A 72,089-nucleotide genomic window follows, 5' to 3' on the forward strand; every position below is an offset into this window, starting at 1 on the left:
GCCAAAAAGCATAGGATCCTTACCCAACCTGCTGATAACCTTTGTCATTACTGCTAATAGCTGTGCAATAGAAATCATTTTTCCATTAGCGTGGCAAAAAATGTCCCCTGGTTTGAAAAACCTTAAAGTTTGAAAATTATCCAATTCCTCCACAGGGCAACAACCCTCTACCCAACTTTTGTTCAAGGATACCCATTTGCCCCTGCCTAATTGATCCATCTTAGATGCGCTCAACCAGATCCTTAATCTTTGTTGCTCGAGAAATACTTCATCGCTACGTATACCCGCCTGGCTTCTTAAACCCAACCAATCGGATGCTCTAAATGCACCAAAAAACAACCACAAAATGCATAACCTAAATTTGAAACATTCAAACTCATCATAGCAGCAAAATGGCAACTGTAAGAACATTTGTTGCAACAAATCAAAAGTCACTGGTTCTCCCAACAGTTTTTTACTGCTCTGTTCCCTACTTAGGCCTTTTAGGATTTTTTTCACCAGCATTCCGCCCACCAGGTCCCTACCCCACCACAACTGACCATAAAAAGAAATTCCTGCCAATTTTCCTGAAATAGTAGTGTGTGAGAGACCTTTATTTATCGAATGCAGCACAAAACCTAATAAAACCTGCTCTTCATTGACCACATTCCCAACCTGTGCAACATTGTTACCATAACTTATGAATTATTTCTACGCTTGTTGATTACTTGTGGATGCTGCTACTGATTTATTTACAAGTTCGACTATTGTCACTCCCCCAGGCCCAAAGGCACTGTGGGATGCGAGTCTTGTTTTATTCCAACCCAGGTGCCAGATTTCGAAATTTCTTCCACTCAAAACGAGACTGAGCGTCCGCTATACTGTTATTACCTCCAGGAATGTGTCTCGCTTTAAAAACAATGTTAAGTTGCAAACATTTCAGCACAAAAGCATGTAAAAGCTGTAAAACTCTCAAATCCTTCGCCTTCTGCTTGTTAATTAACTCAACCACAGCCAAATTGTCTACAATGAAAAGGACTGATCTATTTTTGAATTCCTCTCCCCAGGCAAACAATGCCACTAGTAACCGGAAGAACCCTAAGAAGGCTATGCTGCGACCTTGATTCAAACATTACACAGTCCAACTTTCGGAACACCAACGACCTTCCCAAAATACTCCAAAGCCTTTTGCACCAGAGGCATCAGAGAATATTTGCATCTGCCAGATAATATCTTCATCTACAAAGATACACCATTAAAATCCGCAAGAAACTTCAGCCAGATGTGTAGATCAGCCCTGATAGCCATGGATATCCGCACTCTGTGATGAGGGAGATAGGCACCAGACATGGACATGCCCAAACGCCTACAAAAGGTTCTGCCTGCCCTTACCACTCTACATGCAAAATTCAGATAACCCAATAATCTCTGCATCTTTCTGAGCTCCAGTTTCTTTTCATTGATCACTGACAACAAGAATGACCTTATCTCCTGAACTTTCTCAGCGGGTATCCTGGCTACCATATCCATTGTGTCTATTTCGATTACCAAAAAGTCAACTTTGTGCTTGGACCTTCAGTTTTTTCCGTTGCCAATGGTACACCAAGATCATGAGCCATAACCTGAAAGTTGTGCAAAGCCTTCCGGCATTGATCAGTGTTCCTTACACCAATGAACATAAAATCGTCCAGGTAGTGACAAACAAGATTGTGACCACTAAGCTGCGTAAAACACCATTGCAAAAAAGTTCTAAATGTCTCCAATAGAGCACATGATATTGAACAGCACATAGGAAGCACTTTATCTACCTGGAATGTGCCACTGAAATGCATGCCTAAAAGCTCAAAATCATAAGGATGGATAGGCAGGACACGAAAAGCTGACTGTGTATCACTCTTAGCCAGTTCTGCTGCTTTCCCAGCTGATCTGACCAACTTCAATGCATCATCCACCGATGCACATGACACACTAGAGTCTGCTTGTGAAATAAAGTCACTAACTGACAAGCCTTCTGGCCATGATAAATGGTGTATTAAACAAAATTCCCCAGTAGTGTTCTTAGGCACAACGCCCAGACGAGAAACAATCAAATTATCCATGGGGCAATGTAAGAAAGGAACAGCTACTCTGCCTGCCGCTATTTATGAGTTTAGCTTCTACTGGACAACCTGTGGAAACGCCTTAGCGGATTTTAAATTATCTGATCACCGTTTCTGTCTAGGTCCTTGATAATCAATGTTAAATCCCTCTTTGAATCCTCAAAATAATTTGGATGCCGCCTCTGGGTCTGGATAGAATTTCAACCAGTTTGATAACACCTCCAGCTTAATTGGTGTATGGGTGATTTTCTGGAAATTGAAATGACTGACCTCTTCCCCTCGTGCCATCTTCCTTGCTCACCAAACCTCTGACCCACAAAACATTGGTTGAGTGGATGTTTTCCCCCATATTGCGAGCACTCATGCTTGAAGGGGCAGAATTGTCTGTTACAGAAACCTCTGTTAAAATTCCAGCATGCCCCCGTAACTTGTGATTGGCCCCTCCCATGAAACTCAGCCCCAGACTGGGTGGGATGATACTGAAAGGGCCGGTAAGTGACCGGTAAACCACTTGCTGTATGTGTCGTAGCTGGTGAATGAGGGAAAGCCATTCATTGTAACCACAACTCTGACTCTACGTCACCCCATGGTCTATCATTGAAAATACTAATCCTAGCTCTAAACTCTTCATCGTAACTTAACCAAGCTGAACCACCAAAATACATTTGTGCCTTTCGTATTATGTCCATTAAACATAGCTACCGCTCTATCCTGATGCCATTCACAATAAATGCGTGCATAAATAAGAAAAGCAGATGTCCAATTCTCAATTGTTTTGGGAACTCTAGGTCTCTTTGCTAATTCCCACTCTCCCTCCTTGGAGCATTTTCTTTGGCTTGAATATCTCTATGTGTATACCAGGAAGCATAAAGAATTGTAAAGACCGACACCAGACGCCTCATTGTGTTTTGTCTAAGCAGATACCTTTTGAATGTTGGGTACGCACGTAAAACTATGGCCCTAGATCTATAGACAATATACATGTGCATATCAGATACAGGCTAGGTTGTTTTTAGATGTGTTAGAGATGAAAATTGTTATATATTTTGATTTAATTTTTATGCCTTTTTAATGGGGATGTTTTACAATTTTTATTTTTGTTGTTCGGAATGCTTAGTTCTGCTTCCAACTGACTGTGTAACAACTAAGTATAATGCAAGTCTATTGTCTGAAATGTACAGTTTTTGTAACAAACCGAATCGGCAATTTCATGTATAATGTGTTGTGTTTTATTGTATCTTTTATGGCTAAAAGTAGCCGAAATAAAGAATAAAGAAAGAAAGAATATCTCTATGTAAAAGTTTAAAGACATCAACAAACTTGTGCCTCCATATACTACTCTTCATCCTATCCGATAAATGAGAACCTAGGGGCATAACAATACCCATGTAAGGAAGTTTCCTATGAATATTTGTATCCTCCTCTTCCTCTTCACCTTAGTCATCTTTTGCACTCTCAATTGTTTACTACTGATGTCTTGCACGTCCCCTTTGCATTTGCCCCAACCACATCCTCAGACTGTAAGTCCCTATGCTTAGTTGTGTCTAAATCATTACCCAAATCCCCCCCAACACCAATAGATTTTGTCACTTTCTGTGTTTTAACCGCTTGTTGCCATGCTGCCCACCACTCTGCCTTACCTTTTGGCAATTGTGACGAGTGTTTGCGAAACTCCTGAGGGTCAACTTTATGCTGTCTGTCTCTTAATTTTTCGTGCTCAATTGCTCGGTCTACTCTTGACTTCTGCAAAAGACTAGGAACACTGGTTTAACCAGACATACTCCTTTGATCCCCCACATTTAGCGTGTATATTCCCCCATCTTCCCCACAATCCCCTTCCATCAATTCACCCTCTTCCTGTTCATCGCTATCTTCTTCATAGACCAAATGTTCTTCATAACTGCCCAGAACAGCCCCACTCCCACACGGAATCTCCCCATCCCCCACCCCACCATTGTACAACCTCCATTGAGGCTCTGTCATAGGCTTAGCTTGTTCTGACGTAAAAGGAACATCCGCTCTAGATCTTCCTTTTCCTTCAGGGCAACATAATAGAGCTGCTTCATGCTCTGTTGACAAACCTCTCGTGCCAGCCGTTTTCATCACTGTGCAAACTGGCCCCTTTCTCTTCAAGCCACTCGGACCTGACTGTTCCTTTGTGCCCAAACCTCCCTCCATACCCAACTTACTAAACCTACTCTCTGCCACCGCCTTATCATCCTGTTCTACCCAAACCCACTGACCTAACCCTGAATTAGTAATTTCATGTTGCACTCTCACCCCCATGCTCCGATAATGCTGGCCCAAACCAGCTTCCTTGCAGGGTCGCAAACCTTTTTTAAAACTAATTGTTGTTCAACTAACTGGTCTGAGAGCCTACCATCCAAAACTTAGGTGTCCATGTAAACTTCTTGTTCAGACCACATGGGCACTTTAGCAGACATAACATGGTCCCTTGACTCAGTCTGTACTAGAACATCCCCACCACGTGAGGTCTGCCTCATGAACAAGCCCTGCTGCGCTGAGCACAAATTGCCTGATAACATGCCCGCCACCTCTCCACCAGAACTATTATCAGTGGGCAATGCTGACGTGCATACATATTTAAAAGTTGGTGCAGCGCTTAAAAAATAAGTCTGGCCGTGCACATTAAACATGTTTTCCATGTCAGGCACAATAAAATCTGCAATCAAACCCACAGGGGAGGGGCCTGCCTCCTTCAGCATGCAAGGCTTGGGCTCCCCAGAACAAGCACTCTTGGCCCGTCTCTCTTTCTGGCTCTTCAACGCTGTTGACGACTCTCGGACACGGGTGCCTCCTTTTGCTCTCGCCGCTCCTCCCACAGACCGCCCTCTCCGCTTGCCTGCGGTAACGTGCTGAGCCCGTACCAATCATTGAACATCTTTCACAGCATGCCCTGCAACTGCTGACGTTGTGAAGAGCTGAAAAGACGTCTCCAGAGGTTCTCTTTACCCAGTGAGTGAACCGGTAAAACTCTTTCTTGACCGCATTTAGGGGCAGATAATAATAATAATAATAATAAAAGATTTGTAAAGCGCATGGCTGCACAACTGTGTATCCCCGCGCTAATTATATAGTTAGGATTTTTTCTCTATGGGATTTTTGAAAATTCTATGTCTAATAACTTTGGCGTTTGTGGACGGAATTGGCTGAAATTTTCAGGAAAATGGAACATTTTGTTTCTGAGCAGCCCCTGAAATTTGGGGGGGGGGGGGTCGTCAAGGGGGGCCGAGAAAAAAGGGGGGTCCCAAAACGTGTTTTTGCCATGCAATTTTCCATAGGGCGGTTGGCCTCACTTTTAGCTCGAACGGCTGAATGGATTTCCACGAAACTTGGCAAAATTGTAGATATTGTTTGCCCGATGTGCCTTTGCTAGGTCTCAAGATATGTGGTCCTGTGAATTTTGAGTAAATTAGGTTTAAAAAAAGATATATATCTAGAGCCGCGCCCGGTACGCGTACCGGGGAGCGCTTCGGGCGCGCCACGCGACTTGCGCACGGCAAGCTGATTGGTTCTCGGGTGTCTGTAAACATTCGAAACAGTCCGCAGCGGCCGCCATCTTGTGTCTCGGTAGGATTGAGACACAAGAGGTGGCAAAAATCAAAGGGGGGAAATGAGCAAAAGGGGGCAGGGTACACCCCCCTGACCCCCTAGTTTTGATGTGGGGGCCATAAAAGGCTCCCCCCCCCCCCCGGGGGGGGGGGGGGGGAGCGCCCGGTACGCGCACCGGGGAGCTTACGGGGGAGCGTACCAGGAGATAAAAAATGACAGACTTTTTTTTTTTTAAAAAAAGCATTTTTTTATAAATTGGAGGTAGTTCTGAAAAGAACTTTTTTTTGATTTTGTTGTTTTATATATTTTTTTTGTTTGGTTTTGTTGTTTTATAATTTTTTAGACTTTTTAAAACAATTTTATATTTTTTTGGGATTTTTGTCAAGGGAAAAACAAAAACAGGGATTCCAAAACTGCTCAACAGGAGCAAAAAAAAATGAAAATTTTGGGACTGGCAGAGCAGCGGTGTTGCTGTTTCTTTAGGGCAATGAGTTCAACACTCTGCTCCCCATAGCAGAGCAGTTCGTCACACTCCGTGCACAGAAATTTGATGCCTGCAAACACCGGCTGAATGTTAGGGACCATTCTTCCACGGGGTGGTCCCGAAGGTGTTGCTCCACCAGTGGAGGTGCTGCCGCCATCTGTGGGTAAATTCCGTTGCAGCTCTCTGACACTCTCCCTGGCAAAGTTGTTAGGGTGTCTTCTTTTCACATGCCTGATTAAATTAGCATTTCCAAAACTATATTTTTTCAGAGGATTGCCTCTGGATAAACTACTCCCACATATTTTGCAGGTTACTTTGGGAGCGTTGACTTTTTTTTGTCCTTCAGGGATGTCATAAAATTTCCAGATGAAATGGGTTTTTTTCTTCTGCTGAGGAGGGTCCTCATCTAAAAATCCCTCTGAATCACTGCTGGATGACTCTCTTGCAGCCATTGCTGTAGATCAGAAAAGTAGGAGATAAACACAGTACACAGAACAGCTCTTGCTCTCTCCAAGTACAAAGCAATAGTGAGAGAAATGGGTGGGTTTCACACAATTTGGAAAAAAAAAAGTTCTGAACCAATGAAAAGTGTTATTTTAAAGTCACATGGTTTGACGCGCTTACGCTACGCGCCCCGGGGCGTGTCCCGAGGCGTGTTTCGTAAGCGCATCAGGGCGTTTACGTTGCGCGATCGTATGCGCTTCCGGGTGCGCTTACGCGGTGCGTCGTAAGACGCATCTCGCGGCTACGCGATACGTGTCTTATGACGCAAGGGGTGGCGGCTACGCAATACGTCACGATGTCGGGACACTCATCAGTACGCGCCCCGGGGCGCGCCGCAAGATTGCGCTTACCCGTGCGTTCACCTGTCCGCGCCCCGGGAGCGCACCAAAAAGAATAAAAAAAAAAAATTACAGAATTATAGAATATAAAATTCGATTTAAAATGTATTATTTTTTAAAACTATAAAGATTTGCTATTAAAAAAACCTATGAAATTCACTGAAAAAACCATAGGTTATAGACCATATATAGTTAGGAATTAGCATTCACAAAACCTTGAAAATTCACTGAAAAAACCATAGGTTATAGACCATATATAGTTAGGAATTAGCATTTACAAAACCTTATTTTACTCACACGAAACCATTGAAATTCCATATATAGTTAGTTGCACTAACTATATATCGCACACCCGCAATCCACTGCTGATGATGTCACATATTACATCAATCATGACATGGTCAGTGACATCACTGATGACATCACTGATGACATCTCAAATGACATCACTGATGACATCACTGATGACATCTCATTTGACATTACTGATCACATCACTGATGACATCATTCATGTGATGATACGATGAACCTCTTCAGACTCTAATATAACCTTAGATACTGTTAGACGGACCGGGAGGGTCGGCCGAGGATAAGGGGAGAGGTCTCCGGGGAGAGCCGTCTCCAGTGAATCGTACAGACAAGTAACTCCCCCCCCACAGACGGACACCACACAATGATAAAGGTCAACGATACTTTATAGGCAATTCTTCAAGTACGATAGAATGGTACAAGGAGGTCTGGACTCAGGGGTCCCCTCTATTCTGGTCTCTGTTTGGGAAAAGGGTAGCGGGACAGTCTTGTTACCAAAAAGATGGAAATAGCTCTCAATCCTCGAGCTCGGTGGTGTAGATGAACGGGCCGCGGCGGAGCCAGCAGGTCCCGAGATGGATGAAGGAAGACGACGGTCCGCGGCAGAGCCAGCAGGTCCCGATGAAGGTGGTGGTTACAAACGGTCCGCGGCCACGCCAGCAGGTCCCGACGACGATGAAGGATAGGGTGGTTCCCAAAGCCGCGGCAGCGCCAGCAGGCAAGACGAGGGTGCACAAGACAGAGCTACGGCAGCGCCAGTAGTCCGTCAAGGATGAGTTCTTCTTTGCGTCTCTCGACTCCAAGATACAACTCCCGTCCTGCTCCGGAGCTGCCCCAGTTATAGGGCTGGTGTGCTTTGATGTCCGGACCCTCGCACCTGGAGGTCGGGAGGTCCGGGATGAGGGAGTCCCGACACCCAGCAGGGGGGTGGAGCCAGCGCCCGGGGAGGCGATGGGCGAGCGGCACTTGGCGGGGGAGAGCCATCGACACCTCTTGCTCCCATTGACTGACCAAGTAGCCCGCTCACCTCCTGGGTGGACGTTGGTGCCGGAGTGTCTGAGGCCTGGCCAGGCCCAGGGTTGAGGTCGATCGGGGGCCAGGCGGCCTCGTGGTGGAGTGTCCAAGATGGCGCCCAGGATGGGCGCGCAGGCCGGTAGTGGGTCGGCCTACGCGGTCAACAGGTTCGAGTGTAGGGGTCCCTGCGGGGACGGTGGACGTGCAATGGTGGTGTGTGGTACTTGCGTGGCTGGGCTCGGGCCTGGTTGGGCCGGGGGAGAGCGGCCCTTCATGTGGCCTGTCCAACATGCGTCCCCCCCAGCTGAAGGCGGGGAGAGTTACCCATCCTCTTGGGGACTCTTCTCGTCGAGGCGGAAGAACCGGGACAGGCCATCTGCGTTGGCGTGATCTGGCCCAGGCCGGTGTTCAACTGTGAAGTCCATCCCTTGTAGGGAGATGGACCAGCGTAGTAACTTCGGGTTTTCCCCCCGCATCTGCATCAGCCACTGCAGGGGTCGGTGGTCGGTCTGTACCCGAAAGGGTGTGCCAAAAAGGTAGGGCCGGAGCTTCTTGAGGGCCCACACCACCGCGAAGGCCTCCCTCTCTATGGTGCTCCAGCGTTGTTCCCGTGGTAGGAGTCGCCGGCTGATGAAGGCCACCGGTTGATCACGGCCTTCGGTGTTCACTTGAGACAGGACTGCCCCAATGCCATGGTCGGAGGCATCCGTCTGGACGATGAACTCCCGGCTGTAGTCGGGGGCCTGGAGCACAGGGGCGGAGCACATGGCGGCTTTCAATTGTTCAAATGCAGCTTGACACTCTGGGGTCCAGTTGACTTTCTGGGGCTGATTTTTTGACGTGAGTTCTGTGAGGGGCCTCACGATAGTACCATAGTCTTTCATGAACCTTCGGTAATAGCCCGTGAGGCCCAGGAAGGCTCGTACCTCGGTCTGGGTGATGGGGGGCTGCCAGGACTGGATGGCGGCAATTTTTAGCTGCAGAGGGGCCACCAGGCCGCTTCCCACCTGGTGCCCGAGGTAGGTTACAGACCCTTGCCCAATTTGACACTTGCTGGCCTTGATCGTGAGGCCAGCTCGCTGAAGGGCTTGCAGCACTGCTCGGAGGTGGTGGAGGTGCTCGGACCAATGGTTGCTGTATACAGCGATGTCGTCTAGGTAGGCGGCGCTGAATCCTTCGAGCCCCGCCAGGACCTGATTGACGAGCCGTTGGAATGTTGCTGGGGCATTCTTCATGCCAAAGGGCATGACGGTGAAATGGTAATGGCCATCGGGAGTGGAAAAGGCAGAACGTTCTTGTGCCCGGGGTGTGAGGCCGATTTGCCAGTAGCCCGCCGTCAGGTCGAAGATACTGAGGTAGCGGGCAGCTCCCATGCGGTCGATTAGTTCATCTGCCCGGGGGATGGGATGTGCGTCTGTCCTGGTGACCGCATTCAAGCCCCGGTAGTCGACGCAGAACCGGAGTTCTGGTGTGGTGCCGGGGGCAGCTGCTTTGGGGACCAGTACTACAGGGCTGGCCCAGGGGCTGTCTGAGGGCTCGATGACCCCGAGCGTGAGCATTTTGGCTACTTCTTCCTGGATGCAGGCCCGTACCCGATCTGGCACGCGGTAGGCCCGGTGGCGGATAGGGGGGCTGTCCCCCGTGTCCACATCGTGCGTACACCAGGAAGTGACACCTGGGGTGAGGGAGAACAGGCTGGCGAATTGTGACAGGAGAACTCGGCACTCCTGGCGTTGCTCTCGGGTGAGGGCCTCTGAGAGTCGGACCCCATCTACGGAGCCGTCTTTCTCCCGAGTTCGTAGAAGGTCAGGGAGGGGCTCGGAGTCCTCTTCAGCCCCATTGTCTGTGGCCATCAGGAGGCTGAGTTCTGTCCGTACAAAGTGCGGTTTCAGTCTGTTAGCGTGGAGGACCCGGAGGGGGTTCCGGGAAGATTCCAAGTCGATGAGATAGGTAGCCGGACCCTTGCGCTCGACCACTTTGAAGGGCCCTGTCCACTTGTCTTGTAGGGCGCAGGGTTCGGTGGGGGACATCACCCATACCTGTTGCCCAGGTTCAAATTCGATGGAGGAGGCATTCCGGTCATACCACCTTTTCATGTCCTCTTGACTGGCCTCTAGGTGGGCTTTTGCTAGTTCTCGGAATCGCCGGGTCTGGTTGCGGAGAGTTAGGAGGTAGCGGAAAACATCTGGTGGGTTCTTTAGAGGGGGCATCTCCCAGCCTTCCTTGACTAGGCTGAGCGGTCCCCGCACGGGGTGTCCATATAGCAGTTCAAATGGGCTGAAGCCCAGGGACTTCTGGGGAACCTCTCGATAGGCGAAGAGGAGGCACGGCAGCAGCACATCCCACTGGCGACGGAGGGGCTCTTCCAACCCCCCGATCATCCCTTTGAGCGTGCGGTTGAACCGCTCAACGAGTCCGTTTCCTTGAGGGTGATAGGGGGTCGTGAACCGGTAGGTAACCCCGCACTGTTGCCAGAGAGACTTCATATATTTCGAAATAAAGTTCGTGCCTCTGTCACTGACGACCTCCCGGGGGAAGCCCACCCGGGAGAAGATCCCCATCAGCGCCCGGCCGACTACCGGGGCTGTCACAGTCCGCAGGGGAACAGCCTCCGGGTAGCGGGTGGCGTGGTCCACTAGCACCAGGATGAATCGATGGCCTTGTTTTGTGCGTGGGTCCAGGGGCCCTACGATATCGATTCCGACCCTCTCGAACGGGGTGGTGACCACGGGAAAAGGTTGCAGGGGGGCTTTCAGTTTGCGGCCGCTCTTTCCACTGGCTTGGCACGTGGGGCAAGATCGGCAATGCTGGTGTACATTGTCCCTCATTTTGGGCCAGAAGAAGTGGGTCACCAGGCGGCTATAGGTTTTGTCTTGACCCAGGTGTCCTGCCAGGGGGACATCGTGGGCCAGGTTTAGCAGAAAGTCTCTAAAACGGAGGGGTACCACTAGGACTCGGCTGGCCCCCAGCTCCGCGATTCTTTGCTCACTGTACAGCAGATCATTGTCCCAGTAGACCCAGTGAGTTCCGGAGGTATCCCCTGCGCTTTGGGCTAGCGCTTGCTGGCGGAGTCCCTCGAGGGAGGGACAGGTCTTTTGTTCTTGGCGAAATTGTTCTTGCGTGGGCCCCCCCTCTTGAGGCCACTGGTCGGGGTTAGCGAGGTCTGGAGGTTGAGCTGGTTCGGGGGGGACGTCACGGTCGGTGGTTTCGGCGGGGGCGACCGGAGGCGGTGGCGCCGGCCATTCGGGTTCCTCTGGGCGGGGGTTGGCACGGGCGGTCATGGACCGGGTGGTGACGCACGCCCAGTCCGGGACGCCCAACATCCCCAGGTGCTCTTTTCGTTCGACTGCTGCCCATGGAGAGCTTTCCAGGTCATTACCCAGGAGGCAGTCTACGGGGGCATCATCTCGGACCGTCACCTTCAACATGCCGGAGACCCCTCCCCATTCGAAGGGGACGCAGGCCATCCGACACAGACTTTCTGAGTTATCGGCTGAACGTACCGGGCAGAGAATGTTTGGTAAGTATTGTTCGGGGGTCACCAGGTGACAGCGGACGGCTGTTACACTGGCCCCAGTGTCACGAAGGGCTTCAGCCCGGCGTCCATTGATGCCCACCCATTGGCTGTACTTCTGGGTATTAGCGGGTAGGGGGACCCGCGGGACCATGTCTCCCCCCCCTAGGCAGGCGAGAGCCATGGCGGCTGGCTCCCATTCTTGGTGTTCCTGTTCATATTCTTCTTGTTCCTCTGAGATCTGTTCCTCCCCCAGAGCAGCAGCGGCTACTTGGCGGGGTCTTGGGCTCTGGTACTGGGGGCAGTTTGGGTCGTTTGCATAGTGTCCGACTCGTTGGCATCGATGGCAGGTACCATTGGCTCGATATCCCGGTCGCGCTGGGGTGCTGCCCCGGTTGGCCGGGGGGGTGGTGCTGGTAGTGGGGGTGACCGGAGCGTTGCTTCTTCCGCGTCCTTGGCCTCCTCCTCCTCGGGGACGGTGCTGACCATTGTTGTTCCGGTTCTGTTCGTAGGACCCATTTCGACCCACTCTGGTGATCTCCCACCGGTCAGCTTCGGCTGCGAGCTGCCGGGGATCCGTTAACTTGCTGTCGAGAAGGTGCTGGCGAAGTTCAATGAAGCAATTGTTCGACAGATGCTCCCATACCATAAGATTGAACAGTTGTTCGTAGGTTGTGACCTTGCTTCCTTTGATCCAGCCCTCGAAGGCTCGGCTAAAGTAATTGACATAGTCCACCCAAGTTGTACCCGGGATGTGGGTGCAGTCTCGGAACCTCTGACGGTACATCTCGGGTGTGAGGCCATAGCGGGTGAGGAGTGCAGCTTTCATATGGTCATAGGAGGTCATCTGGTGGTCCGGGAGTTGCAGCAGGGCGTCGCGGCCCTCATTGAGGAATCTCCCCCACAGACCGGCCCCCCAATCGCTTCTATCGATCCGGTGTGCAGTCATAGCGATTTCATAGGCCTTAAACCATTGCTGGATGTCGTCCTCTCGGAAGTATTCTCGAACGACATCCTTGGGGATGTGTACCTTCTTCTCTGTTGCCCCTGGAGTGTGGGGTTGCTCGGACACCCCTGCTTCTTTATTCTGTTTGCGTAGGTCGATTTCAGCTAGTTTCCGCTCATGTTCATATGCCAGTTTCTTTTCCTCGAGCTCCCTTTGTCTCTGTTTCTCCTCTCTTTCTTCTCGGAGACGCAGGTGCTCTAAGTTGATTTTCTGTTCGGCCAACTTCAGTTCAACGTCCATTTTGATCCGGGCCATTTCCAGCTCGTGTAGTCGGGTTCTTTCTCGTTCCTGGATCTCGTCTGGCGAGAGACCCGTTCTTCGCTCTTCAGGGGCCATGGGGGTTTGTGCTGCGATGTTTTGATCGGGGGTTCCGGCAGCCCCGGTTTCTGCCCAAGATTCTAGGGCCTGCTTAAAGTCATCTTTGGTATTTAGTCCGGTGGTAGCGATACCTAATTCGATACAGAACTGTTTAAGTTCACGATGGCTGTACTCATCCAATTTCTCCATCTGGAATTTCTCCGTTGATCCGCTGTCTTTAGTTGACATCGTGATTCGCCGTGGGGTGAGCTACTCTCTGTACGGTTTATGCGGTGATTCGGATCGCGCCGCTGGCCACCAATGTTAGACGGACCGGGAGGGTCGGCCGAGGATAAGGGGAGAGGTCTCCGGGGAGAGCCGTCTCCAGTGAATCGTACAGACAAGTAACTCCCCCCCCACAGACGGACACCACACAATGATAAAGGTCAACGATACTTTATAGGCAATTCTTCAAGTACGGTAGAATGGTACAAGGAGGTCTGGACTCAGGGGTCCCCTCTATTCTGGTCTCTGTTTGGGAAAAGGGTAGCGGGACAGTCTTGTTACCAAAAAGATGGAAATAGCTCTCAATCCTCGAGCTCGGTGGTGTAGATGAACGGGCCGCGGCGGAGCCAGCAGGTCCCGAGATGGATGAAGGAAGACGACGGTCCGCGGCAGAGCCAGCAGGTCCCGATGAAGGTGGTGGTTACAAACGGTCCGCGGCCACGCCAGCAGGTCCCGACGACGATGAAGGATAGGGTGGTTCCCAAAGCCGCGGCAGCGCCAGCAGGCAAGACGAGGGTGCACAAGACAGAGCTACGGCAGCGCCAGTAGTCCGTCAAGGATGAGTTCTTCTTTGCGTCTCTCGACTCCAAGATACAACTCCCGTCCTGCTCCGGAGCTGCCCCAGTTATAGGGCTGGTGTGCTTTGATGTCCGGACCCTCGCACCTGGAGGTCGGGAGGTCCGGGATGAGGGAGTCCCGACACCCAGCAGGGGGGTGGAGCCAGCGCCCGGGGAGGCGATGGGCGAGCGGCACTTGGCGGGGGAGAGCCATCGACACCTCTTGCTCCCATTGACTGACCAAGTAGCCCGCTCACCTCCTGGGTGGACGTTGGTGCCGGAGTGTCTGAGGCCTGGCCAGGCCCAGGGTTGAGGTCGATCGGGGGCCAGGCGGCCTCGTGGTGGAGTGTCCAAGATGGCGCCCAGGATGGGCGCGCAGGCCGGTAGTGGGTCGGCCTACGCGGTCAACAGGTTCGAGTGTAGGGGTCCCTGCGGGGACGGTGGACGTGCAATGGTGGTGTGTGGTACTTGCGTGGCTGGGCTCGGGCCTGGTTGGGCCGGGGGAGAGCGGCCCTTCATGTGGCCTGTCCAACAGATACACTCAGTGTAAACAGACACTCACAGACTGTCACTCATCCATGGAGTTACTCACACACCTAGTCAGTCTTGCAAAGAATCAATCACACCTCCATTTCCTCAACTATATAGTTATACACACCTTACTTATTGAAACATATAATAACACATTTACTCTGTTATACAATCCCTGATACAAGTTCACAATAATCCATACAGCCACTCACACATTCACTGGCTCTTATGCACAGTTATTTATATATGTCAACAATCACATGTACTGTATTTTACATATGTACTTACTTTGACATGTAGCACTGAGATATCCATTCACTCACCAATACACTCATGCACACAGTCAACCGCCCATACAGCTGTTTCCACATGCACTTTTGAACCCATACATCTAGTGAATCAACTGCTCACACATCTATGCACAGAGTCATACACCTCCCAGCCACCCACACACACACTCAGTCTCCCATACAAATACTTGGGCAACCAATCAATAACCCATATAGTTACTCATATAGCTACTGATCAAAACATGCATCAGATTACAGAACAACAGACACAATGATGCACAATTTAAAACAGTTTAGTCACTAACCCATGCACTCAGTGAGACACATTTAATCACTCACTTATACAGTCAGTCATGCACCTACTAAATCCTTCATCCAGACACTTATACATCCACTCATTCTTCAATATGTAAGACATATTTTAACTTTACAGAAACATACAGTCACTGGATGTTGTCATCAGTGATGTCATCAGTGATGTCATTTGAGATGTCATCAGTGATGTCATCAGTGATGTCACTGACCATGTCATGAATGATGTAATATGTGACATCATCAGCAGTGGATTGCGGGTGCGCGATATATAGTTAGTGCAACTAACTATATATGGAATTTCAATGGTTTTGTGTGAGTAAAATAAGGTTTTGTAAATGCTAATTCCTAACTATATATGGTCTATAACCTATGGTTTTTTCAGTGAATTTTCAAGGTTTTGTAAATGCTAATTCCTAACTATATATGGTCTATAACCTATGGTTTTTTCAGTGAATATATATATATACACATACACACAAGCACACAGATACACACCTCGTGTTATTATAGCCCCCTTCACAAACGTGTATATATATATATATATATACAGCTCAAAATCCTCGCCCCAATCCAGTGGCAAAAATGAACCGCACTCACACGGGGGAACGTTTTAGGTAATCTCTTCTTTAATGGTATATAAACAGACGCGTTTCGGCTGGAAGCCTTCGTCGGTGTTTACTGCACCAGGAAGTTACATCACAGAAATAGTGTCAGTGCAATTGTGGACACAAAGAAGGGACTAATAACCCCAGAAAAATACGAGTGACATATTGGAGTTCGTATTCTGCTAAACTTCCTACCAAATGTAGACATTAGCATGCACAGGGTTCAAGTAACATTTAGCTGTGTATCGGCATGTCTCCCAGTAATTGTCCTACTAGGAGCTTCCCGCATCAGGTTACTTAACGTATTACGCATATATGGCAATAATCACATTTCGTTCAATGACCAACTCATATGTAAAACCTGTTCTGCAGGAATTATACATCTGGCCGTGTATCGGCAACAGTCCCTTCTGCTATTAACTCGTCCCACACTACACTCTTTCCTATTCGGGGCAAAAAACACATACAAACATATCCTATTACATATCCAATTCTTAAACGATACCCTCATATCAGTTTCATATAGGTTACTTCAATATCTTAAATACCGTAGCTAAGGTGAAACACCATATCTAGTCCTTTCTATGAGAAGCCTCCCATATTTCATTTCATATAAACCAACACCATTCTCTATTGCAAAATTACAGAATCAAAGATTGAATTTTAAAATCTCAAATTCCAAGAACTCCAAAGGTCAGCAATTCCATTAGTTGATTACAGTCAATGCTACTCGATGCACATGATAAACTATCGTATCCCATCAGTACTCCCTATCAATTTAGTGCACACCTATTTCAGTTCATTTGCCTAGATGGACCAGCAAATCCTCCCCACTATTCATGCCACCTGGGTGTTTAGTTCTTAAGTCAATTATATACCTCGATTCGAGGCGACGTAGCTTACGTAGCCGGTCACCTCCCCTGATGTTGAGCGGGATAAAATCCAGTCCAAAAAACATCAGTTTGGTTCTATCCTTTCGATGTTGCTCGGCAAAATGCCTTGCCACCGGATAGGACGGGTCCACCCTATCTATAGCTCTCATGTGCTCCAGTACACGAATTTTTAGTTCGTGCACAGTGCTCCCCACATACCTGAGCCCACATGGGCATATCAGGCAGTAGACAGCAAACGGGGTACTGCAAGTAAGGAATTTGCTAATAGTTCTATTTTTCCCTGTGTCTGGAATTGTGTAGGATAGGACACGCTTACTGCCGGCACAGGCTTTGCATTTCCCGCATGGGAAAAAGCCTTTCATATCCTTCAATGTGCCGACCTTAGGCGGAATCTTTTCCAAATGGCTCCTCACTAGTAGATCCTTTAATGATCTCGACTTCTTGAACGTTATGAGAGGAAATGGTGGTAAATCCTCATTGATAACGGCATCTGTTTTTAAAATGTGCCAATTTTTTCGTAGAATCCTTCTCAGTTCATTGGATTCTGTTGAATATGGTGTAACCATTCTGAATTTCCCTTCCATCTTTTTTGTTGTTGCACTGGTATCCCTGTCCTGTAAGAGTTTCAGTCTGGGGATTGTTCTCACTTTTGCTAGAGTTTTATCTAGATTTTCTTGCTCATAACCCCTCATTCTGAATCTTTTCATGCTCTCAGTTGCTGCTGCTTCAAAGTCTCGTTCCTTAGAGCTATTCCTTCGCAGCCTCAGTAATTCTCCATACGGTATACTCTGTACCAATTTAGGTGGATGGCTACTATTGGCACATAAAATGGAGTTCCCTGCAGTGGGCTTGCGGAAGAGGGCAGTCTGGATCCTTCCTTCCTCAATGACGACCTTCAGGTCCAAATAGTCCGCTGCCACCGGACTAATTGTTCCCGAGAAGTGCAGGCCATAATCATTGTCATTCAGGACATCCACATATCGACTGGCCTCCTCCACCGTCCCTTGCCACACAATGAAGAGGTCGTCGATATATCGATGCCACTGAATTACCCTACCTCCATAGGGAGTCTGCCCCGTTCTGGGCACCCGCTCCTCCCACCAGCCCACGAAAAGATTCGCGAAGCTGGGAGCAAAGCAGGTGCCCATCGCGGTCCCAGACGTCTGTCTGTAAAATTGCTCCTCGAACAAAAATATATTGTTCGTGAGGCAAAATTCTGCGAACTCCATTATCATCTCATTATGTTTCGAGAACCGTAATTGACGCTGCTCTAGAAAGTGCTTCATGGCTAGTAAACCATGCTCATGCTTGATGATGGTGTACAAGCTAGTGATATCTAGTACCATGAGCACATAGCTAGGATCCCAATTGATTGCAGTTATTTTATTCAGGAAATCTTTAGTGTCCTTCACATAGGACTGTAACTGAACAACAAAAGGAAAAAGATAATGGTCCACAAACATTGATAAGTGTTCGGTCAGTCCATTTACCGAGGAGACAATGGGTCTACCTGGTGGTTCCTTACTGTTCTTATGGAGCTTCGGGAGGTGGTAAAAAGTGGGAATGGTTGGATTCGTACTTCGCAAGAATAAAAATTCATCAGTCCCCAGCATACCAATGTCATACCATTTCCGTATCGTACTTTCATATAAGGTGACGCTATGATTGTAGGCATCAACTGTTGTTGGTTGGTAATATTTCTGGTCCGATAGTTGTCGTACTGCTTCTTGTCAATAGAACTCCCTTGTCAGAAGGACCACGTTACCGCCCTTGTCCGACGGTTTAATTACAATTTTAGAGTCATTGGCTAGACCTTGTATTGCACTTCTTTCGGCCACCGTTATGTTACTCCGTGGTGTCTTGCCACCTTGTTTCATCCGAAATTTTAAGAGATCACTGACTACAGCCTCAGAAAATGCATCTATAGAGTCTTTAGGCATTTGGGGATTGAAAGTAGAAGAAGGTCTAAAAGGGCTTTCTTCCCTATCTTGATCTATTTGTTGGTTCAAAGCTCTTTGTGCTGTAGATTCACTTGAGTTCTGTGAGTTATCCACCTCATTTCCTAGTCCTTCCAGGGTCTCCAAACCTTTCAGATCTTTCCCCGTTAATGCATCTGTTGCTGTCAGTCTTTTTCCTTGCAATGTTTTTGGCTTTATCTGTGGTCTCAGTTTAAAATATTTATGTAACTTCAATTTCCGGATATAACAGAACAGATCAATGCGTGTCTGGGTAAACTCCATTCTGCTACTGGGGCAAAAGGTCAGTCCAAATCTCAATATTTTCAATTCCACCTCCGACAGCTCCCTAGTTGTTAAGTTGACCACCGTCAGGCTCTCCTCATTGCTTAGCGTCTGTTGTTCTTCTTCTTGCTCCTGGTACTCCAATTGCGAGTTCTGCCTCGTCCTCTTCCTGCCCCTCCCGCCTCGTCGGGTTTTCCTGCGTCTTGTTCTGGTGGCTTGTTTTTGCCCCCACGGAGCCATGATTCTCTGATCACCTTGAATTCGTCGTGAAAAGGGACTGCTCTTGGTCGCCTCTCCTCCCCTTGGTGATTTTGGTCATCACTTGACTCGTTTTCGGTGATTTCAGACTCCGAAGTTTCAACACCCGATGTTGCCCCCTGTTGCAGCTTACGGTTCACCTCTTTTCTCGGGGCATCGAACTTTTTAGCATAAGTTAGAACTCTTCCTCGCAGATAGTCATCCTCATCTCGTCTGTACTTCTCCTGCTTGCGGGTCTTGATTTTCTGTTCATATTTCTTCAGACGAGCTTTCATCTGCGTTTTAAGATCCTCAATGAGTTTCTGATCCTCCTCCTTGGCCAAATCATTTTCCAGAGTGGCTAGCTCTACCAGAGCTTTATCTCTATCGCTCCAGGCATATTGGACTAATACTTTCAGAGTTCCTTCACAATACTGAGCTGTTAACTCTGCCCAGTCTGTTAGCAGTTGGGGATCCGGGTTTTCGTACGAGGGTACGGTATGTACTCGCAATCCTCTCGGAACACGTTTGTCATCAATATAACTCTGTAGGCTGGTGGCCTCCCACCATTTCCTCACTTCGCGTTCATACAGCCTTTCCATTTTTGTCATGATATCCTGTAATTTGCTGGTTGGCTGGACCGCTACTGGTGTAACCTGTGTAACAGGTATGCTCTGTTTTTTTAACATGTCCTTCGCCTCATCACGGCGTGTATTTTCGCAGAACATGTTAACTGGTGTTATTACCGGCAAAGAAGCATTTCCATCAACGTTCCCTCCCGTTAAATCGCCGCTACTCGATCCTGCCCAGGCTACTTCTCCCGCCCGGCTCACCTTCTATTTGTTCGTCGTTCCGTCTCTGGAACGTTGCTGCTATTTTCAATCAGGTGATATCAAGGTCCGTAGCGGTGCTCCGAAAACAATATTTCCGCTCACTTCCCACCTTACTTCAGAGCACTCTTCGGCGGGTGCGGCAAGCGACTGTGGGAGTCCGCTAACACATACAGCTCAAAATCCTCGCCCCAATCCAGTGGCAAAAATTAACCGCACTCACACGGGGGAACGTTTTAGTTAATCTCTTCTTTAATGGTATATAAACAGACGCGTTTCGGCTGGAAGCCTTCGTCGGTGTTTACTGCACCAGGAACTTACATCACAGAAATAGTGTCAGTGCAATTGTGGACACAAAGAAGGGACTAATAACCCCAGAAAAATACGAGTGACATATTGGAGTTCGTATTCTGCTAAACCTCCTACCAAATGTAGACATTAGCATGCACAGGGTTCAAGTAACATTTAGCCGTGTATCGGCATGTCTCCCAGTAATTGTCCTACTAGGAGCTTCCCGCGTCAGGTTACTTAACGTATTACGCATATATTGCAATAATCACATTTCGTTCAATGACCAACTCATATGTAAAACCTGTTCTGCAGGAATTATACATCTGGCCGTGTATCGGCAACAGTCCCTTCTGCTATTAACTCGTCCCACACTTCACTCTTTCCTATTCGGGGCAAAAAACACATACAAACATATCCTATTACATATCCAATTCTTAAACGATACCCCCATATCAGTTTCATATAGGTTACTTCAATATCTTAAATACAGTAGCTAAGGTGAAACACCATATCTAGTCCTTTCTATGAGAAGCTTCCCATATTTCATTTCATATAAACCAACACCATTCTCTATTGCAAAATTACAGAATCAAAGATTGAATTTTAAAATCTCAAATTCCAAGAACTCCAAAGGTCAGCAATTCCATTAGTTGATTACAGTCAATGCTACTCGATGCACATGATAAACTATCGTATCCCATCAGTACTCCCTATCAATTTAGTGCACACCTATTTCAGTTCATTTGCCTAGATGGACCAGCAAATCCTCCCCACTATTCATGCCACCTGGGTGTTTAGTTCTTAAGTCAATTATATACCTCGATTCGAGGTGACGTAGCTTACGTAGCCGGTCACCTCCCCTGATGTTGAGCGGGATAAAATCCAGTCCAAAAAACATCAGTTTGGTTCTATCCTTTCGATGTTGCTCGGCAAAATGCCTTGCCACCGGATAGGACGGGTCCACCCTATCTATAGCTCTCATGTGCTCCAGTACACGAATTTTTAGTTCGTGCACAGTGCTCCCCACATACCTGAGCCCACATGGGCATATCAGGCAGTAGACAGCAAACGGGGTACTGCAAGTAAGGAATTTGCTAATAGTTCTATTTTTCCCTGTGTCTGGAATTGTGTAGGATAGGACACGCTTACTGCCGGCACAGGCTTTGCATTTCCCGCATGGGAAAAAGCCTTTCAAGTCAAGTCAAGTCATTATACTTTTATTCGACACATGTATCATAAAAAGTACAAACATATAGTACACACATAATTATAAAACCAGTTCATTATTTACAAAAATACATATAAGAGTTATGTGGAAAAATTGACTTGATAAACATTTTTTAAAATCTTAGTCCTAATGATCCAGGCACAAGATAAAAACTTTGCAACCCCACAAGTAATAACCATAGAGGAGGTGTTGGAGATAAGAATACGCAAAGCTGATTTATAATCTCTAACACCAAGATTCTTTAGTACTGGTTTTAACCATTTCTTCCTAGGTAGGATGTATGCCTTACAGGCAAAAAAAAAGTGGCCCAATGATTCTTCGGGATTTGTACAGCCTGGGCACTTTGTATCCTCTTCCCTCCTAGTATTCCATCTAGATGTAAAAGTTTTGAGGGGCAATGTTCCATATCTAAATTTAAGATATAAAATCCTTTCCCGAGGAATCTGGATGAAATCCAAAAACAATTCCAATTTTAAGGTGCATTTATGGGTCAAAAAAGTCTCGGTCAAGTGTCCCCAGTTTGGGTTCTGTAGCGCCTTGGCCTCTATCCAATCCCAATATAATTTTTTCACCACTTGTTTTGGTGGAGGTGATTGGGATACCCAAGCGTCACTTAAACCCACACTTGCTACAAGATGTTTTAAAGCATTTAGCCACTTAATTTTGCCTGAAGTGTTTAATTTTAACATTTCATCTAACACTAAGGCATAGTTAGCTAATTCGGGAGTCCTCCTCAAACGGACCCAGTATAAGAGGGGACGGAGCTGTAAGATGTCCCGAATAGACTTTCTACCCAGGTCTAAGAATAGAGGTTTAAGTGGGGTAGAGGATGGAAGTGATACCAAGTCCTTCATAAACTTGTTCTCTGATCGGACGTGGTCATTAGTATTCTCATTACCCCACAGTTCCGAACCATAGACAGCTGAGGCAATTGCTTTACCCTCATAAACTGATAAGGCAGGGGCAACTGGCCTACTCACAGAGAGACGTTGGTTTTTTTAAATAGTGCCGGAAACCCTTTTAAGATTTAAAATCATTTTACATATATGGGGTTCCCATTTCAAATGGTTGTTAATCCTAACACCGAGGTAATCAAACTCTTCGACCACCTCCAAAGGAGATCCATTCAAGGTCAAGTGGATATTCCTATATTTCCTCTTGGCGGTCATAACCATTAGTTTAGTTTTAGTTGTGTTTATTGTAAGTCCCCGTTCCTGACAAAAAACACTAAACTGATCAAGAAGGGTTTGAAGGCCTGTGGGGGTTTTTGATAACAGGAGGGTGTCGTCGGCAAAGAGGAGCGATGGCGTTTTCTCCCCAGCCACAATGGGGGCGTCTGCCGGTGTCTCTTGCAGATGTTTCACCACCCCATTTATAAAGAGGGAGAATAAAGTAGGGGCCATCACGCACCCCTGCCGCACCCCTCTGTTAACAGGTATACTCTTAGTGAGTTGCCCCTGCGCCCCCCAGCGTATCTTCGCATAAGTACCCTCATGGAGTTTGATAATAAGATTTAGCAGATAAGGTGGGAAACCCATATCCAATAGGACATTCCAGAGTTTAACACGGGGTATTACATCAAAAGCAGTTTTGAGATCAATAAAAGCCAAGTAGAGACTCCCTCTGGCTATTGACACTGTTTTCCAAAAAACTGCACAAAATCTGAAAACTTGGTCAATTGCCCCTACACTACTTCTGAATCCAGCCTGAAAGTGGGACAGAATATTTTCTTCCATAAGCCAGCCCTCAATCCTATTTACAATTACCCTACCAACTACTTTTTGAATAACATCAATTAAACTAATTGGTCTGTAGTTGGCAGGGTCCTCTCTCTCACCTTTTTTAAAAATGGTGACAACTTCAGCACCCTTCCATGAGTCCGGTACTTGCTGGCCCAACTGAATGAGGTTCAAAACATTTACAATAAAATCAGCCCAAACCAATGGGTTAAGCAACAGTAAATCACCCGGTATGCCGTCCGGGCCAGGTGCTTTACCCGGTTTTATTTTAAGGATGGCCTCCTGTACCTCGCGGGGCGTAAACAATACATCTGTGAAGCCATCATTTCGATAGATCGAACAACCGGTACCTATTATAGGGGATGCTAGCGCAACTTCCAAGGAGCCTACGCCATATAATTTCGAGAAGTGGGAATACCATTGGGACTCAGTTATATGGTTTGGAATAGGCTCAGCGCCTCGTCTATCCATGACGTTAATCAGTTTCCAAAATGCAGTAGCATTTTTCCCATGAGCCGCTTCCTTTAGAGCCTGCCAATGTTCCTCTTCCCAATCTTTTTTGGCTTTCGCAATACTAATGCGATAGTCATTTCGAGCTGATCTAGCTGCTAAGGCATCCTTGTTTTTAATAGCTAGTGAAATTGCTTTTCTTTTCCCTCTGCAGGAGGCAGTATACCAAGGGTTCCCCTTTTTTTGCATACCTGTAGTCAATTGGCATCCCTTGTTTTTTTTAGAGAAAAACATACTAATCTCCCCTATTAGGTCTTTATACTTAGTTGCCAGCACCGGCCCCTGAAGCTGGAGTAAAATTTGATTCACTGGTACCAGGGCAGATGAAGCAGCCGAAACTAGAACCCTAATGTTCTCAAGTGTCCCTTCATTACACCTAACCACATTCCATTTAATCCTGCGATTACAGTTAGAAGGGACTAGTTCTTTAGTAATCAGCTCATTTTGGACCTCCTCACCAATATTGGCTCCCCAGAACATACCCATGCAAAGGGGGTTATGGTCACTATCAATCCTCTGCCTGACCTCCATATCAACAAGATTAGCCCATGACCCTACATCCAAAAGGATGTAGTCAATCCGTGACGGGCAGCCTAATCGATTGAAGGTCATAGCGCTCATACGATCGGATGTGGTACGGCCGTTTAAGGCCCATAGGTCATGGGCAGACACCAGGGCATTTAACTGAATTGCTCGAGCCGACCACTTCTTAATTGGAGCCAGAGATAGGGATGGAATTAACTGGTTTCCTGGTTTATTAAAAGAGCCCAAAAATTCATCCTCATCAAGAGGCTCAAATGTACAATTAAAATCACCTCCCACTAATACTGAGGATTTAGAGGGGAGGGCTGAAAGCCTGTTGTCTAACAACTCCAGTATTGGAGACGATTTGCCCCCTGGAAGCCCCCTGGCATAGATGCAGAAAAGTTCAAAAACATTCCTGACGGACTGCCTTTTAACAGTTATATGGAGAATATCATTACAGGGGACATAATTAACAGTAACCTCACAATTCAAATCTATCCTAATCCAAATGAGTAGACCACCCGATGGGCGCCCCCTCCCAAGCTGTATTGCAGGGACAAAGAATGTAGAGTAGCCCTGCTTGTGTTCTGGCTCTACACACCCGGTTTCCTGGAACATACAGATATGGAAATCTTCTAAGAAATTATTCCATTCCGGGTCGGGCAAGTTTTTCTTTAAGCCCGCTATGTTCCAGGACAGAATTTTAACAAGGGGAGGGGACAACATAGGTGTATCCAGGGCGGCCTGAATATCAACATCCCCTGACGAAAGGTCTGGAATAGTGCTATCCTGATCAGGTATTTCCTCCCTGATAGCAGCGATAGAACCACTATCTACGGGAGTAGGTATCCCACAGCCCTTGACATCTTCAGTAGACTGGGGTGGTGGTCAGTCCACTTCTTCCAGCCCACTAAATCGATTATAACAAGGGAATAAGGGATAGTTGAGCTGTGGGCCCCATCCTTCTCCATTGAACTGTGTATCTCCCTTCCACTGATTCCCCCTCCTTCTATGGACTAGGTTCCATCCTTCCTCTACAGGCATTCCCCACTGTTGCAGGTTCTGATGTGTGCCACCTCTACCCAAGCCTTTCATAGCCGGCCTCAACCAACTCCATCTAACATCCTCATGGCCCTCTTGCACATAAAAAAATGACAGGGGTTTGGCTGATACCACTGACTTACTATCACGGGGAGGAGAGGAACAAATAAATTCTACAAGTCGTGGGTCCTCAAACGTGATAACGACACAATCGCCCTTTATGCTTTTCTTCTTCCCACCTACCCAAGGTGTCCGTTCTACCATAAGTATATTCTTGTTTAGGCTAGGTGGTGGAGGGTAATTTTTGTCAAGCCAGTGGCATATTTTGTTTTTAATCGCCCAGAAGGGCTCAGAGGTGGACATTGGCAGCTCAGGAATCCCCGTCAGAACGACCACATACGGACATGCATCAGGTGGTAGATTGATGTTACGTCGCGAAGTGGTTTTTCTGGGCTGTGGCTGGGGAATAATAGGAGCTGGGTTGTTAGAAGTCTTTCTACTCACTGCACTGGGTGCATTTCTATTCACTGCACTCGAACATGTCGAAGTGGAGGGTTTAATATTATTCACTATGTTAGTTGCCGGTAGAGAAGAAATGGAAGGGTTGATTGTGGGAACCGGAATACTCCCCGTGGATGGATTTGTGTTAACAATCCCAGTGTTAGTAACAGGCAGTGGAACCACCGAAATACAGTGGCCAGGGGTGGTCAGCCTAGGGTCTTGTAGCGCAAGAATAGTAGCTAGTTGATGTTCAATATTAGAGAGCCTATTCTCCAGAGGCGAAAGCAAAGATTTTAACAAGCTGGACATAGACTCCATTAGAGAGTCAAGCCCGTCCCCTGAATTAGTTAGTGAGTCATTGCTTCCGCTGGTATCCAGAATGCTGGCCAGGCTGCTATCAAGAGTTATATCGTCCGGAACCCCTAAAGATAATAAGTGAGGAGTGGAGTCTAAGGGGTCAGACTCAGTATGATCAATGGGGGCCTGGAGAGTCCCATCATTCGCTATCGCCACACCTGTATTCTCCCCCCCGGAATTGGAACCCATGGACCCTTGTAAAATTATGGCGGGGTTATCAATTGGAAGATTTGTTGGGGTCAAGACATTTAAAGTTGACATAATAGTGTCTGACCCACCCGTCTTGGAAGGGACGATGACATCATAGTTATCTATCGCGGGTGGATGGGGGATATTAGGGGGTAATGTGCTCATAGAGGGGGCATTGATGGGAATTAATGATTGACAACTGGCGGGAGTGGAATCATTAGTGGGCATCCCAGGAGAAGTAACAACAAGGTTAATCAAACTTTGCGGCGGGGAATGTATCATTGCTATGTTGCCCAATGAAGACCTTTTAGCATGAGCAAGGTCCAATGAAACCCTCCTTTCCATTAAAGAAATACCCTGGTCTATCAGAGAGTTTGTCCGAGAGATAAAATTATCTAGGGTACCAATAACTTTTTTAGTTTTATCGTTTCCAGCTCTCTGGCTCCTAGTTTTGCGAGTGGACATCTCTGACAGGGAAAAAAACAAGCAATAATAAAATAGCACAACAAGTGACCCAAGAATAACAGTGAACACAGAGCAAACAGATAGGATACCCAGAGGAAAAGTTACCCCAATAGCTTCAATCAAAAAGCAATTGTGAAATTAAATACGAAGCTATAGTGCAGGGGAAAAATAAGGGTGCACCCAGACCAGACACTACAGACCACGGAGGGCCACAGTAGCTAAGGTGAAACACCATATCTAGTCCTTTCTATGAGAAGCCTCCCATATTTCATTTCATATAAACCAACACCATTCTCTATTGCAAAATTACAGAATCAAAGATTGAATTTTAAAATCTCAAATTCCAAGAACTCCAAAGGTCAGCAATTCCATTAGTTGATTACAGTCAATGCTACTCGATGCACATGATAAACTATCGTATCCCATCAGTACTCCCTATCAATTTAGTGCACACCTATTTCAGTTCATTTGCCTAGATGGACCAGCAAATCCTCCCCACTATTCATGCCACCTGGGTGTTTAGTTCTTAAGTCAATTATATACCTCGATTCGAGGCGACGTAGCTTACGTAGCCGGTCACCTCCCCTGATGTTGAGCGGGATAAAATCCAGTCCAAAAAACATCAGTGTGGTTCTATCCTTTCGATGTTGCTCGGCAAAATGCCTTGCCACCGGATAGGACGGGTCCACCCTATCTATAGCTCTCATGTGCTCCAGTACACGAATTTTTAGTTCGTGCACAGTGCTCCCCACATACCTGAGCCCACATGGGCATATCAGGCAGTAGACAGCAAACGGGGTACTGCAAGTAAGGAATTTGCTAATAGTTCTATTTTTCCCTGTGTCTGGAATTGTGTAGGATAGGACACGCTTACTGCCGGCACAGGCTTTGCATTTCCCGCATGGGAAAAAGCCTTTCATATCCTTCAATGTGCCGACCTTAGGCGGAATCTTTTCCAAATGGCTCCTCACTAGTAGATCCTTTAATGATCTCGACTTCTTGAACGTTATGAGAGGAAATGGTGGTAAATCCTCATTGATAACGGCATCTGTTTTTAAAATGTGCCAATTTTTTCGTAGAATCCTTCTCAGTTCATTGGATTCTGTTGAATATGGTGTAACCATTCTGAATTTCCCTTCCATCTTTTTTGTTGTTGCACTGGTATCCCTGTCCTGTAAGAGTTTCAGTCTGGGGATTGTTCTCACTTTTGCTAGAGTTTTATCTAGATTTTCTTGCTCATAACCCCTCATTCTGAATCTTTTCATGCTCTCAGTTGCTGCTGCTTCAAAGTCTCGTTCCTTAGAGCTATTCCTTCGCAGCCTCAGTAATTCTCCATACGGTATACTCTGTACCAATTTAGGTGGATGGCTACTATTGGCACATAAAATGGAGTTCCCTGCAGTGGGCTTGCGGAAGAGGGCAGTCTGGATCCTTCCTTCCTCAATGAAGACCTTCAGGTCCAAATAGTCCGCTGCCACCGGACTAATTGTTCCCGAGAAGTGCAGGCCATAATCATTGTCATTCAGGACATCCACATATCGACTGGCCTCCTCCACCGTCCCTTGCCACACAATGAAGAGGTCGTCGATATATTGATGCCACTGAATTACCCTACCTCCATAGGGAGTCTGCCCCGTTCTGGGCACCCGCTCCTCCCACCAGACCACGAAAAGATTCGCGAAGCTGGGAGCAAAGCAGGTGCCCATCGCGGTCCCAGACGTCTGTCTGTAAAATTGCCCCTCGAACAAAAATATATTGTTCGTGAGGCAAAATTCTGCGAACTCCATTATCATCTCATTATGTTTCGAGAACCGTAATTGACGCTGCTCTAGAAAGTGCTTCATGGCTAGTAAACCATGCTCATGCTTGATGATGGTGTACAAGCTAGTGATATCTAGTACCATGAGCACATAGCTAGGATCCCAATTGATTGCGTCTGTTTATATACCATTAAAGAAGAGATTACCCAAAACGTTCCCCCGTGTGAGTGCGGTTCATTTTTGCCACTGGATTGGGGCGAGGATTTTGAGCTGTATGTGTTAGCGGACTCCCACAGCCGCTTGCCGCACCCGCCGAAGAGTGCTCTGAAGTAAGGTGGGAAGTGAGCGGAAATATATATATATATATATATATATATATATATAAATCCCATAAGCGAGCGCAAGCGCCCGCAGCGCCTTTCCCAGCCGCTTTGATGAAGGCGGTCCGTTGCGAGGCAGGCAGCCTCTTCAAATATCACAGAATCGTGTTAACGCCAAGCTGAAACACGACAGCAAAGGACACAGCAGAAGTTTGTGCAGCAATCGGAGATTTATTCTTCGATGGTCTTACAGGCAAGACCATCGAAGAATAAATCTCCGATTGCTGCACAAACTTCTGCTGTGTCCTTTGCTGTCGTGTTTCAGCTTGGCGTTAACACGATTCTGTGAGATATATATATATATATATATATATATATATATATATATATATATATATATACACATATATATATCTCAACATCCAAAGAGATCCAATAGCCATGTGGGCGCGCTCTGCAGTGTGTGCTCTGCCCAGGGGTCGGATCCTGACCCAGGTAATTTTTGAAACAAAGGAGGCGGCACAATCAGGAATCGATTTAAAGCCTTATTTATTACAAGACTTCACCCCACCAACGCGTTTCGGCCTCACTCGGCCTTGCTCACGTGAGCAAGGCCGAGTGAGGCCGAAACGCGTTGGTGGGGTGAAGTCTTGTAATAAATAAGGCTTTAAATCGATACATATATATATATATATATATATATATATATATATATATATATATATATATACACATACACACATATATATATATATAGACACACATATATTCACTGGCAAATAAAACAATGGTTAAAGTAATGATATAGCTAGGTGAAATGTTCAGTAACAACGTAATGTTTTAAACTCTAAAAAACATGGAAATTCACCATTTATAGTTCTCAAGTAACTATAACTCGCGCTCTTAGATAACTATAACTTGCACCCTCACCATGAACACTGTGTTATCGAAGATGTCATGAGTGATGTAATATGTATGGTAATTAGCAGTGCATGGCGAGGGCGTGAGTTAAAGTCACCTTATGGCACATGTTATAGTTACTCGAGATGACTGTAACTATAACTGGTGAATTTCAGTGGTTTTTAAAGTTTGAAATGTTACATTTCTACTGAACATTTCAGCTAACTATAACGTGAATGTAACCTTTTTGTTCCCAGTGAATTTCTAGGTTTTTTTTCAACGAAAAGTAACATTTTTAAATACCATGTGTTCAACCAATCCCTGCCATGTACGGACTCCGGCTGTAGTTGTGCTTGCTCTCCTGCCCCCTCGTTGTGCTTGCTTTCCTGCCCCCTGTTCCCTCGTTGTGAGTGTTTTTTCTGGCCTCTGTTCTCTGTGTGTGTGTCTGTGTGTGTGTGTGTCTCGGTGTGTGTGGGGCTCTGTGTGTGTGGGGCTCTGTGTGTGTGGGGCTCTGTGTGTGGGGCTCTGTGTGGGTGGCTCTGTGTGTGTGTGTGTGGGGGGCTCTGTGTGTGTGTGGGGCTCTGTGTGTGTGTGTTGGGCTGTGTGTGTGTGTGTGTCTCTGTGTCCGCGAATCCTCTCTACTATACCATTTATTTATGTTTTTAAAAAAAAAATGAAAATAAATGTCATGAGCAATGCCAATAGCTCTACCTTTAATAATGCCAAGACCATTGCATTGTAAATGCTTGTTTTGTTGTGTTTGAACTGCAGCTGTAATTTTACTCTATGACCTGCTTTTCAACTTGGCATTATGATGTCATCATTACTCGACTGCAAACACTACTGTAAATAATTATTACAGTTGAATAGCATTGTCCTTTCATTATTAAATTACCAGTTTTGCAATGAACGGGGATCCGTGGGAACCCAGATCTGGCAGAGCTACTGTTGAGCTGGATCAGGAATGCGTCCAGCCCCATTGAAATATGCTGAATTTGTATCACACCCACAATATACATTGACAATAAATCCTACATGTGCGTAAATCAATGTTCAGGGAGTTACATAAGACACTGAGGGTTTCAAAGTGTAGGAGTCAAATATTGACTTTACTGTTGGGGATTATAATGTAAGAGTGCCCGACTGGGAGGAATACAAAGTCAGCAATTAAAACGTAAGTGCTTCAAGTTGTTTGTACTAATAAGACTTTATCACTACCCAAAGAAACCTCATTTAAGTACAACAGGTTGAGCAGAAACAGTAAGGTCATACCGGGATCTCGCAGGTTCTTGATGTCAGGTCGTAGTTCAATGTGCTATGGGAAAAGGATTGGAGACTATGAACTGCAATTAAATGATCTCTGTATCAACAGCACTAACCCACTTGCCTATCTATGTAAAATAAATAGCTGTCATCTGCATGTTACATGATGTGCTTTGCAAGTAAAAAAGTATTTAATTACATTTAAATAAACAAACAAAACTTGGCAGCGGTGGGATTCGAACCCACGCCTCCAGAGAGACTGGAGCCTAAATCCAGCGCCTTAGACCGCTCGGCCACGCTACCACATGGACTTCTGGCACCCACTGTGGTAAATTGATCAAATACTACAGACGTGCTGTGTCATCGTGGACGCGTAGAGCAGCGCAGCATGAACAGACAGGTGAGCGAGTTAGAGGTTAAATAGCAAAGAGAAGTTTAATACCTTTCTGCTAATTTGTCTTTCTTTCTTTATTCTCCTTCCAAAGTGTATGTTTGCTCTGTTGTTTAGAAGCGCCGGTTTTTATCACTGCACGGACGGAAACATATCACACAGCCTTTTACAGTTTGCAGTCACCGTCCTTTTAGCATTGTGGTGACTCATCGTGTCACCCTTAGAGTTAGAATTCAAGACAGCAAGTTTTCCACCAATACAATCCATGTCACTTTATTTTCTTTTTAACTCTTCCTCATCCGGGAAGATGTATTATACGGGCACCCACCAAGGAACCTTCTCACAGGAGGCAGGTTCAACAGAATATTGCTGGGGCCTACTTCACCCAATGACCACAATTTGAGTATAAATAGGGAAGACCTGTTGGTGGTACAGGACTGCGGTAGGCGTATCCACTTGTGAAACGTATGCTTTTAATTTCATTGCGAAACCTGTCTCTATCCTGCCTCTTTGCACCGTCTCCCTGCTGGGTTCATACATGACCCTCGATGCACATGTTCTCTTCTGCAGACCAACCCCTCAGCTCCCCGCGCACCAGGGGCTTATTTACAAGCCGCTTGCGTCTCCGGTACGTTACTTTCTCCCATGTTAAAAGTGAGGAATTCAGCGGCGCAGGGGACTTGTAAATAAGCACCTGTGTTCATGAATGGCCTTCATTTGTCCCTCCTGCTGTCGACATGACTGGAATAACGAAACTTGAGGGGGCCCCCTGCAAGGTATGTTGAGGCCCACCCTGCAGAGTCAATCAGGAGATCCCCAGCCAGAGTATTGTGCTGAGGGGTCCCCTGGAGCTTTGCTCCCCCTTTACCACGGGGGCTGCGGAGGCCTGTGTTACGCCATTGGCTGACATATGGTCCCCTCGATTCCTCTTTATAGTAAAGGGTGGCTTCTGTACCCATGCATCAGGCTATGGGGAGACTGGCCAGCGATGGGAGGTGATTCTGGTCCACCTTCTGTAAACTATGTACAGAACTTTGTTTATCTCAATTGTTGTGTTGATGATACCACAGGTAAGTAAACACCAGGACACCGGAAGTACTCTGTTCAACATCCTGGTTACACCAGGCATGTTTTATTCCGTAAACAAACTCCACCCCCAATCAGTACGTGAGTGACACCTGGGTATATATTACAAGGGTGGTCCACCACCACCCATCCAGGTCACGGGAAGGACCGTGAACACATCACACTCCTCAACAACCTAGAAAGAAAACGCAAAACAATAAAATAAACAAAACAAAAACCCCCCACCAAAACATAAACCCAAAATAAACACAACAACCAAGCTCAATAAGTTGCAACTCAATAGGTTACATAGTTCTTCAGTCTCGAAGACCTAGCAGGGCATGGCCGAAGCTGGTATCTCTCGACATCCCCTTGCTAGGGACCAGACTCAGGACCCTGAGATTCATCAGGCCGAGGCAGCAGATCACACTCTGGTGCCACACGGGGTATCCTTGCAGAAGAGGAGACACCACACTGCCCGGGCACTACATGACCCCCACCAGGAAGGCCACTTCCGTCCAGCGCCTGAGCAGGAGAAATTCTTTCACTACCCAAATCCATACCATGCCCGGAGACCCCTTACTGCTAGTCCACCGACGGAATGGTACATCCCCTCCATTGCACTGTGGAGACCTAGCTGTTTGACTATTGCCTGGTGGAGCTACCTTGTTAGCTATTGAGGAGATGGGCTGTGGACTTCCCCCTCGGCAGTCACCTACCCAGCCGGACATTGGGCAGAGTTTCCTTCGTCTCTCTGCCGTATCCCCTCCCTGTTACCCTTTTACTTTACCCCCTCACCCTTCTATGCACCACTAATCAACAGATGTAACTTGTAACTTATTTATTTTTTGTAACAATGTTTTTTGTAACTGGTGTAACTTTCCTCATCTAAAGCGATCTGATAGCTCCGGGTCTAGCCAGAGCTATATAAAACTCAAGCAAATAAATAAATCCGCACCATCCGTGGACTCCTCATCAGAAACCAGAGTTCCATTATCTGGTGACATACCATCTGGTGTCATACCATCCTCCACCCAATCACCACCAGGAGTCCAGTAAGCCTTAAAGAAAGACACATTTCTAGAGACGCTCACTCCATGTCTCACTGCAGTGATCTTGGTCCCATGAACAGACTGAACAGTCCATGGCTCAGGCTATAAAGGCAAACTGAACTTCCGTTTTGGATGCCGATTCTGCACCATAACAGCATCCCCCACTTTAAAAGAACTGGTTCTTGCCCCGCGCCTGTAAGACACCTTATCATTCTTCAACTTTTGTTTCCGTAACTCATCTGCCACCAATGCATGTTTGACAGACAATGCTTTTTAGTTATGTTTTAAAACCCAACACATAGTTAAAAGGCTCTGTCATTTACAATGCCAATAGCTCAAACTCTCGCAAATGCGAGACCTATTGCATTGCAAATGCTTGTTTCTTACTGTAGTTTTCCGTTAAGTCGATGAAAAATGAAATTGGAGCAAAAATGTTGCCACTATTTGACAAATATCTCATTAGTTGATATTAATTGTGTGCTGTGAGTTACCACATATGCACCAATATGAATTCCTATTTTAGAAGAGACTAGGAGGCGGAATCAACCCTGCAACGGAAACATGCATTCTGCTATCACTTGCAAAGCGACATCAGGCCCTTTCTGCAATCAATATTTGTGCTAATGTAACAATCAACATTAAATGGTATTTTTTTATTTTGATGTTTAAATCTTACTTTTAAATGTACAGTGAAAACGCTGTTCCAGTCCCATGACATTAACAAGCACTTCGCTGAAAAGACCTTTGTATTCATGTTTACTCAGAATTATTTCAGCTTGCACCTTACATTTGTAAAAGGGATAATATTTTCCGAGACATCAGAAACTGACATAAAACTATTTTAAAAGTGGTTATCACTTCTACCCTTTACAAATATCCACCTTGACAATGAGCTAAATGACCTATGATGGATGTTGAGCACAAATGATTGCTCTGCCTCCGACAGTTATTTTATTTGTATTTTTCTCCAGCATGGCTCCAAGACAAAAGCAGAATGCCTTGCCCTAGTCGGATGCAGGAGAAGGCACACCACATGCTGTCACTACAATAAGGCCCAATGTCATTCTATGTGATATAACCAGCTGCAGTCTCAGAATGACAATGGGCCACTCCACAGTCTGTGCGAGGCTTGAGAGGGTCTGCTGCAGGCAGCCTCTTTAGTTTAAAAGATTAGTGCGAGAGGCCCAGAGTGAAAACTTTTAAATTCATGGGGCCTCTCGCAGGGGAACAGCATAGCTTCCTGAAATCCCCAAAATTACGGAAAAAAGGCATCTGTGAAAGAAATGATGACGGACAGCATACGAAAATAATGGACGGTCCTCAAAATTTACAGACGGTTGGTCACGATTCAATACTTGTGTAAGATATGTAGGGGCAAATGTTAATTATTTTATGGAAAAGACAAGTACCTTTTAACTTTTGTAAACAGAACATTTTAATAGTGACAAGAAGAAAATATTCTACTTTGTGCAGTGCACTTTAGGGTTATGAAAAAAACAAATAAAGGATTTTTTGACTGACACTCCCTATTTAGGTAGGAGACTACTGGTTTTGTAAGCTATATCTTTTTAACTTTCTCCTGCTCAAAATGGGTAACAGAACATTCTAAATTAGATGGGGAATAAATGTCCCTTCATTTTGCACTGTATGTCTCTTCCCTCCTTTTTAGGTCGAAGCCTGGCGTCAGACTGCGCACATGCGCAGTCTCGCTGGCGAGATTTAGTGCCATCAGGAGGGTTCACTAGCGGGCTTTAAGCCCGCCCCTCTTTTAGATTGGCCGGTGTCACCGTTTAGGCTAAACGGTGGCCAGCCATTGGAAAAGAGCTTCCAGTGACGTACACTTTTGTCTGTTAGAGCTGTCCCACTTGTACTGACTGCCCTGACTTACTGCTGGAGTAAAAGCTTTGTTATCTTTATGGGGCGAAACATATGGCCCTATAAAGATAACAAACCTGGCCAGGCCGTCCCAGCGGGACGGCTGAAATAAATAAAAGTGGAGGTCAGCTGCGAGCGCTTGTTATCACTGGCTGGAGGTGTCCTGTGACCTTCCCACTAGAAGTTCTAAGGAAGGGGATGGACTGCTCCCCTCCGCAGCAATTGGCTGAAAGATGCGGCAGACCGGGGGAGCAGAAACTGCACTGCACAAAGAAGCTGCTAGGAAGGTGACAATTAAAATGTATAAAACGTTAAAACACAATTTCATCACATTATGTTAAAAGACACAAACATATACTATTAAAACAAAGGGTTATTTAAGAAGAAGTGCTGCTTACTCGAACAGCTAGCACTGCCACAGTGCCCATTATACTGAAAGACAAGGAGAGAGCAGCCTACGAGTCACTCCCCCAGCGGCAGAAGGGGGGGGGCAGCCCCAGCACCCCAGTCACAACCTCCCACAACGCAGCACGGGACGGGGCATGGAGGTTAGCTCACAAGTCCACCGCACGCAAGGGGAGGCCGCGTTCTCTAGTGCCCCTTAAGTGCAGCTACTCGGGCGGTGCGTGGCCAAGCCTGGGCCCGATGCGTCCCACAGCAACCCGAGCCCAGCCTCAACCAGCAATTTGCTCCAGGAGGCTAGGCCCAAGCATTGGAGGTGCACACGGCCACGTGCATCCCCACCCCCGGCCCACACTCACCGCACCTGGTGGCACCGTCACCCTGCTACAGCAATTAGAGGGCCAGGACGGCAGCCGCAGCTCCACATCGGCAGGCGTCTCTCAGAGCCCGTAACGGTCCGGGACTCACAGTTCATTGGCGGCCATGTCGGTCCCACCGCACCTTGCACGCCAGTCCAACCACAGCTTACAGTAGGAACACACTGGCACAGATGGTCCAGCCATGGCGCCGCTCTCGACAGGACATCACAGCACTGCCAAAGCAGAGGAAAGCCCAGGTGAGCGCGAATAGTCCTATCTGCTTTACAGCACTGCGGTGGCCATTTTGCGTCTTGGACTAGGTCCCCGCGCCTCAGGTCCGATATTTCAATGACGGCTTTGCCCTCACGCTAGTAAAGCCACATGTTTGCTACCGCGAGTGTCATTAGTGAATTCCCTCCACTTATGGCAGAAGATCCGGCGTGCGAGTGGCGATGTTTAAGGATATTGTGACCTGGCCGGCGGAGCCACTCTAGAGGGCAGCCATACTGCGGCTTGGCGAAGCCACCCTCCCCCCCCCAACTCAGATAATGAATTTATTCTTTTGAACTAGTGTATCAGTTTGCAATCATGTATGATTGTTTTTTTTCTTTAAGTATAGGTGATGATAGGTGATGTCGTTCATTGTAAAGATCGGTGCTGTGATTTATTTACTTACATATTTTAGTATGTACCTGGCTATCTTCCACCTATATTTGTCTTAGCCTAATGGTTTCTTCTAACACGTCTGTGTAATGTAGCATAGAGAAGGACATGACTAATATATAAAACTGATTCTCCTTGCATAGTACCAGGGCCATATCTATATGAATACAAATATAAATGCATGCATGCATACATATACATATATGGATACATATGCATGTTATGTACATGAAAGTTTAAAAAACACTAATAAAAAAAAAGCTAAAAAGCCACCTAATAACAAACAGAATTGCTTTAACTTAAACGAGGGCGAGACCTATTGCATTCTCAATGCTTGTTCACAAATGTGGACTTGTAAGCATACCACCAGAGTATAGCACACAGAGACTAAAGTGGCAGGAAAGCGCTATACCAATGCAATATTTGTATGATATTTTACTTTTAAAATCCATGTTAAACAGAAATTAAGCAATCTTAAGACAATCAAAAATAGAGTAAATACGACTTGCACGTGAATAAAGATAGCGTCACTGCAGGCGCGCACAGCTACAACAGACACAGTACTGGAGAAAGTAAGTATGAAGACGAGGTGGCCGAGTGGTTAAGGCGATGGACTGCTAATCCATTGTGCTCTGCACGCGTGGGTTCGAATCCCACCCTCGTCGTCTAATTATTGCTCTCATGAATTTTGGGGTATGGTCAGGCTGAGCGTTCCCAATTTTATGTTAAAGTGGAATTAAAAACATTACAGATACCAAATCCCCAATAGCCGACACTACAAGAGGTGTATTTACAAACACCTCTCAGGTGAGCTTTGTTTGGTAATTACTGCAAACAGCGCTGGGAGGGTTCTGTCCATGAATCACAGGAAACACACGCGATCATCCGGGCAGCGAAGGGTTCATGAGTTGAAGACGCAGAAATGAGTCTGATACCTTCAAAGTCCTTAATAATAGGAAAATCGATGCGCGAGGGTCCTTAAATTCAGGGTGCTCCATGTCAACCGGCCGGCCGTCAGGGCTGGCGCTCCGTGCAACCTGCCACGGCCTGGGGCCAATCCGGACCTATTAAGCGTATCACGTGCCCGCTGCTGTTGGTTTGACTCCTCTGGGGCCAGTGCACAGGAAGCGCGCGCTCGCTCTCCAACTCCCTCTATATAACAGCGTCTCACTTCAAGCATTTCAGGTTAGCGCCTAGAGTCTGACTTCCGTGTTTACAGTTGGTGTATGCAGCGTCTCACTTCAAGGAGTTCAAGGTAGCGCTTATAGTCTGACTTCTGTATTTACAGTTGCTGCATATAGAATATCACTTCCAACATTTCAGGTGCACGCTTAAAGCCTGAATCTCGTGTTTACAAAGGCCTCGTATAGATGGTAGCGTGGCCGAGCGGTCTAAGGCGCTGGATTAAGGCTCCAGTCTCTCCGGAGGCGTGGGTTCGAATCCCACCGCTGCCAGTATTTTTGAAGTCGTAATCATATTTTTGTCTACATCGCTCTGTCCCTACTACTCCCATTGCAAGAGGTGAGGCAATATAGAGCTGAGTGCTGGTTGCTGTTGGTTGTATAGGTGTAAGGGTGGCCAAGCTGCGACCCATATCTCTTACTCTTTCCCAAAGTCTACTCTCGTGATTATAATGTCATCTGCAGTCAGCATGGGCATTTCCCCAAAATAAATGATCCCTCTTCCTACTCTTCACAACCACAATAATGTTAGCAGTGGCACGATTTTTACCATCATTTAATGAAATGTCGCTATAACTCCTCACTATGTCTAGAATAGTCTTATTCTCAAAGGCAGCTTCGGATACTGCAGTTCTGGAAATAATTTCTACCTGTCTTCTGTGATTTTCAGCTTTCTGATTTGATCGAAATGACTATGTTAAATTACCTTGTGTTGGCATATGGAATTTGAAACTTACCACTAACATATTTTAAAATGAAATGTATTATGCACCTTCTTCTAACTACTCCTCATTAATCAAACCACCTTCATAAGGCAGTAAAACACGTTCTGAATGCATATTTAGGATAGTGCAGTGACAGAAGCCATCACTATGCTTTTATTGCCAGAATCTAAGTGCCAGTCTTAAACTTGTTAATGCTTTATCCCTATGGTTTGATTACGACTGCGAATAAGTGTGGCCCATGCACCAAACTTAGGGGCATATTCTCAAGGATTCATCGCCAAGTTATCAGCATTTTATCGCAGCCAAAGTGGCAATAAATGTATCGCCCCATTCACAAGCTGGTCCTAACAGCCCATAACACCAGTTTACCTGCGATAGCAGCCGCAAAAATCATTGCCACAGATGACCCCGGCAACTCTCGCTAGTGAGATGCAGAGTAGTCGTTCCCGTGCCAAAAGCAGCTATAACACCACTCTGCAACATTCTCAATGACCAGCCAGATCGGCGATAAGAAGCCAAAACAGGCGATAAGGCGCGTTAGCAGCAGGAAATCAACACCTGCCCTGACCTGGTGTAAAGTCGGACGACAGCCTGCTCCACAAAAAGGGAGCCCAGGCCAGAGCCACACCTGAAGGGCAACAGATGTCATGGAGCCACTGATCATGCAGGCCACACACCCAAGAGGGCCACAACACCCACCGCCGCCCTCCCCAGGACACAATTACCGCAACAGAAAGGACACGCATTCCATCAATGTGAAGGGAATAGTGGACCACCGGGGAATCTCCACCAATGTTGACACCAACTACCCAGGCAGTGTGCATGATTCCTACGTCTTCCGACAGTCCATCATCAACCAGTGCTTCCAGGCTGGCACCTACGGAAATGCACTGCTCGTTGGCAAGTACCAAATAAACACAGCACACACCTCAACTCCACAATCATGCAACACTGGGAATGCACACGTTACAAACTCTCATACAACATGCCAAACAACATGCCCACCCACCAGACACAACAGCCCAACTTACTGTGGGAACCTGGACCAGCCATGTACATAAGCCATCAACGGCATGGCACCTCAGCCAAACAATAGCAGATTGTGGGAAGAGGTGGGTACCAGGCTTGTGCAAAGGAGGCAAGTGACCCATGAACGACAATGTACACAATGCCAAGTGTGGCGTGGATGTGATAGCCAGACTGCAGTACGCAGACCACACACAAATCCATGTCGACATACACCACTGGTGTTTGGAGTGCAGTGGACAGTGGACGCAACCATGTCACCCCCGCCAGCGGGGAAGCTTGTGGAAATGTAGCTTGTTACATCCCTCCCTGTAACCGTGAGTGGAGTGGACTGGGTCATCGTATGCAGGTCCAACAAAGGTGTGTGAATGATAATTGCGTGCCTCTGGGCGTGGTTCAGTACAGGAAATGTGCAAATGCATGTATCTCTGTCGCAGTGTGAGTCTCCTTTGTGGGGTGTAAGTGGTCCCTGAAGGTAATTAGACACCCACGTATGTGCTCTAGTTCGTCTTCCATTGGGTTGGACCCCACCCGCACCTGTTCGGCCACCTCCTTTTGGCATTCTGACACGTGGCATTGGAATGTCATGTGTGCCTCGGTGAAGTGTTGGGAGCCAGCCGTGCTGGTGGGTGCTTCCTGCTGTGTGTTCTGTGCAGGGGCTGGGTTCTCCTCTATGTAGCTTGGCTGCCCTGCTCCCGGTGGTGGGTTGCCTGGGATGTCCATGAGCTGTTGTAGGGTGTCAGTGTCGAAGGTGTGGTGGTCCTATCCAGCATCACTGATGAGTTGTCTGGTCTGCTCTGCTGGAGGTATTGCTTGTCTCTCTGCAATGTGAAGGGGAGATGCATGTTGACATGTATGTTGGCGCATTGTTCTTGTGTACATATTGACTGTATGAAAATGTACATTGCAACTGTGTGGGAGGTGCTGGATTTTGATGCAAGCCAGTGGACATTTGGGCTACATGATGGATGTGAGGTTGTACGCGTACATTTCCATCTCACAGTTTCCTGCTCTGTTAGATGTTGTTGGCCTGTTTCTACGCATGAGCGGAGCCAGTTGTGTCCTCTGTTCTGCAGTGACGGGGTTGCACATTGTACCACATTGTCATCAATGTGGATGTGCTGTTATTGCTATGTGTGTGTGCTGCAGTGTGCCATGGGGATCAGGGACATGATCCAGGGTCATTGTGCGTGTGCAGTGTGCTACCCATCCATGTGCATGTGTGCCATTGTGCCCATCTCCCCCCATCTTCCCAGTCCCTGGTCGTTACTCATCCTGTTGATGTTTTGTCAGGTCCTATCGAGCTGTGTCCGTACTCCCAACTCCTTTCACCATCTCCACACTGATGTCTCTGGCCTCCCTTTCCTCCAGCTCCTCATGTGGTGCTGGACTCCCACCTCCTGTTGCAGTTGCTGCCTTCCTGTTGGCAGCAGGTTTGTGGTTGGTTTTGCTTTTCACATCATGCCAGCGCCTCTTGGCCTCCTCCACTGACCTCCTCGACACTCTGACTGCGTTCATCTTAGTCTAATTGTAGGTCAGTTGATGGTATTGTTCTGTCACCTCAGTGACGCTGATCTGGTTTTCCTGTGACTGCACCCCGTCTTCCTCTGCCTCTTCTCCTTGGCCTTCCTTGACCCCGTTGTTCCTTGCTGGTGGTCTGTGGGTCTTGTGGGGTTCGCGTTGACCTCTGCACTCGGCCCGGGTGCATCCATGGTGCTACGTGGTTTATTTCTGTTTCCCTTTATTTGTGTTCTGCTTTTATGGTACCTTTTCCCGCTTGACGAGTAGGGATTGCAGGCCTGTCGCTGTTTTTTTTATCGTGATTGGTCTCATCGCAAGTTTTTTTGCGTTCGTGTTTCGCATTTTTGTCTCGTGTTGACTTTATCGCGGACATTTGACGCGTTATCGTGGGCCTATCGCATGGTACCGCCGTGATGTGAATGCTACGTTAACACTCCGTTATTTTCCTCCAATAGACTGCGATAACAAGAGTTGCATTAGGCTAATTTTGCTGTAATTATCACACGCTCGTGCGAATATCCCCCTTAAAGTGCCCCATTAGCAAATCAGAGAGCTAAAGACGCGTGAGGCCGGTCTTTTGGAAGGTATTTGAGAATGACTGGATTTGAGCTTACTGCAGGCAATGTTTGTGGCAATATTAATGAAATCCAGCATGCCATAAACTTGGCCCACAAACTGCCCCAACACCAGTCCACACACTCACCTGTCAGACCAGCCTTTTTGCCATGCCAGGTTGTCCTATAGGCCTGTTTGCCCCTCATCTTCCAGGGTTATATATTCCTCACATTATGAGCTTCTTTCCCTGATGTCCCACGTTTTTAGCTCTCACATCATGTTCCCACACATTCTATGCTTCTGTCTCTCACATTCTATGTTAAGCCTTTATATGCAATGCTTCTTCCCCTCATCCAACACCCACCCCTCACATTCTATGTTTGAATCCCTCACATTCTGTTCCAATCTCTCACCTTGCCTGCGACTATCCCTCACACCCTATTTTTGCATCCCTCACATTCTATAAATCTATTCTCACATTCTAGGTTCCTGTCCCTCACATTCCTTACACTGTAGGCGTCTATCACTTACATCCAGTGCGTCTCTCCCTCACAATTCCTCTTTCTATCCCTCACATTCTGTACTTGTATTCCTCGCATTCAGTGCTTTTGTTCCTCACAGCTGTGCTTTTATTCCTCACATGCCAATGTTTCTGTCTCTCTTATTTTTAGCTCTTTCCCACACATCTGATTCTTCTGTCCCTTATATGTTTCTGTGCTTAGCTGCATATTGGCTGATTCCAGGTTTCTTGGGATTTCTTGGGATTGTACCGTCAAAGATGGACTTTACGGTTCAATTGTGGGATACACCGCAAGCTCCCCTGAGACCTAGTTCTCATCTTCTTGTTTTAAGGAAGAACCTGAAACCTGTCTCATTCTGAAACAATAGTTGGGCCAGTTCTGGGCTTACTCTGATGAATCTGAAACTGCAGTGAGTTTTTTTGTAGGCCTGAACCTGACAAGGGTTTATAGCGCCAAGATACCTGCCAGGAGAATGTTGTGCTTTACCAAGTGTCTGTTACTTACTTCACAATGAACATTAACCATCATGTTTGGGTAATCAGCTTGGCTCTTTTCATGGGGCTTTATTAGAATAAGTGCCCCGGTGTGTGAGCCGAAAGAACTTCTCCTGCATTTGGCCGTATGTGTGGATATTAATTTTATTTTTGTCGGTATTTTATTTGAGATCAGATTTTGCCATGTTATTTTATATGTGACTTGGGTGCTTGATTTGTGCCTCACTGTGCATGTTATAAAATAAATGCAGACAGCAGTTGGAAGTTAGGCAAAGAAAGTCAAGGATGCCGACCAGATGGTACCGAAAGGGCTATAGGTTTTCACGATGTATAGATAGCGGTGTGGTTGAGAGGATGAAATTGAAAAAAGAGTCATAAGTGTCAGGGTTGGATTGGGATTAAAAATCGGGCCGGGCACGCTAAAAAAAGTGTCCCACATTTGCATATTGCCTTTCCGCAAAACACTGCTTCTGCGAAATTTTATTAAATCGGGGCCTGGTGTTTAAAAAATGCACAGATTCGTTTACACTGGTGAAACATTGCTGAAAACAAGTGAGGCCACTTTTGCTCAGGTCCCCTACCCCCGCTCAATATGCTTATATTAATGGGCCCGCCAAGCCAGGGAAAGGGAGTGACACTTCTGCCCATTGATAAAAGGGAGGTAACGGGCCTGTCTACCTCCAGAATGGCCACTCAGGCACCCACTGGGCCGCTGTCAGCATCGAACAACGCAGAAACCACCAAATCTGCCCCCCCCGGGCTGCTAAAAAAAGCAGCCCACAGCTGTATTTCGGATACCGGCCCCTCGGGCATTGCCCGAGTGCCCACATTACAAATCCGATGCTGGCAAGGGTTGGGTTAGTCATCAGTCAGTTATTAAGAAAAGGTCAGACTGCACTTCCTTTGCACAATGAATGGGTTGTATGTACAAATGTTACTCTTTTGTTTGGTGTGACCATGCCATAGAGATGCATCCAGGCTTCTCTGGTGGCTATAAAAAGGAAGGAGTGTGTGCAGTTGTACCCCTCTTATAAAAAATCATTGGTATGTGTTGGTCCTTTCACAGACACATGTTATAAGCAGAAACATTTAGGGGTAATGGTTTGTTGCTTGTTGTTACTGACTGTTGTTAGGGGTGACCAGGCTACATAGTAGCGGTTTATTTGAACATTGGTCATGGTAAATCTGCAGTGAGAAAGGGTTGTGAAGGATATGTATGTGTGACAGTGTAATGTGGAATATCAGGAGTCTGCATTAAGGCCATTGATACAATCAGGAGACGAGGAGTGTAAATAGAGCGGCCCTGGGAGTGTTCCTGGTTACACAAGCGTACTTCGATATTCACAGGGTCAGAGTTGACAGGATTGATGTCACAGGGGCATATTATCAAGGGTCATTTTGCCGCTTTTTTGTCTTTGAAAGCCAAAAAAGCCGAGAAAATGACATCGCCCTATCTACAAGGGGATGCTAACATGCATTAGCGCATGTTAGCACCTGTTTTCCCGACGCCTCGCTTTGCATCTCTAATGAGATGCAAAGTGGGCGTCACTGGGCAGTACTCTTTGTAAACTATCGTTGACGTGCACATCGTGATATTTACAAGGAGGCCCACGCATTTTTGAAGATGTTAGTTTTTGGCAAAAACCGCGGTTATCTATATCTAACAATGGGGTGGATTATGCTGATACAACCACAGGGTCATATCAGCGAGGTTATCGCCGTTTTCAAGGGAACATCGCTGAAAAACCAGCGATGTTCCATGGAAAACATCGCTATTGCAGGGATAATTATCGCCATTGCGCTATGCGCTGTTAATACAGCGCTTGCATAGCGATAATTATCAGCGATAGCTGGCGATAAAGATTTCCACGCTGAGGGCGGCCAGTGATAATTATTGCTGGTGCTCGGTAATATGGCCCACAGTTCTCAGGGTGGAATAGTTCACAGGGGAGTGATGCTCTAATCACACAAGGGTATCATGGCACTATAAACACACAGGTGCAGTGCTTAGTTTGTTAAACAATAAATGACAGTACCCAATGTTTTGCTCAGGAGTCTGCGACAGGCGTTATCGAATTTGAGGGGCATTGAATACCAGGCTGTGTAGTCTTGTGTCCAACTCATGCCTCTTTCACCCACCACCAGAAACTCCCACCACCCTTATCTCACTCTTACACGTTCTTTTTGGGAAACGGCCACTACAACGAGGCCGTTTCAACTAAAACCATAACCACGCATGCATTACAACGCATGCGTGGTTACAACGACAGCCTTTACCACGCATACTTTTACTACGAAGTACGTAGTAAAGGCATGTGTGGTAAAGGGTACAAATAAAAAAAGGGGGGGTTGGGGGGGCTAGCCCCCCCAAAAAAAAAAAACACTAACCTTTAGAGAAGATGTGCAGGAAATCGGCGGCGCAGGGGAAGGAAACGGCCGTTTGTTTTTTTACGTATGACGTCACCACGTAAAAAACGTGGAGAAGGAAAAGCGTGAAAATAGTGTTCCGTTGTAACGCATGCGTGGTAAAGGCATGCGTTACAACGGAGTTCGTTGTAATATCATACAACCGTTCTTTTTCATCCCTGATTTCGTTCTTTGTCACTGTTTTTCTGCCTTTCTCTTCCTCCTCCTTCACTCTTCTGTGTGCACATAAAATACTGTTCTGTGATCTGCATAGTACATGTTCTCTGCAGCAGGAATATGAACCCTCTGTGCTACCCAAAACTGCTGCTAGACAATTCTCTGATCTTTCTTCAGCAGGTACATTATTCACTTGAATTTTCTTGCCACTTTCATTGTTGCCTGGAAATTGTTGGATATACAAGGAACTCTGCAGTGCTTTTAAAACTGCTGCACTGCCTCAAAACTAGCACCCCAGTAACAAAAGTGTCCCCCACCCTTCCAGCTTTTGGGGAAATGTCTGATGCCCGGTACGACCAGTCCTGCCGTGCAACAGACTCAGGTGGTTCTTATAGTGGTATTCCCTAAACTTCATTCTGGCATTCGTAGGGATATATTTGCACACCACATGCAGACTTGCTATTAATGTCCGATTTTGTCCGTCAGCTGACTTCGTGGCGCAACGGTAGCGCGTCTGACTCCAGATCAGAAGGTTGCGTGTTCAAATCACGTCGGGGTCATGTCACTTTTGTTATCTATTTGCATGCCAATTACTCTTGTATCTATTAACAATTGTATACACTGTTTTGTGTAATTAGACGTTCATTTAGATGGATTTGAGTAATTAAAACTGGTCAAGCTTATCTGTAAGCGCCCAGTACTTTTCATCTGTTTCCACAGCTGTTTGCAGGGGTGTATTTTTCCATTTTCCTCACAGTGTAAGCGCCCTGATTAATGGGGCGTAGTACTACCTAACTGAAAAAAAACGCAAGGTAATTAAGTGAATAATATGAGTTTAAAAGCAAAGAATTTGAGGGAGAGAAGTGTTGACTGTGGCGGATGAAAGCAAGGAATGCGAGGGATACTAGTACAGAATGTGAGGGCTAGAAGCACGAAGTGTAAAATTAAATCATTATGAAATAATGGATAAACACAAGGGATGTGAGGTGTGAAGCATGGTGTACGAAGGATGTAAGTATAGAATATGACAGATAGTAACATGGAATACGAGGGAGATAAGTATAGAATGTACAGGATAGAAGCATGGAATACGAGGGAGAAAAGTAAGGAATGTGAGGGGCAAAAGCATGGAATACAAAGGAAAAAAGTATGGAATGTACAGGATAGAAGCATGGAATACGAGGGAGAAAAGTATGAATGTACAGGATAGAAGCATGGAATACGAGGGAGAAAAGTAAGGAATGTGAGGGGCAGAAGCATGGAATACGAAGGAAAAAAGTATGGAATGTACAGGATAGAAGCATGGAATACGAGGGAGAAAAGTATGAATGTACAGGATAGAAGCATGGAATACGAAGGAGAAAAGTATGGAATGTACAGGATAGAAGCATGGAATATGAGGAAGAAAAGAATGGAAAGTGAGGGGCAGAGCATTGAATACGAGGGAGAAAAGTATAGAATGTACAGGATAGAAGCATGAATACGAGGCAGAAAAATATGGAATGTGAGGGGCAGAAGCATGGAATATGAGGGAGAAAAGTATGGAATGTACAGGATAGAAGCATGGAATACGAGGAAGAAAAGTATGGAATGTACAGGATAGAAGCATGGAATACGAGGAAGAAAAGTATGGAATGTACAGGATAGAAGCATGAATACGAGGCAGAAAAGTATGGAATCTGAGGGGCAGAAGCATGGAATATGAGGGAGAAAAGTATGGAATGTACAGGATAGAAGCATGGAATACGAGGAAGAAAAGTATGGAATGTGAGGGGCATAAACATGGAATACTAGGGAGAAAAGTATAGAATGTACAGGATAGAAGCATGGAATACGAGGGAGAAAAGTATGGAATGTGAGGGGCAGAAGCATGGAATACGAGGGAGAAAAGTATGGAATGTACAGGATAGAAGCATGGAATACGAGGGAGAAAAGTATCGAATGTGAGGGGCAGAAGCAGGGATTTGGAGGGAGAAAAGTATGGAATGCACAGGATAGAAGCATGGAATACGAGGGAGAAAAGCGTGGAATACAAGGGAGGTACGTATAGAATATGAGGGATAAAAACAAGTAATGTAACAGAATACGTTGTGAATGTGAGGTATCAATAAAGAAAGGAATGCAAGGGAATTAAGTGGAGAATTTAAGGGAGAGAAGCATGGAATATGAGGAAGATAAGTATGGAGCGTGAGGGATAGAATCATGGATGAGAGGGAAATAAGTTTAGAATGCGAGAGATAAAAGCTTGGAATGTGAGTGAGAAAAGTATAGAATGACTGCTAGTAGCATGGAATACTAGGAAAATCAGTATGGAACGTGAGGGATCGAAGCATGGGATGGGAGGTAATTAAGTATAGAATATGACTGAGCGATAAAGACATAAAAAAGGAGGGGGATTAGGATAGCATGTGAAGGATAGAATAATGGAATGCAAGGGAGAGAAGCATAGAATGCAGAACATAGAAGTAAGGAACATAAGTGAAATAGCTAAGTATAGAAGGCGAGGGAGAGAAGTATAGATTGTGATCGATAGAAGCATGGAGTGTGAAGGAAATAGGTGGAGTAGGTGTTGCTAGAAGCACTGTACGGGGGAGATAAGTATGAAATGTGAAGGAAGGAAGCATGGAATCTGAGGGAGATATGTATGAAATGTAAAGGATAGAAGCATGGAATGTGAAGTAAATAAGTACAGAAGGTGTGGGCTAGGAGCATCTAATACTAGGGAGATAAGTATGAAATGTGACGGAAAGAAGCATGGAATACAAGGGAGGTACGTATGAAATGTGATGGATAGAAGCATGGAAAACGAGGGAGTTAAGTATGTTATGTTATGTTAAAGGATGTTAAAGGAACTTCTAAAGCGCACGTACACCAGACGGTTTCATGGCGCTGGAGTCCAAGGGACACTACCGCTTCAGTGATTTAGTCATATGCCTGGCGGAAGAGCCAGGTCTTCAGAAGTTTCCTGAACTGGGAGTAGGAAGTCAGTGATCTGATGTCCAATTGGAGAGAATTCCAGAATTGAGGGGCCAAGACTGCAAATCTTAGTCCCCCAAATGTTTTGCGTTTAAAGGATGGGATGACTAGGATATTGAGATGGGAAGACCTAAGATCCAGAGAAGGGACGTAGCGCTGTACCCGAGAGGATACAAATCGATTTCAGCTTTATGTTACACTCATAAAAGCACACCGTAAAAAAGAACAGTTATCTCCTGGGTTACACATTAATAAATGTTAAAACTGAATAATATGTACATTCTAAAAATCCGTGATAAAAGACTTTGGACACAATAAAAATGTTAAATCTATCACGATACAAATAAAGTGCATTTAATATAAATTCACCCTAGGAGATTCAGATGGGAAGACCTAAGATCAAGAGAAGGGACGTAGCGCTCTACCCGAGAGGATACAAACACCGGGCAGTTGCCATGAATAGATTTAAAGGTAATGCAGCCCAGATTAAATGCACTGCGTTCGGCTACCGGGAGCCATCCTTTCATTAATGGGGTGACATGGTGTCGTTTAGGCTGGTGGTAGATTAGTCTGGCTGCCTTGTTTTGTACCAGCTGTAGTCGTTTTGATTGATATGCCGGAATGCCAAACGTAGACTGAGTTGGCATAGTCAATGTGAGAGATGGCTCAGGCCAATACTATTTGGATCAGGGCTTCAGTGGTAAAGAATCTGCAGAACTTCCTGATCCTTCGAAGCTGAAAGAAACAGGAAGAAACCACTGCCCCAACCTGGGCTTTCATAGATAGGTCACTGTCAATAGTGATGCCCAGACTTTTGGTTGAACTCGACTTTTGGTTGAACTCGAGGGGAGGGGAAGGGGATTCCCAGTTCAGTTGGCCAGAAGTTAGAATTCCAGGGGTTAGATGGCCCGCCGACTAGGATCAGCTCAGTTTTTTCCGGGTTCAATTGCAGTTACTTGCTGTTCATCCAGTCGCTAATGTATCACATGGTGGACTGGAAGTTAGAAGCAGAGGATGCTGACTGATCGATATCAAAGATCAATTGGAAGTAGCCGGCATAGTTGAAGGTGCAAACCTTTCTTTCGCTGTAGAAGTGAATAAGGGGAAGTAAGTACAGGTTAAAAAGGAGCGGTGAGAGGGAAGAACCCTGTGGCACCCCACAGGTCAGTTTAACCTTGGGCATTTTTCTGATGAGTTGGTAGAGGCGTTGAAGTTGTTGTGTGCTTCTGTGTTCCTCCAGGTCTTCTCGAGGTGGCGGCAAGTGCGTCTGGACTCTCGAAGTTCGGTGGTAAACCATCTGGCTTTCTTGGCATGCGTGTTGTTGTTTTTCTTGAGGGGGCTACGTTGGAGGTGCTGTGGGAGATCCATCTGTGCAGGGTTCGGGCTGCGGTGTTGGGGTCGTTGTTTCCCGTGATGGTTGGGGTGGAGTTGCTGAGTGAGGAGGTGAGTTGGTCGTTGGTGATTCTGGTCCAGTTTCTTCGTGGGAGCAGGTGCTGGTTTCTGTGGATGGTGGGTGTTCTGAAGGTGAAGTGGACGCATTGGTGATCAGTCCACAGGAGTTCGGTGGTGGGGCTGAAGGTGATGGAGTTTCCTGTTGTGACAAGGGGGTTGAGGGTGTGTCCTGCTGAGTGTGCTGATTCGGTCACGATTTGGCGGAGTCCAATGTTGTGAAGGTTGTCCATGAGGGATGTGGTGTTGGGTCAAGTTGGTTGTCGAGGTGGAAGTTGAGGCCCCCTAGCAGGGTGTAGTTGGTGGATGCGATGGCATGCGGGGAGATGATGTCCCTGATGGAGTTGGTGAACAGTACGCGGGGTCCAGGGGATCGGTAGATGAGCGTTCCTCGGATGGTAGTGGTAGGGCTGGTCAGTATCTTGAAGTGAAGGTGTTTCATCAGGTCTGTGGTTTCGTCGGAGAGTGTGCTCAGACGGAGGGTGAATTTGTAGATGATGGCGATTCCTCCTCCCGGGGGGGGGGGGGGGTCCATCCTGGAGATCTTGTATCCTTGGGTAATGGCAATGGTGATGTCTGGTCCCAAGGTGGTCTTGGTCCAGGTTTCGGTAAAGAACGCTAAGTCCGGGGTGGTGCTGTCGAAGAGGTCCCAGATTTCGGTGGCGTGTTTGTGGAGGGATTGGATGTTGAGGAGAATGCATTGCAAGGTCTTCGGTTTGGGTGTGTTCTTGAGGACGGGTTGTGCTGGGTCCATGTTCCTTGCGGTGCTGTAGGTTTGTTGGGAGTGGTGACAACTGAAGGGTCCGCTGGTGTCGGCTGGTGAGGCTAGCTTGCAGTTGTTGTTGCGGCCTAGGTTGAGTGTGTGGAGTGCTGCTGGGTCGTAGCATTGGCGGTGCAGAGGTCCAGGGTTCCTGGCGCTGGTCGCGGTCGGGTCGCGGACGGCCACAAAAGGGCTTGCCGAAGGCGCGCCTTCAGCATGCCCGCTGCGTATGGCCACACAGCGACTGCCATTAAGTCGGGGCATGGCAGGGCTGGACAGACGGGAAGCGGGAGAAGGGAGGGAAGCTGGACCGGGCCGGGTGCACTGGTCTTGCTGGGGGGCGGAGCTGCGACAGCAGCAGCTCCAAGAAAGTGGGCGGGAAAGGGAAAGGAGGGAAAAGGGGGAATAAAGGAAAAAATAAAGTGGAAATAAAGCAGAAAAAGTGCAGAAATGCAGAAAAGTGCAGAAAGGAAATAAAATGAGGGTAGAACACAAGTGAAAAATTAAGCGAGAGAAAGAAGATAGAGGTCCACTGGACCACCAGGGATGAGGCGTAGGTAAACCTGTGGGTGGAGGAGGGCCTCGAGCACCAAACACTCAAGAGTGCAGGGGCAGGCTTCACTTAATGGTGGAGCTGCGAGGGTGGGAGAGCAATTTCACTGACAATGAGTCAGTGGTCCTGCTCGCTTGTGCCCGCAGCGGCCGCCATTAAGTAGGGGTCAGGGAGGGCTGGGCAGCTGGGAGGCGGGGAGGGGAGCTGGATTGGGCCGGTCGTGCTGGTCGTGCAGGGGGGGAGGGGCTGTGGGGGCAGCAGCGGCGGTGAAAGCAGGCGGGAAAGGGAAATAAGGGAAAAGAAGGAATAAAGGAAAAAGGAAATAAAGTAGAAATAAAGCAGAAAAAGTGCAGAAATGTAGAAAAGTGCAGGAAGGAGAATAAAATGAGGGTAGAAAAACGAGTGAAAAATGGAGCGAGAGAAAGGAGATAGAGGTCCACTGGACCACGCGGGATGAGGCGCAGGTAAACCTGCGGGTGGAGGAGGGTCTCAAGCACCAAACACTTGAGAGGGCAGTTGCAGGCCTCACTAAATGGTGGAACTTCGAGGGTGGGAGACCATTTTCACTGACAATGAGTCAGTGGTCTTGATCGCCTGTCCCCGCAGCGGCCGCCAATAAGTAGGGGTCGGGGAGGGCTGGACAGCTGGGAGGCGGGAGCGCAGGGAGGGGATTTGGATTGGGCCCCAGGGGCATCAGCGGCGGGGAAAGCGGGCGGGAAATTTAAAGGAGGGAAAAGGAGGAATAAAGGAAAAAGGAAATAAAGTGGAAATAAAGCAGAAAACGTGCAGAAAAGTGCAGAAAGGAGAATAAACTGAGGGTAGAAAAATGAGTGGAAAACGGAGCAAGAGAAAGGAGTTAGAGGTCCACTGGACCACCAGGGTTGAGGCGCAGTAAACCTGCGGGTGGAGGAAGGCCTTCCACACCAAACACTTGAGAGTCAGGGGCAGGCCTCACTTAATGGTGGAGCTGCGAGGGTGGGAGAGCAATTTCACTGACAATGAGTTTCACACAAGGTTAGAAAATAGAGTTTAATTTAATGAATAAAACAAGACCCAAATGACAAAAATCCAATAAGAAGAACCTCAGATATTGAATTTAAATGTTTTTAAAGTAAAATATCAAAAAGAAGCAAAAAGCACTATTTGGAATATCTGGTCGCGCAAGACTGCGACAACGTCAAAAGTTCAGGTCAACCATAATGGAGCGAAAGCTGGCTACGAGAACTCAGTTAGGCCTGCTAAACCAAAGTACCTTAAATCCTGGTTACGGAGTGTTTGCGTTGTGCCGTGTTGAAGATGCATCAATCAGCAGAGGCAATGTGACAAGGCTGTGGTGCGTGGTTCTGATGCATCATCATCGTGGTTACTGTCCACTGGGCTTACGATGTTAGGCAGTTGTCGAGGATGTGAGGCGCAGTGGAGGAAAGGTACCGATTCCGATGAGTGTTGAAGTTGTGATGCGGAGAATCGACATAGTTGTTGTCGTTAAGACTGCAGTCAATGAAGGATGTGAGGAGCTTGCACTGAGAAAAGCTTCACACCTTGACGGTTCTGAGTGGCAATCGATAGAGTGGCTTTGGAACATGGTACCGCGAGGTAGTGGGCCTGCAGGTAGCAGCATACATATATGACTATCTACCCTTTGGTGTTCAGCCATACCCTGCCCTGGGAATGCTCACCCCCAAGTCATTCTACTGATCAATATCCACAGTGAACCCTTAGGCTACACTCCATAGGTGACTGCACAAGATGGGAAATGAATGGGCCTGATCTGCCTCTGACAATGCTGTCTCCACCTGCTGCCCGGAAGCTGCACCGGAGAGGACATAACTGGTTCTGGCTGGGCACAGACACTCTCTGCCTGAGAGGACAAAGGATTTTGGGCTATAAAAGCTTGGGTCAATCCCCTAAATTTTAGAACTCTTTTGGAACTAAGAAGACTGCCAAGAAGAAGAGCTGGAGAAGCTGTGAGGAGAGAGTGCCACTTTTCTGGGTGCTTTGCTGTGTTGGCCCGCAGTGGCTGCTTCTGTCTTGGGCATTGAAAGGACTGGACTGAACTTTCTGCAACATCCTTTTTGTGAGTTTCTCTAAGGGCTTGAGTTAGAGCTTGCCCCCTGTTCAAGAAGACTCAGGAACAGCAAAGACTACAAGTTCTTCTGTCATCAGCACTGGGGACTGTGTGTTTTGTACTACAACAAAAGAAGGGCAATCTGATGCCATTTACGACACCACTGCAGACTCTGTGCCCTGAAGGCACAGCAGAGAGCACCGCCGCAACGCCACCCCAGTCTCACTGCTGCCGCCACTGAGCCGCTGTTTGCACCATGACCTGTGGGCACCGCACTCCACACCACCTCGCTTCACACCATCGCCCTGGTATTCCCGATTACGCCGCTCTACCACGACATTGATGCCGCTGCCTCCATCATTATTTACAACAAGGGGTGGTGATGGACAGAGTCTCTGAATTAAGCAGAGTACTCTCACCCAGTCAAGAGATCAGGGCTAGATCCAACACCGTTTTTTAGCTCATTGCACCATCCCAGTTACAGAACCTGGCTGTATGCAAATTAGTCTGTCCCTGGCCCAGTGCATCATGGGAACAGGGCAGACCAGACTACAAAAGCCAATTCTTACACTGGGAAGGAAACAAGCTTCCGGGGACCGGTTTCTGGCATTTCAGCCGTCTTCGGCCCGGCTTGCTTGAATCCTGATGGTGCAATGAGCAAGGGACTCACATCTGAGTATACCCTTCCACGCTTAGGGTGGACAAAATTATTTACAACAAGGGGTGGTGATGGACAGAGTCTCTGAATTAAGCAGAGTACTCTCACCCAGTCAAGAGATCAGGGCTAGATCCAACACCGTTTTTTTAGCTCATTGCACCATCCCAGTTACAGAACCTGGCTGTATGCAAATTAGTCTGTCCCTGGCCCAGTGCATCATGGGAACAGGGCAGACCAGACTACAAAAGCCAATTCTTACACTGGGAAGGAAACAAGCTTCCGGGGACCGGTTTCTGGCATTTCAGCCGTCTTCGGCCCGGCTTGCTTGAATCCTGATGGTGCAATGAGCAAGGGACTCACATCTGAGTATACCCTTCCACGCTTAGGGTGGACAAAATTATTTACAACAAGGGGTGGTGATGGACAGAGTCTCTGAATTAAGCAGAGTACTCTCACCCCAGTCAAGAGATCAGGGCTAGATCCAACACCGTTTTTTAGCTCATTGCACCATCCCAGTTACAGAACCTGGCTGTATGCAAATTAGTCTGTCCCTGGCCCAGTGCATCATGGGAACAGGGCAGACCAGACTACAAAAGCCAATTCTTACACTGGGAAGGAAACAAGCTTCCGGGGACCGGTTTCTGGCATTTCAGCCGTCTTCGGCCCGGCTTGCTTGAATCCTGATGGTGCAATGAGCAAGGGACTCACATCTGAGTATACCCTTCCACGCTTAGGGTGGACAAAATTATTTACAACAAGGGGTGGTGATGGACCGAGTCTCTGAATTAAGCAGAGTACTCTCACCCAGTCAAGAGATCAGGGCTAGATCCAACACCGTTTTTTAGCTCATTGCACCATCCCAGTTACAGAACCTGGCTGTATGCAAATAGTCTGTCCCTGGCCCAGTGCATCATGGGAACAGGGCAGACCAGACTACAAAAGCCAATTCTTACACTGGGAAGGAAACAAGCTTCCGGGGACCGGTTTCTGGCATTTCAGCCGTCTTCGGCCCGGCTTGCTTGAATCCTGATGGTGCAATGAGCAAGGGACTCACATCTGAGTATACCCTTCCACGCTTAGGGTGGACAAAATTATTTACAACAAGGGGTGGTGATGGACAGAGTCTCTGAATTAAGCAGAGTACTCTCACCCAGTCAAGAGATCAGGGCTAGATCCAACACCGTTTTTTAGCTCATTGCACCATCCCAGTTACAGAACCTGGCTGTATGCAAATTAGTCTGTCCCTGGCCCAGTGCATCATGGGAACAGGGCAGACCAGACTACAAAAGCCAATTCTTACACTGGGAAGGAAACAAGCTTCCGGGGACCGGTTTCTGGCATTTCAGCCGTCTTCGACCCGGCTTGCTTGAATCCTGATGGTGCCTCCATCATGGCACGAGGGCACCGCTCATAAGTTACACAATGTACCATCCTCATTCTGCACAGCAGCCATGGCCTTTCTACACCGGCGCCATTGACTCCAGTTCGTCAGCCGACTACAGCACTTTAGCAACGACGCCGCCGCTGCTTGCACCGTGACCTGCCAAGACCGCGACAAGCACCGCATCACTTCACACCGCAGCCCTGGTCTCACCAACGCCGCCAGACAACCGTCACCGAACCGCTGCCTGTACCACGATCTGAAGGCACTGCAATCCACACCTCTGCACTTTGCGCTGCAGCCTAGACGCCTGCTGATGCCATCGCTCCAAACTTCAACCGCAAGGAGTTCTATCAGCAATGCGTGTGACTTCAAGGGCCCGATGACTCCTGCACCAACCTCTGATACTGACGCCTGCGGACGCCGTGCTTTCGGGGCTCAACGAGAGGTTGCCGATGCCCTGCATCTCTAAAGCTACTGTTTTGCTGGTCTTCCTGACACCGTAGCTGGCCGGAGGTGCCGCGGTCAGCCAGAACTGTTTGGATTTGTTGTTCACAACGGCGTGATAGCCCCAGACTTCAAGGAAGTATATTTCAAGTCTATTTTGATGACTGAAGATTTCTAAGTACTGTATAGTGGATTTATTTTTGTTTTTGGTCTTGTCTTAAGTATATAAAAATATTGGATATTTTTGTAAACTGGTGTAGTGTGGTTTTGTAGTGCTTTTACTATATTACTGTTGTTTCTGTGCAAATGCTTTACACACTGCCTTTAAGATAAGCCTGACTGCTCATGCCAAACTACCAAGGTGGGGAGCAGGGGTTATTTTAGGAGTGTAACTCCCTTATCGTGACTAGCAATAAGGGTCCCTACTTGGAAAAGGTATCTACCTCTGCCAACTAGAGACCCCCATTTCTAACACAGGGTATGATTCTTTTTTTGTGTTCAAAATGATTTTATTGAAGTTTTGCAGAGAAAAGACACAAAGAGACAGAACAGAAAAATATATGCCATATCAGGAAGAGTACAAGTAAAGAATCAAGAACAATTACAAATATTAGTCATAAAAAAGTGCAATACAATAAGCAATATTCAATCAAAGGAAAAACCAAAGTCAAGGGAGGGAAGAGGGGGGGGGGGAGGGAAGGGAGTAGAACATTTCATAGCATAATAAAGTTAAAAAATTAGAGTTACCATTAACATAGTAAAAATAAGTATAGCAATAAATAAGTAAAACAGTTAACAATAAATAACATGAGTCACAACATTAAATATGAATCAATAGGGGACCAAAAAGATTGATAATAAATAGAATTATGATGAACACCTTGTAACGACAATTGAGCACCTCTTCTTGTAAAGATAATCCATGACCACCAAGCATGAACTGAAAGAGAAGAAGCATCCTTCCAACAAAAAGTAATTGATTTTAACGCAGCTGAAACCAAAAAATTAAATAACTTTGCCTCCGCATCCTCAAGCGGGTGAGTCAAAACAACTGATTTGCAAATTAATAATTTATAAGAGAGCAGATCAGAAATAGGCAACATTTTCAATATTACATGCCAAACTTCGGACCAAAAGTTCATAATAACAGGACATTCAAATAACATGTGACGCAAAGATCCAGGACTCAATTTACAATGCCAACAGAGATCAGATGGTAATAAATGAGCATGAAATAAACGTAATGGAGTCCATAAGGAATTAAACAAAATATATGCATTAGTTTGATAAAGTGAAACTGGTAACCAACCAGAAATACTATTGGTCCAAATTAATGACCAAGAGTCAACAGAAAGGGAAATGGAAAGTTCAGCATTCCAAAAAGTGGAAATTACATCAATGTTGGGGCCCATTGAAGAGGAAAGTTTTTTTATAAAATACAGAAACTGCTTTAGTAGACGCAGAAACAGTATTGAGGTAAATTATAAAATCAGCTGAAAAAGTAGATGGAATACCATCTGGGAAGGAATCTAAAATGGAGTTAAACAAAAATTGGTATTTAAGCAAATCAGACTTTGGCAAGCTGAAGTGTAATTGGAGTTGAACAAATGGAATGAAAGCGCCATCAGAAAAAACATCTTTGAGGTAAAGAATGCCTTTGGCAATCCACGAGGACCAAAAAGTGACATTTCTATTTAATTTTATTAGAGCACTGTGCCATAGTGACAAATGTACCGTAGAAAGTAGAGGAGAGGCAAAATTAGAATCCAAATCATTAAAAATCAATCTGGATGATTTGATTATGGACGAATAATGTACAACCTTAGAGGTATGAGACATGGTTAACAGGGAGGGTAATGGGAAAGGTTTTACAAGTGATTGTTCGATATAAAACCAGATAGGAGGCTTAATAAGAGGTGAGGTATTAAACCACAACAAACTTTGTTTTAAAATAAAGGCCTTATGGTACAAATAAAAATCAGGGAGGGCAAATCCTGCTTGACATTTAGGAAGTTTCAATTTTTTATAAGCAATACGAGGAGGTTTATTATTCCAAAGAAATTTGGACAATAGTTTATCAATATCGTTATAAAATTTAAGTGGAAATTGAGTTGGAATCATAGCAAGAGAATAAAATATTTTTGGGGCAAGATTCATTTTAATAGATTCCATTCTCCCCCACCAGGAGAGATGAAGGGGAGACCATTTAGAAGTTTTCTGTTTGACATATTGATATATAAAATCATAATTCAATTTTAATGTATCATGTAAGGAGGAGGAAAACAAAATGCCAAGGTATTTCAACTTGCTTTTTTGCCAAATAATATCAGGTGACGGTAACATATCAGAAGTACAAAGCACATTTGAAGGGAAAAATTCAGTTTTGCTAACATTTAATTTATACCCTGAGACAGTTGAATATTTCGTAATAATGTCAAGTAAAACCGGAACAGAAGAAATAGGATTACTGATAAACAATAACACATCATCAGCATATGCTAAAGTTTTAACAGTAACATCTTTGATGGTAATACCCTGAATATGATCACACCTACGTACGTAATTAAGAAAAGGCTCTATTCCTAATAAAAATAAAAGAGGGGAGAGTGGACATCCCTGTCGTGTGCCTCTAAAAAGGGGAAATTGAGTAGAAATTTGACCATTAGTAAACAATCGGGCAGTGGGAGCAAAATATAAAGCCGAAACCATACGAATAAAAGAGGGACCAAAATTAAAAGACAATAAAGTTTTAAATAAAAACTGCCAATGAATTTTATCAAAGGCTTTTTCTGCGTCCAAAGCCATAACACCTGCAGGGACAAAAAGCGTGGAACTCTGCTCAATGACATGTAATAATGTTCTAGTGTTATTAGCGGAATATCTATTTTTCGTAAAACCAGATTGATCTGGATGAGTAATAGAATGGAGGACAGGGCCTAATCTAGAGGCAAGGATTTTGGCATAAAGTTTACAATCTTGGTTTATTAAAGATATGGGACGGTAATTAGAGACCAGTGTGGGATCTTTATCAGGTTTAGGGAGGACAACAATTAAAGCTTCTGAAAAATAGCCCGAAATGGTGCCTGAAGAACCAAAATGTGAAAAAAGTTGGAATAAATGAGGTAACAAATGAGGTTGGAATTCTTTATAAAATTCAGCAGGGATGCCATCAGGACCTGGAGATTTATTCTTTGGGAGTGATTTGATGGCATTCAGAATTTCATCCGTAGTAATAGGTGAATCTAACACAAGTCTATCTGAAGGAGAAATGTGAGGTAAATGACATGTATTTAAAAAAGAATCATTTAAGGAGGTATCACATAAATCTGGTTTGTTATATAAGTTGGAATAAAAATCCAAAAATTCCTGAACAATATCATTATGGGAGAGTGCAACTTTACCTTGAGGGCTCCGAATGGAAGTAATTTGTGTTTTATTCATTTTGATACTTAAATAATTTGCGAGGAGTTTCCCAGACCCATTGGAATTAAAGCGAAATTTGGCATTGGATTTAGAGAGTTGTATCCCGGCCCTAGTACTAAGGATAGCGTTAAATTCATATCTAAGTTTTTGTAATTTAATTTTATATTGAGGGTCGTTGGAAGTAATAAATAAACGTTCAAATTTTTCTATTTGTTTCTCTAGAAGTTTAATGTTGGAGTTAAATTGTTTATTCTCATGAGCCAAAATAGAAATTGTAGAGCCTCTAATGTAGTATTTAAACGCGTCCCATCTATTTACTATAGATGTAGAGCCTTCAGGGTTGAACAAAAAGTAATCTTGAATCGCCTGTAATAATTTAGGTTTATGAGTATCATTAAGGACAATGCCAGCATTCATACGCCATCTAGTTTGCTTAGCAAAAGTGGACGAGATATTCAAAACAAAAGAAATCAGGGCATGGTCTGAAATATCAATAGTACCAATAACAGGATTAGTTGCAGATTGAATAAGAGAAGGGGAAAGTAAAAAATAATTAATTCTGGAATGGGAATTATGAGGGTTGGAGAAAAAAGAAAAATATTTATCAGTGGGAAAGTGTAATCTCCAAATGTCAGCTAATTTGGTGGTATGAAGAAAAGCTTTAAAGGCATGGAAAACCTCGGATGGTCGAAATCGGGTGGTAGATATCCTATCCAACAATGGGTCAGCAATAACACTAAAATCCCCTCCAACAATCAATGGAACTCCACCTAACTTTAAAACTTCGGTAGTAATAGTAGCCCAAAATACGGGATCATCTGCTGTAGGGCCGTAAATATTAAACAAAAAGAAAATAGAGTCATGAATTTTGATTTTGACTAGAAGATATCTCCCTTCAGAATCTGAAATCTTACTGAGAATTTGGCAATGTAGTCTCTTAGCAAAGAAAATAGCGACCCCGTTCTTTTTACCTTTGGCAGGTGAGGAAACAATAGCATCTACCCATTTTTTATTCATGTACTGTAAGATCTTATCCTCAACATGTGTCTCTTGAACAAAACAATTATCAGCTTTAGAACTACCTAGATAATCTAGAATTTTCGTACGTTTAATTGGATGTCTCAAACCCTTAACATTAAGAGAAACAATTTTAATATTATGAATATTAGCCATTAGGACTTAGAAGGAAGGAAAAAAAGGAATCAGAACAAGAAGGAAGAAATAGCCATGTGAAAGAAGTAACTCTATATAGAGAATATGAAAGGGGAGAACCAAAAAGAAAGAAAAAGGAACAAACAAGAAACATAAATAAGGACAAGGAAACGCACACCCGTTCCACTAGTATGGCCAGGAACCGTTGAAGCCCGTGAATATAAGAATATGCAAAGATGTGACAAGTGAAGTCAGACTAGATGAACTCAAGTATTAGGATCATGAGTATCCATAGATGGAGGAGCTTGCTGATCAAGAAACAGTCGAAGGTCTTCAGGTCGTTGAAAAGATTTGGAGACATTGTCTTTCCATACACGCATCGTAGAAGGATCAAAAAGTCCATATTTAAATCCAAGGTGTCTCAGCTGTGGACGAAAGGCAGAAAACTCTTTACGAATAGCAACAGTTTCTTTGGCAAAGTCCTGGTGAATAAAGATTTTGGTTCCATTCAGCAATAATGAAGGAATTTCTCTTGCAGCCTTCCGAATGAGAACCAGATGATGATGACGCAGGACCTTGAATATCATTTGCCTGGGTTTAGTATATCTAGGATTCCGATGTGAAGGGACTCTGTGGGCTTTATCGATCTCAAATTTTTCGGTGAATTTAATATTCAGAAGACCCGGTAGAAGAGATTCAAGATATAAACGACAGTTTGTCCCCTCAACTTCTTCAGGCAAATTAAAAATACGAAGGTTGTATTGCCTATTACGATTTTCCATGTAAAACAGTTGAGTATGCATTGGAACTATTTTGGCCATTAAAGGCGTGAAAGCGTCAAGTTTATTTTTATTATCCTGAATTTTAATGGCATTGTCAGAAATTTTCATTGACATAGAGGCCATATCTTTACGAACATTTTTGACTTCTGAGGCAATTGTATCAGTATTTAAGCGCAATGCTTTAATTTCCTCCAAAATTAGAGCAAGAGAAGGTTCTGTAGAATCTACCATCTTAGATTTGATTGGAGGAGGAGAAACCCGCTGCTTTCTTTTATTAGTAGTTGAATTCTTAGAATCCTTTTTGAGGAGAAAAAAGTCTCAAAAATATATGAAGAATAATAATGACAAGAAAACAGCCTCAAAAAGGGAGAAAAATGATGGAATTAATGAAGAAAACAGTAAAAATCTCCTCAAAACAACAGGTGCAGCAGCTAAATTGGACTGTAGGCGTGGCTAGGCCCAAGCCAGGCTCTGTCATAAAAATTACTCCGCCCCCAAGCACTCAGAACCGGTGATACCTGCAGGAGAGGCTGGGAGCAGGAACCATGGAGCCACAAAGAGCACTTCCGTCGAAGGAAATTGTCCAAAAGTCACTCCACAGGTCAAAAACAGCATGTACAGGTAAGCGCCGGTATTTTCGCCGACTTTATGACACAAAATTCGGCGTTTTAATGAAATTCGGGCTGAGGGAATTACGGAGCTCCGGTGGCGGCGGCCATCTTGGTTGACGCACTCGCTCGTCTCCCCGGTATGATTCTTTTTTATATGCCTACTCTTGCTGTGTTCTTTTTTGTTTTTGAAGAGCAAATATAAGACATGAACAGAATAGGTTTAATAGAACTTTTGAAAACTACTCAAATATATGCAAGGATTAAGGAGGTTTATAACATTTTCAATAACATTGTAGAGAAGGGTATGGATAATTTATGTAATTAATGATTCACAAAAGGCTTTGATGTAGGCGCAGAAATTGTTACAGCATTAGACATTGAACTTTGTGGGCTATGAATTGGATCTAGTGCCTTTCAAATTACATATTCTATTCTCACACTGCTGCTGGAGGGCTAGTTTCTAACTAAGGTTTCAGGGCACTAGAGGAAAGTCAATACCCTTCAGCAGCGGCTCGTCCGCTAAGGCGGAGGAGTGTCGCCCCAATGCTCTCACAGCAGTGGAAAAAGGAAAAACTGAAATAATAACACAACTTTATTATCATTTTAATTTTAGTATGGGCTATGGGCCAGGTTGGGTGGGGAGGGGCTGGGGTCACTGGTTGGAGGAAATATGTTTGCACCATAAGTGTGCATGAAATTTTGGCCGGCCATCTTGGACCAGCCAAAAAAGTCATGCGCAGTTAGCATTTCTCCACCTGGCTGTGTTGCACAGCCTGGTGGAGAACAGTCCCAATGCTCCCAGACACTGTCTGAGTGGCCAAACAGGCAGCTCAGACCAATCAGAATGCTATTGTCATGCTGGTGACAGCAGAGTCGTGATTGGCTTAGGTAAACTTGTGTGCTGCCTTGAACCAGAAAGAGAAGATGACGGATGTTAAGCTGCAGCTGTAATCAGGTTACTGATCTTTTACATTTTTTTTATTCCCCTGCTCTCCCCCATCCCCATTCCACAGCAGCCACCACTGATACCCTTATAGCACAGGTTCCTGTTTGAGGTCTTGGTAGCAAATCAACTAGCGCTAAATGTTAATTTGCAGGCTCATTCCTGCCCTTTATAGTCTGGGAGGATTGGACTGAAGGGGTGGGGACACGTGAGAGGGCTGCACAGGATGGGTGAGAGAAATATTAATCATATCAACTCAGACATCTGCAAAAGAGACAGTGGGCCCACATGTAAAGCTCTCAGGGGCTATCCCTTTGGCAGAAATTCTGCCGGATGTATTCTCCGATCCAACACAAAAAGTCAAACAGTAACAATAGCATCTCTGGGGTGCATATCCCAAGGACAGAAACATGACAATGGCAGTAGAAAAGTAATCTCCTGTCTTGCAGTTACTGGGTACTTGTGGGTTTACCATCTTTTTTTCTCATGAGTTTATATGTACACATACATACATACACAAAATCCATGAATACTTCAACCCCTAACATAATCTTGGGTATGGAGGACTGAGGAAATGGAAAATTGAACTACATTAGTGGAGATCAATCAATCAATCAGGGGTTGGTATAGTGTGGATACTCACACATGAGGGGCTCACGTCGCTCAAGGAGATATGTTAGATTCTACAGCCAGGTAGTGAAGTACAAAGGTCTGCACCTTGGGCTCCAAATGACTGTCACCAACAGTTGGTCTCTCTATACCTTGGCGAGGATGTCCTAGACTATGTTTAAGGGGAACAGCAGAAAAATGTAAAGCATGGCATCTGTTGGTCTTGGCCCTTTCAGCAGGGTCATCCATAAACATTGTTTGCCTTCACCCTCCTGTTTTCAGAACTCATTTTTGTTGGCCTTTAGGACTCTGTGCACTTTACTACTGCTAACTGGTGCTAAAGGGCTTGTGCTCTCTCCTCTAAGCATGGTAAAATATGTTTATACCCAATTGCCACATTTAATCTACTTGTAAGCCCCAGTCAAGTTGTTCAACATGTACCCAGTGCGTGTAAATTAAATGGTATTCGTGGACCACAGCATTGATTGTGCCACACACTTAATTAACCCTTTAAAAATGCTTCAGGCCTGCCATTGCAGGATTTGTGTGCAGTGTTAAACTGCTGCTTTGACCTGGCAAAATAAACCTTTTGCTGTGATCAAACATTCCTTTTTAATACACAAGTGGCATTCTTAGGGTAGGCCATTAACAGCCCACATGGCAGGGTGCAGTGTATGTAAAAAGATGGACATGTATTTTCAAGGTTTGCATATCCTTAAGTTCATTTTCACTACTACAAGGCCTACCTCTCCCATAGGATAACATTGGGGTTACATTATTACATTTAATACACTAGTTTCAAATTAGGAACAGGTTAACAGATTGAATTAGGTTCCTAAATAATTGTAATTAAAAGCCTTCTTTAATGGTAACGTTGGATTTTTCATCAAAATTCTGAAAATGCCACATTTAGAAAGTTAAGAAACACAAAAGGGCCTTGACTCCACTCAGTTAGGCTGAGTCAAATATAACAACAAAACGAAACAATTGCCAATACTGAGCAATAATCCTAAGCTTTTTTGTTGTGTCAAACAAACCATGTTCTGTTATATTTCCACTGGTGTAGTTTAATGGTGGTTAGATGTAGCAAATTGTGGCCAAATAGAATTATTTTCTACACTTCAGTGAGAGTTTTTGGGATTATTTTGGTTGTTTGACTTTGGTATTTTGAGTGAAACCCACCAGGTTTCGGGACACTTACATTTTTTTGTATAGTATGACTAGACCCGCCCTGGTGCGACAGTTGTGTGGTGTGAGTGCATGGTATAAGTGGTTGGTGAATTTGTATGAGGTATGTCTGAGAGTTTGCGTTGAATGTGTGGGTGTCTGGAAGGTTGTTAGATTTCAATGAAATGTAGTCTTGTGTTTATATTTCTTTGTTGTATTTAGTGTTAATGCACATGGATTTTAAAAAGCACTTTTTGTAAAACTGAATTGAAAGATATTTGCCAAATAAAATAATTGATGGCACAACTGTAAGTGAGGACCTATTTGTTTCACTCTTAGGCCTTGGTTATTAAATAAGCTTAGGATTATTGCTCAGTATTGGCAATTGTTTCGTTTTGTTATTACATTTAGAAAGTTGTCATTTTCTTGTTGTAACCATTTGGTGCCTGCATTCTGATTCTGGGTCACATGACTAGGTGTAGCTGGCAATTGGTCTTTGTGTATTGCTCCCAGAGAGTAAGTCAAAGGGAAGATAGGTGTTGGCAGGATCGGCCACTCTGAGTTAACGAGGGGGTAGAGTTGTCACCCACCACACTTTCACATCACAAAGGCTCTGCCTGAGTATTCTCACAAAGAGGTTTGACACTAGTCTGCTATGAGCAGGGCCTGGATGAGAAAGAATGGACCTGCAACCTGAAATCAGAACCAGAAGAGGGACTCCAAGGGCTAGTCTTTTGTAACCAGCATCTGGACTCTCCAACTGTGAGTCCTACCTTGCCAAGTGGTGCCAGCCCGGAAGGTGTCCTGAAGGTGCTCTGCCAGCCCTCTGTGGATCCAGCAGAACCAACGCATAATGTCTTCTGCATGGTGCAACCCTTAGAAGGGCCGACGCATCACCTCTGCTGCAAGGATTCTCCCACATAAGTACTTGGCATCACCTCACTGCCCACATTGGAGCTGCTGCTGCATGACTCTTCCCAGACGCAGGCCCACACATTACAAACATCTCATCAATGGCAGCCTTGACAATGATGCAGGACTTTGCATCGCAAGCCCCACAGTCTCTTCAAAACAAGACGGTGCATCACAAATCCTCGAAGCAGGACTTAGCATCGCAAGCGTCCCTTGTCAACAGCCACCTCGATGACACTGCAGGACCTCACATTGCAGCTTCACAGTCCTCCGGAACCATTGCATCGCCTTGGCTGCGTGAAGCATCCTCGATGTGGAACCTTGCAACGCTCCGCAACCAGGATTTAAGGTACTCTTCTTCAACTGGCCCAACTGGGTCCCTGTAGCTCATCCACACTCCATTGGAGTTGGCTTGAAGTTGTGATTTTGGCCCGGTCCAGTGTGACAGTTGGCAGTTTGTGCTTTTGGTGCTATTTTCGCTGAAATCTTTAAACCTACATATCTCGAGTTCTACTGATTGGAGTTTTGCTGTCTTGGTCTTGTTTTTTTTTTTAAATGTACTCTATTTTTCTAATCTGGTATGTGTTTTTTTCTTTATTACTGTTTGAGGTATTGCACAAATACTTGACACATTGACTGTGGGTTAAACCTGACTGCTCTGTGTCAAGCTACCCGAGCATTACGCACAGGTTAATTTAGTGCTTGCTTGTGACTTCACCCTGACAAGGATTGTGGTTGCTGCTTGAGTAGGGTTTCGCTCCCTCAATCAGTAACCCAATTTATTGAACTGCTTCAAATCACTCCCACACTCAGTTGTCCTTGTTCCTTCCACCCTCTCCCACCCTCTTGTCTGTGTTGCCTCCCCCAACATAAGAAAAAAATACAGTTACACAGCCAGTGCTCACACTATCATAGCGTTTTATTTTACCGTCCCATTGCCAGCCTTATCATCAAGCTTGTATGGTACTGTGTAGCTTCCACATACATTTGAAATGTTATTGTCTAGGATATCAGCGAACAAGGTCATATAATAACTGAATATCATTGGATGACACACAGGACCCTGAGTTACACCATATTTGATGCCAAAGGAATGTCTCTAATTTGGTTTGAGTATAGATTTCCAAGAAGAATGTGAATCATGCCAATGCTCTTTGGATAATGCCGGCTAATGTGGCTAGTCTTGCAGTTAGTACACATTGACCCTACTTCATCAGCAGAGTATCTGACTGGTGAAGTAGGATCAATGTGTACGGGAGCGCAGGTCTCAGAAATCGAGAAGTTCCTCTCTAATGTCTAGTAGAGTCTTCAATGTCCTTGTGAGGTCGGAGGTCAGACTCCCCATGAGGATATAAGACTTGCTTGTTTTTTGTGACTTGGGAATGGTATTCGGGTGTTGTCTGTTTTGAAGTTCACCAGATGGGACTTACTTACTCCAGTTTGTTGCTTTATTCTTTGTTGATGCATTAATGAATACTCCATAAATTGCACTTGGGGACATCAGTGTCAATTAAGAGAAGCCAGAGGTTGCAGATGGTGTCCCTGACTCGCCGTTGATACTCCTGGCACGGCCCTTGCTTCTCTGGTCTCAAAGGGAATGAAGGCGAGGACCGGAACCGGAAGCAGACCCGGCTCAGATCCCAGTTTTCCTTCTGTAGTGTCCATTCCTTGCCTTTCCCCTAGCCCCCAGCAGCAATCAGAAGGCTGTTAAGCAGCCAAGGCTGGGACTATGACCAACACTTTATGTCACTGGTTACAGGTTACAATAGCCCTTTCATTTTGGGGAATTGCCTTGGTGCCATTTTTTGTGTAGGCCTCTTTCAGATGGAAATCCAGGATTTTTACAGTACCCAGTTCACTACTGTCCACTGCTTAATTTGAGCCAGTGGTTTCAGGTGCTCTCACTGGCTCTTAAATGTCAACCCCCGGTGCTTATGACGGTCTGCCACATGATGGCGCTATTTAATTTAGAGACAAGCACAACAGTTGTTTCTCAATTCAAGAGACCATACAAATCACTAATACATGCGTCCAAGCCATTCTTATACATTTGGGGGTCTGGAATAGTCTGATTTGTCACACTTGTGATGGTTCATAGTTGTGATTGTTTACGGTGATAATATGCCGTAAAGAAATCAAATAGGAGCCCATGTTAACACCAGAACATGGGCTCTATTGGAACTCTCTACGGCATATTATCAAGCCCATTATCGCCGTTTTAGCCGCAGTTTCCTGCCGCTAAAGTGGCGATAATTTTAACGCCGTTCCTTGATAATATGCCCCATAAATCTTTATTTGATAGTTTATGAAACCCATTCAAACATTTAAAACATGCGCTCCTTTGTCTTACCATTTAAACAACAAGATAATTTACAAGATGCACTTTCTCTTTGTCTGAGCAACATTTCAAATGTGTTGGTAGAATATGTTCTATAAGCGCGCCCGTTTCCTTAGTTGCAAATATGTAACATATCAATGAATAGGAACTGCAATCTCTTCAGCACAGGTGAGAATAAGAGCTATTTGGTCAGTGTTATCGAGACGAGGTGGCCGAGTGGTTAAGGCGATGGACTGCTAATCCATTGTGCTCTGCACGCGTGGGTTCGAATCCCACCCTCGTCGACTCCATTTTTTCATCTTTAAAATCTTCCAGGTCATAACACCTCGTCCACTCAAGAACACATTTGTGCTTGTTTTGCCCAGACTCCGCTCCCACTTTCATGGGCTTTCATATGTTTGAACCGCTACGGAAACACTGGGCCGAGCTCAGAGTGCTAGGCAAATAAAGTGAGCAGGAGAAATATGCCCCCGACTGTACAGTCCTTTCCATAAGGTGTCAAATATTGTTGGCAAACTGTTGTATTTCGGAATAACAACAATAGAAGTAGGAGTTCAGTTGAGTGATTTATTTAGATATAAATCCATAAGATAAATTAACCCACAAGACAAGCTAAGGATGAGCGATGCTGTCGTGTCCAGGTCACAGATAAGAATGACACGACAGCAGAACTCAGGCATAGAACATAGAACAATAGATACGTCATATAAAGAATACAGCATGTGCTATAGAACAAGTCAAATAAAGATGCAGATACAACACCTCCTTTCCATAAAAGAAAACAATAAAGAAAAAGAAAGATAAAACAAATAATAATGATCCTAACAATTTTCAGTACAAATAATAATCTTTAAATCTGGAAGGAAAAACAATGTTTCTTTTAACTGTAGCTAAATTGGAGTCAGATAACGAAAGAGAACTATTACCAGTTTCAACGTCCTTAGATACAGAATTCGCATTAGAAACTTCAGCTGCTTCAACAACCTTGGAAAAAGAATGAGCATCAGACTTCAAATTACTTTCTGCTCCGTTACTTATATAAGGAGCATCTGTTTCAAATTCAAACTCATCAGTCACACCCACTCCTTCATTTAAACAAGATTGAGAAATCGTCTCACTGTCATGTGAAGGAAAATGAGAATCTTCAAGAGCTACCAGATCCTTATTCTGCACCAAATCCATGAAATCTTCACTACACAGATTTTTTTTAACAACTTTTTTCATAATGATGTCTTTTTGATATGGTTCAAGTTTGATAACCGCACTTTTGTTCCACCATCCTTTATTCTTAATCATCACAGATGAGTTCGAAGATCTAACAACTTGCTGAGGCAAAGTAAACTTAGACTCCCCTTTGACAATTTTTTTTGGTTTCTTGATAATTACCCAATCACCAGTCTTGAAAACACAGTTTTTAGGGGAAATGTTATCTTTCAACTTATATTTTTTTTCAAAATTTTGCCTGACACACTCATCAACAGAATTTGCTTTTGAAAGACTTAACTTATTGAGTGAAGATGACTTATTATCGAAAATAGGTTTAATCTTATCGTTCGCATCTCTACCTTTCAACAAAAAAAAGGGGTAAAACCAGTGATAGAATGAGGAGTATTTAGATAACTCCAAACTTTTTCCTTAATGTGTTTTTTAACATCAATTCCAGATGACAGAGCTGTTTGAATGCCTTCTTTGAAAAATTTATTGGCTCTTTCAACCAGTCCATTGGCAGCTGGAAAATACAATGGACTCTTAATATGTTTAATATCATATTTACTCAAGAAATCCATCATATTTTTGGATACAAAGTGTGTCCCATTGTCGGAAACTAATTTCCTAGGAAAACCTTCCATATGGAAAATCCTCTCTAGAAAACCAATTACAATTTCAGTAGAAGGAAATTTTACAAAGTCATATGAGATCCATTTTGAGTAATAGTCTGTTAAGACAATTAAATATCTCATATCTTCCGGCAAAATATTGTATGGCCCTGAAAAATCGATGGCTAGTTTTTCCCATGCTTGTTCGGGCAACAAATTAGTAGAAGTATAATTTCTTTTACTTTTCCAATGCTTGTCGGATAGGAGACATTCAGGACATTGGTTAATAAAATTGTCGACAAAAGAATCCATACTGGGCCACCAATAATATTTTCTCAAAACTTTCTTGGTGCCTGACATACCTGGATGCCCAGAATGAGCTCTTTCAACAAGACCCTTTCTCAAAACATTTGGTGGAACAAAAAGTCCACATCTAGTTATGAACTGGTTCTCCAAACTCAACTCAGAGGATACTTGTTGAAAAGGTACAAAAATTTTTTCAAGATTTCTAATTGGAGGCCATCCTTTTCTAATGTACTCCCTAATTTTAACTAAGACTTGATCTTTCTCATATCCGTCTAACCAATCTTTCTCAGTAAAACATCCCAAAGAATTCTCACAAGCATCTAAAGCCGAAACAACGACACACTCATCATCTAAAACTTCAGAAGATTCAATTGGATCTTTAAGGGGAATTCTGGACAAACAGTCTGCTCTAAAATTTGCGCCTCCAGAAATGTGCTTAACATCAAAATTATATTCCTGTAATTTAGAAATAATTCTAACTAATCTTGAAGTTGCTTGCCCTGTACCATTTCCGTTCATCAAATAAATGAGCGGCTTGTGATCAGTAACAAGATCAAAACGAGTTCCCCATAAATAGCACCTGAACTTTTCAACAGCCCATGAACAGGCTAAAGCTTCCCGTTCTATGGTACTATAATTGGACTCGGCTGTGGTTAAGGTTCGTGAAATAAAGGCGATGGTATTTTCCTTCTCATTAACAAACTGTGTGAGAACTCCTCCAAGACCTATACAACTAGCATCTACGGTGACGATACACTTAATACCACAAGAGAATGGTTTCAAAGCTGGTGCATTCTTAATCATTTCCTTGACTTTGTTAAATGCTTCATCATGGACCAAAGACCATTCATACTTTTCATTCTTTCTCGTTAAACACCTGAGAGGTTCCACTACAAATGCATAACCATGCACAAAACGTGCATAGTACTCACTTAGACCTAGAAAGGATCTAAGTGAGTCTTTATCAGCTGGAGAAGGAGCAAGCATAATGGAATCAATCAGGTTTTGTTTAGGTTTAATTCCTTCTTTGGTAATTGAGTGCCCTAAATACTCTAATTCTTGAACTAAAAAGCTACACTTCTCTTTAGATACAGTCATCCCTCTTTTGCTTAAAGTTTTTAATACTACATCAAGAGTTTTATTATGGTCTTCAACTCCTTTACCGAATATGAGTATGTCATCCTGAAATGCTTGCACCCCTTTGATGTCTCCAAACAACGAGTCCATTAGCTTCTGAAATACGCTCGCTGCAGAAGCTAATCCAAAAGGGAGTCTCGTATATTTGAAGGCACCAAAGGGAGTGACAAAAGTAGTGAGATCTTGTGACTTCTCCGACAAAACAACTTGATGGTATGCTGACTTTAAGTCAATTAAAGAAAAGTGAGTAGATTCTCCTATAGCCATGAGCATTTCTTGAATCAATGGCAAGGGGTGGCAATCCACCAAAATGTTCTTATTCAGAGATCGCAAATCTGCACACATGCGCAACTTACCATTTTTACGTTTGGCTAATACTACAGCCGAAACCCACTCAGAAGAATCTGTTGGTTTAATAACTCCATCTTTGCAAAGACTGTCCAAATGTTCTTTTAACTCTGCTCGTACACTCAAAGGTACATTTCTGACTTTGTGTATGACAGGTATGGCATTATCTTTCAACTTAATATCATGCACAACACCCTTCACACAACCAATTCTGTCCTCAAATACTTCTTTGTATTTAGAGAGAATTGAATCAAGATCATTAGAAAATACTTTTTCTTTGCATATTTCTAAAGAAGCAATTGGAATGTCACCAAGAACAATAGGAGTGTCACTACCAGGTTTTAGCATGATACCCATCTTACCCAAGTCACGCCAACCAATAATATCTTTTCCTTTTTTGACTACATAAACTTTTGTAGTAATTTCTCTGCCTAGCAGTTCAACTAAACCAATAAAATATCCAAGCATTTTCAGAAATTGACCACCAATTGCTTTAGGATTGATATCAGCTGCAGACAGTTTAGCAGGAAAAGGATAACTATCATAAGTATTTTCATCTAAAATAGTAATTGGCGAACCTGAATCGGCCATTACTTCCAATTTTACACCATGAATAAAAGCTTCGCCCAAAGGTGCCTTGAAAGTAATTTCAGATTCATCTAAATTTACATTAATTACTAAATTACTAACTTCGTACTCTAAGTCTTCTAGAGCATTTACACTGGTAAAAGAAGCATTCCTATTCTTAAAAATAGTTTTACAAGCAGTCTCAATATGTCCAATTTTTTTACATTTTGCACATTTTTTTCCATGTGCAGGACAAATTGGATTATTTCCAATGTGATTTT

The 72,089-nt window shown here is 45.1% G+C and overlaps 5 non-coding genes across 5 annotated transcripts; 4 read left to right on the forward strand and 1 right to left on the reverse strand.

The window, feature by feature from the left end:
- Nucleotides 1–31,212: 31,212 nt before the first annotated feature.
- On the reverse strand, nucleotides 31,213–31,294 carry TRNAL-UAG (transfer RNA leucine (anticodon UAG)). The gene has a single exon. It is a non-coding gene; the product is annotated as a tRNA-Leu (tRNA).
- Nucleotides 31,295–37,381: 6,087 nt separating this feature from the next.
- Nucleotides 37,382–37,463, forward strand: TRNAS-GCU (transfer RNA serine (anticodon GCU)). Its single transcript has one exon. It is a non-coding gene; the product is annotated as a tRNA-Ser (tRNA).
- A 707-nt stretch (nucleotides 37,464–38,170) lies between these two features.
- On the forward strand, nucleotides 38,171–38,252 carry TRNAL-AAG (transfer RNA leucine (anticodon AAG)). The gene has a single exon. It is a non-coding gene; the product is annotated as a tRNA-Leu (tRNA).
- A 7,640-nt stretch (nucleotides 38,253–45,892) lies between these two features.
- Nucleotides 45,893–45,964, forward strand: TRNAW-CCA (transfer RNA tryptophan (anticodon CCA)). The gene has a single exon. It is a non-coding gene; the product is annotated as a tRNA-Trp (tRNA).
- Nucleotides 45,965–67,835: 21,871 nt separating this feature from the next.
- On the forward strand, nucleotides 67,836–67,917 carry TRNAS-GCU (transfer RNA serine (anticodon GCU)). Its single transcript has one exon. It is a non-coding gene; the product is annotated as a tRNA-Ser (tRNA).
- Nucleotides 67,918–72,089: the final 4,172 nt, after the last annotated feature.

The sequence above is a fragment of the Lissotriton helveticus genome, chromosome 12 (assembly GCF_964261635.1).
Source record: "Lissotriton helveticus chromosome 12, aLisHel1.1, whole genome shotgun sequence".
Taxonomy (NCBI): domain Eukaryota; kingdom Metazoa; phylum Chordata; class Amphibia; order Caudata; family Salamandridae; genus Lissotriton; species Lissotriton helveticus.